Source organism: Aethalodelphis obliquidens, unplaced genomic scaffold (genome assembly GCF_003676395.1).
Source record: "Aethalodelphis obliquidens isolate GAN/ISIS:26980383/991018 unplaced genomic scaffold, ASM367639v1 scaffold51, whole genome shotgun sequence".
In the NCBI taxonomy this organism is placed as follows: Eukaryota; Metazoa; Chordata; class Mammalia; order Artiodactyla; family Delphinidae; genus Aethalodelphis; species Aethalodelphis obliquidens.
This window is the reverse complement of record NW_020837995.1, coordinates 650,560-720,440: the sequence shown is the minus strand read 5'-3', so window position 1 is coordinate 720,440 and position 69,881 is coordinate 650,560. Positions and strand designations below refer to the sequence as shown.

Here is a 69,881-nt window from a genome sequence, read left to right as displayed (position 1 = left end):
GAAGATGTTACCGTGGGCCAAGGGCTTCGTTGTATAGATAGGGGCCCCTCGTCCCGCTGTGATAGGCTTTTTTGTCAGGAATATCTTGCTCAGGTAGGTCTCACGCCGGCACTTCGAGCGGAAAAAAACTAGTGCACTTCTCACTAGGGCATTTCACATGGAAAAGAGTGGTACCTGGAGGTGTGTTGGGGTCGCAGCGCCATACAGAACCCTCTTCCTGAGGCCCTAGTCTGTCTACCCCAGAGTCGCAAGTGCTGTGTTAGTCTTCCTAATGCTAAATAGGGGCCCCGGGAACCCCCGGGCTCAAAGGGTGCAGATATTCATTCCGTCCAAAAGGAGTACAGTTGAATTATTTTCAGGCGTTACTTTCCAAAACGCAATATAACATAGTGACAGTCGTCTTGCCATTTCTGGCAAGAATCACCCGGCTCCTTAGTGCCCTTTGATAGCTCACTTGGAAAACCAGCAGGCTATGGTGTGAGGTGTCTACCTGTAACCTCAGAGTGTGGTTGATCCTGGTTTGTCGAAGTTGCCCAAACATAGAAACGACTGGTACGATAGGCCTTCAAACTTGCTAGTCTTCCTAAACTGCTTGTACAAGGGAATCTTTGACAGGATTTCTGTCTGACCTGATCATATTTGCCCTTTGCAAGGTTCGTCTCTTGGAAAAGGTATGTACTCAGGCAAGAATAAAGGGGTTTGTGATCGGTAATTGGAGGGAGGGAGAGAGAGGACATCCTGACTTCTAGGTTGGTTGTCTCCTGAGAAAGGTGTTATATCTAGCCTGGGCTTTGATGTATTTGCTGAATGATTACTGGTGGAGATGAACAGAAGGAAGTTGGATATAAAGTCCTGAGATTCAAGAGAAAGATCCAAACCAGAGAAAGGAATTTTAGGAATAAAAAACACAGGGCAGTGGTTAACCAGTGGTTAACACTGGTTTTGGAAAGAACCCACAGGGAAGAGCATTAATAGAGAGAGGAAGGATTTAAAGACAGGCCCTGGTGATCACTAGTGTTTAAAAATCTGATGGCTGATTTGCTAACTCAGGGGCTGTTGACAATCTTTACCAGCATTTAAAGCAGAAAGTTTAGGGAAGATGATAGCACTGGATGGGTTGAAGAATGAGGGGAAGGTGTGGAAACTAAGTAAATCATTCTTTTTAGGATCTTGACTGTGAAGGGGAGGACATAGCCAGTTCACACGTCTGGCTTGGAGGTCTTAGGGTAGCCCCACAATTATTTTGTGGGGCCTTTCTTTCCCTGCCCTGAAACCTGAGCAGAGGTGTGTTGGGTTGCCAAGAGTGCACTCCTTGGCTTTGGTATGTTCTGACTCTTAAGGGATTTTATCACCAGCACAGATGAAAATGGCAGCATTACTCCTCCCGTCACCATGGTAAGAGACAGAAATACTGGCTACAATCAAGACAGAGGGAATTCTGCAGCACTTGAAAAAAAACCAAATTAAAGAATAGCTCATGGGGAACTTGTTGAAAGCTGAGAACTTGCTTGTTGGGGCTGAGAACTACCAGTTCATCCTCATTGACTGGGGAATGTCAGGGGTCACAGAGAAGGTCTGGATCTGGGAAAACCTGCCAAAGTCCTTACTGTCAAAATCCTTTCTGTACTGTCAGATCTTGAAATGTTTCCTATATCTGCAATGCATTTAAAAAAAAAAATAAGGGAACCCAAGGGAGATATCCATATGCAAAGTTTTGCATAATCATGGTTTTCCTGGAACAAGGATCTTTAAGGAGGGACTTGACTGTGTATAGCCACTGAACTTATCTGCTCCAAGGCCCACTCAGGAGCTCAGCCAGTAGAGTCAGGGCCTGTACAATCTTAGCTCGAGCTGCTAAACTATCTTCCTCACCTCCTGAGCAATAACTATGGTACTTCTCAGCCAATGTGGGCCTTTAGTATGCTATTGTCAACCTGACCCCCTTTGAATTACACAAAAGTGTCCCCAGGAAATCACTATAGAGCATGACTGTTTGACACTTTTTCATCCCTTATGTCGTTTGTCCCTTCAAGAAACAAAAACGTAATGAGTCTTTGCTATGTTCTAGATTTCCAGGTACTCTTCTAGATGGCAAGGAAACAAACTCAGGTATGACCCAGTCTCTGTCTTCAAGGGGTTTGCAAAATAATGGGAAACAGGAGAAATGCTGCAGCTTATTAGTATTGCAAAAGAAATTATATCAATTAGGGTTCAATCAAAGAGGAACCATTCTAAGTGATGAAGAATAAGAGATTTATTATAATTCTGGGAATTGATGAAGAAGTTTATGTAAGGCCCTTGCCTCTATGTCTAGAGTTGGGCCTGAATCTCTGTAACTCAGCAGGATGAGCAGTTGAGAAGGACAAGTGGGCATGAAGTGAGGAGAATCAGTGCAAACCGACACCATGAAATCCACGAAGACAAACTGAAATCAAAAGGGCAGACTGGAACCTACAGCTGTCTCTCACTGTCTCCAACCTTGTTGATGTGGGAGACCTGCAGGAGAAGCTTGCTCCCCTCATTATGAAGATACCCATGTACTTGGCCTAGGAGTTGGAGGAGCTGAAGGAGGAGATTCATTTGTGCCAGAGGGGTTGTGGGTCCAACTGAAGCCCCATGCCAACAAGTGAACAAGCAGACCAGCATCAAAAAGTGCAAGGTGCAACAGAGCCTGGCATCCTATGCCAACCTTCAGAACACTAGAGCTGCTATGTGTGACATTTTCACCTTCCAAATCTCACTACAAATTTCACCATATCCATATAGAAAATTTAGATCCATACAGAAAAGAAAATTCTCGATAATGTAGTTCTAGCTTAGATAAACTGACACAGTGCAAAGTCAACTTTCTTGGGCGCCTTCTAAGTACCAGGCTCTGTTCTATGTGTTTGGAACACATTCTTATTTTCAATTTCCTCTTATTTTGTGATCTCTGGAAATAACCTTTTTTTCTTTGACAGCTTAGCTAATATTTAATGGCTTTATTAAAGAGGATACACCTGCAAAACAAAACAAAAATAAAACAAAGCACACACACAAAAAAAGAGCAATTGGAAACATAGAGACAAAATCAGGCAAGTGTGGTCCCAGGAAAATCAAAGAATAAGACTGATTTAAATAAGAAGCCAAGATTATCTGTGCCAAGTACTGCTGAGATTAAAATGAAGAGTAAAAAAAATATTTATGGCACAGAAATTTATAAAATAAGACTGAAAAAAATACATTCACAGATTGCTCCCTAGTACAATTTTTATTGTGATATTTCTATTCCTAATCATATTCACTTACCTAATATTTGCTCTTGTGCTTTATTAGTAAAATGCCATCTTGTTAGATCCACTTTAAAATTTTACAATAATCTTATTACATTTTTGACCCACAGTGAGAGAGAGAGAGAGAGAGAGAGAGAGAGAGAGTGAGAGACATCCCTATCTCCCCCACCCTCTCTGTCTCGCCCAAAAGAGTCTGTGAGTTCCTTGATGGCGGGGATCATGTATTTGTATCTCTGCATACCAACTTAGTTCCCAGAACATGGTACTCAATAAATTTTTACTGAATTAAATTGAGTCCAAAGTAATTTCCCACAATAAAATAATTTTGAAAATAGATGGTTTAACATGTTTTATTACTAAAATTTGGCGATGATTCCTTCCAGAAATGCTATAAACTGTTATATGAATTTCTCTCTCTGGCCAGTGTCTGGGATTCACTTCAGGTTTTTATGCTCCATGAAATTAGGTAGCTTTTAAGGCAATACTTCATCTGCCCTCTGGGCAACACTTCTAGATCACTCGAGAAGAATTCGTTTTCCCTCTCAAATGACTGATCCTTCCATTCCTTTAGTTCTCACTCAGAAATTTTTCAGGATAGAAATATTATGTGTTTGTGTGTATTACTAATGGAACCAGATAAAAGCATTACTATTTCCAGTGATCACTGAAGCTTTATGGCCATGTCGTTGCACGTTAATGCTCAGTTTTCCAATTTTGCACCATTTTTTGGAGGTGCTGTCCATACTTTCTTTTTTTTTTTTTTAATATTGTCTCTATATATACAAACATACTTTAATATGGAATTAATTCCTGTTTAGTGAATGATAGCTTCCGAAAACTTCTCTAGCAAGAAAATACCAGATAGGGTAAATCAATTTGCACACGACCTCCAACGTTATTTTGTAAACTCCCTTATCATCTCCTACTTTTGAATTATTATTTGTCTCTTAATCTTCCCCTCTAAGGTCAAAGTTGCTTGAGGTTAGGAATCATTGCTTGTTCATCTTAGCATATATTAGTGTATCACAGTATCCAACAAAGATGCTTAAAAGACCTTTGTTGAATGGCTGAATAAATAAATAAATAAATATTTGTCCAAGATTCCAGGGTCACCACAAATGGAAACCCCCGTTCCCTTTAAAATATACAATGAGGTAGATAAAACATAACACAAAGTCTAGTTCTTGGTAGGTACAACAATAGTTGGTATTCATAATTTTTTGATATTAAAGGTCCTTATTCCAATCCCAATTTTGCTAAAAAGATGAATGAAGAAAAGAGATATAAAAATGTCTAAAGATGGACAAATGAAAGAGACACAATCCAATGACAAAATGAGTGGTTATGTCTTTAATTCACTTTTATAATACAGTGCAAATTAGAAAGCCACATTAAATGCTATTATTCATGAACTTTCTTTTTGATCTGCTTGGAGATGCCCCAAAATGATGGTTTACTGAACCAGACATTAGGAGCCCAGCTAGCCACAGTGCCTGCTGGAGAAAAGAGACCCAAATGGTGAGGAGATAAAACCATAAGAAAGAGAGAAAATAATTCCTCAAAGACCCAAGGGAGATTTGCAATTCAACAGAAATTTCCCAGATTCCATGCCAGATAAATCGGAAAAGGAAGCTGACCCTCTATTCAACAAGGGATGAGTGGGAATTCTTCTGCCTTCATCTGTCACCCACCCCAGACCAGCAGCTGCAAAAGTACTGGGCAATACAGTGGGAATGAGAGAAAGGATGGAGTTAGACCAGCTGTGGAAGACCATAGCCATGATCCATCTTCCTCCTGTATGTCACTCAAGGGAAACATTTATATCCCAAGTAATATAGATATTGTTTCTTCTCCCTGAAGACTTACACTGATATTGGGAATCCCTCCCCTGACTTCTGGTTTGGGAAGCGATAGTAGCCCCAAGGGTGGGATAAGATAGGAGAAGTTTCCCTGCTCTAGCTTCTACAGCTTCTCCCAGCCTTGGACCTTATCTTCTAGTAATAGTGTATGTGGTACACCCAAAACACTATTCAGAATTCTGTACCATTGTTCACATTTTCCCACTTGTGTCTACATTATGCCCCTGACTAACTCCTATTCATATACTAAAACTCAGTTTACTCTGGCACATACCAACTTCTTTTCTGAGAGGCTTCCCCTACCCACTCCCCTCATCCCCACCCGCTGCCCACTCTCCAACTTGAACAATGGCGGGTTCTGCTGACCTCAGTCTCAATACCTAATTGGAACTCTGCTTTCTCATGTGTGTCTCATGCCAGACTCGGAACTCTTAGGGCAGGAACTATATTTTGGTATAATATCAAACACCAGTCACAGTTCCTGGCACACATTAGGTGCTCAATAAATGGCATGTGAACTAAACTGCTCTGATCTCCCAGACTTGAGGAGCAGCTGGTCTTGTGAGATGAACACCAGTTAAGTCTTGCGCTGAGAGGAAGAAGAGTAGTATTGTCTCTTGGTATATGAATCGGATGGTTCCGGGACCCCTCAGGGATACCCCAAAAAGTCTATGGAGGCTGAAGTCCCTTGTATAGGATGGCAAAGTGTTTGAATATAACCTACACACATCTCCCATATAGAGTTGACTCTTGAACAATGTGAGAGGGAGAGTTAGGGGTGCCAACCTCTGTGCAGTTGAAAACCCACTGCTATTTCTGCCTCAAAAACAAAGGAATTGATAAATCACTTACCCAAGGGCAGAAAGCTGAAACAGTTTGTTTAGAATCAGGACTCAAATCTTTCTGATTTCTTTTGATTCCACATATTGTGATCTCTAAGAGAAAAGAAACTTTTCCCCATACCTTCTTAATTTAAAGATATGTAAAATGAAAATACAAGTACTATATTTATTGAAAAAAATCCACATGTAAGTGGACCCGTGCAGTTCAGACCTGTGTTGTTCAAGGGTCGATTGTACTTTAAGTCATTTCTAGATTACTTATGATAACTAATACAATGCAAATGCTATGTAAATAGTTGTTGATGCAGCAAATTCAAGTTCTGCTTTTTGGAACTTTCTGGAATTTTTTTCCTGACTATTTTAAATCCACGTTTGGTTGAATCCCTGGATGCAGAACCCATGAATACGGAGGGTCGATTGTACAGAGGTCCCCCAAGACTCATTGACTGAATTCCATTCTTCTGGACATACTCCTTTTTAGAGAAAAGAAAATACCTAACTGGAAGAATGAATGAGGCATGAGACGTTTCATCACTTTAGATTCTGAGGAAGGAGTGGGAGCACAGACAGGTACACCTGGCTGAGCTAAGCTGAACAAAATTAACTAGAAAATGAGGCTCTTGTTTGCTGAGCTACAGGGAGGAGAGTTCTAAGTGAAGAGAGACCCATGAAGTCTGAGCGCTAGTAAAGCACACTTTAAGACATACACGTTTTTAAAATTTAATTGAACCATAAAGCTTAAGGCTTTAACTATAAAGTATTTTTTTAAAAATTTTTAAATTTTTAAAAAAATTGCATAGCCATCTGTCCAATTGACAATGGTTTTTGTATTCAGCTTATAATACTTTCAAACTGACTTGATCATAGGAATAGCTTAGTTTTTGCATGAAATAGTTCATTTTAGAAGGCATTAAATTTACTTTAAAAATATAAAACATACTAAAATGACTCAAAAAAATACAACAGTATATAGATTTTTAGAGTCCTAGTCCTCCTCCTCCTCTTCCACCCCACATCCCTTCCCTAATTAACCATTTTCGTTATTTTATTGCACATCCTTCCAGTGTCATTTTGTGTGTATGTAAGCAAATGTCAAAATGCTTAGTTATTTACCTGTGACTTTCTTACACTGTTCTGCACCTTATTTCTTGCTTTTAAGATACCCTGGAAAAATTTCCCTGTCATTACCTGGAGAACAGAGGAAAATATTTTAACTAAGGAGACTGCTAGCTTGATAACTCTGTTGAATGATGGGATTGCAACATTCTTGAATTATACTTCTACATTAATCATTGTTTGATATCACTTTGACTTTAGTGTTCCTCATCAGTAAAATTCCTATTGTGGTAGACATTGTATGAGAAATTTAATTATCATTTTGTAAGTAAAAATAATTTATAGCAAAATGATACAATACCTGGGATTTGCGTCAAAATAAAATGAGTGGATGTATAGATAAAATTAGCCTGGCCATGATTTGGAAATTCATGGAACTATGAGTTGATTACACCATTATTCATTATACCATTCTATTTTTAGTGTATTTGAAATTTTTCGTAATGAAAAAGCTTCAGAAATATGTAGTGACAATCAGGTATCTAGTTTTAAAAAACTCAAAGTTTTTAGAAATACAAGATGTCTGCAGTTAGAAATTAATGAATGTCAGAAATATTTCCCTAATGATGGCAACTTCATTTCCACAAAATTAGCCAGCCAAACCCTGGGGAATGTCAAATACCATGTGGGCTACTCAGAGCCAGGAAATGTAAAACTATAATGAACTTCAACTCCAAGTGGAATTCAAGCCTCTCAGTAACAACTTGCTTTTTGATCCAAAAGTAGTGGGGGCAATATAGAAACACATCTATTCACACAGAATCACAGTTCAGAATGGAGAGATAGGATTAAAATAATATATTGAGTACAGAAGCCCATCTTTTTCATTATTACAAAATTCCTTAAAATAAAGATTACTTTTTCTCTCCCTTGTTTTCTTCCCTTTTCATTTTTTAAAAGGGTAAGTAACTAACAACATAGGAAAACAAGACAGAGTGCCATTACCAAATTTTATATAAAAGGAACTTCCAGGAGAAAAAAAATAGCACATAAAATTGAATTAAAACGAACAGAGAACTGCAATGCAAATCTAAAATATGAACAGGAAATATTTATTCCATAGTCCTTAATTCATACATGTTAACTCACACCCATATATCACCTGGCCTTGAGTATAACCAGGATGTGAAAGAGAGGGATAAAATAGGACAAGTGAACTTAGAGGAAACAGTCACTTCAGGATTGGCTGAAGCTTATATTCTAGAACATAGAACTGAGAGATAAAATATATGAGAGAAATGTTAAGTGAAAAGGTAGACAAATATCTACGAAACAGAATAGAGTGTGCAGAAAGTGACCCACATATTTATGGCAACTTGATTTTCAATAAGGGGAAAAGAAAATTCAGTGGAAAAAGTATAGTCTTTTCAACAAATATTACAAGAACATTTGGATATTCATATGATAAAATGGACTTTAAACCTTAGACCATATATAAAAATTGTCAAGATGAATCATAAACTTAAGTGTAAAACTAAAAATTTTAAACTTCTAAAAGCACAAAATAAGATATAATCTCTGTGACTTTGATTTAGGCAGATTTCATGGAAACTAAATCAAAAGCACAGTCCATAAAATAAAAATTGATAAATTGAACTTTATCAAAATTACAAGTTTTCTTTCTCAAATACTGTTAAGACAATGCAAAAACAAGTCATCACCTGGGATAAATATATTAAAATCACATATTTAATAAAGGACTTTAGACTATATTAAGAATTTTTAAAACTTGTTCATAAGAAAACCAACAACTAATTTTTTTAATTAAAAAAAGATTTGAGGGCTTCCCTGGTGGTGCAGTGGTTGAGAGTCTGCCTGCCGATGCAGGGGACACGGGTTCGTGCCCCGGTCTGGGAAGATCCCACATGTCGCGGAGCGGCTGGGCCCGTGAGCCGTGGCCGCTGAGCATGCTGCGTCCGCAGCCTGTGCTCTGCAACGGGAGAAGCCACAACAGTGAGAGGCCCGCGTACCGCAAAAAAAACCAAAAACAAAACAAACAAACAAACAAAAAAATTGTTGAAGTAGCAGGAATGACATTGCTTTAAAAACTGATGAAAGAAAAAGCATTTGAGATGGTTGTCAGTTGGTTTTCTTATTAATTTGTAGGCATTCTTTATATATTTGGGATGTAAATCTTTTGCTGGATATACAAGTACATTCTCCCACTCTGTGGCAGGCCTCTTTACTCCTTTAATGGGATTTTTTAAATGAGAAGATCTTAATTTTAATGTAGCCCAATTTATCAATTTTATCCCTCTACATTTGTTTGTGTCTTGTTTAAGAAATGTTTGCCTAACTCAAGGTCATCAGGGTATTCTCTTATGTTTTTCTAAAGATGTTTTACTGTTTTACATTTCACAATTAGATTTACAACTTACAATTAGATTTATAATTCATCAGTGTTGTATGCAATATGTGATTTGAATCAAGATTCCTTTCCCTCCATTGTAGTAGCTAAATGATCCATTATTATTTATTGAAAAGACAATTATCTCCCTTGCAGTGTAATCTTTGTCACAAATCAGTGGCCAAGTTTGGGTCTATTTCTAGACTGCACTGTTCGGTTGGTATATTTGCCTGTCCTATATCATTATCATCCTAACTAAACTGTTGTGTCTTTATAAAGTTTCTTGGTACCTGGTATATTTAAGTCCTCTCTATTTGTCCTTTCCAAGAGTATATTAGCTGTTTTGACAGTTTGCATGCCCTTATATGCTTTAGAATTGTCTTATCAAGTTTCCCTGCCCAATTACGGAATTTTGATTAGAATTTTAAGATCATAGATTATTTTGAGGAGATTTGATATTTTTACAATATTGAGTTGTTTAGTCTATAAATGGACTGTCTTTCCATTTATGTAAATTTTCTTTAATTCTCCAATAATATTTTGTATTTTGTGCCTTGAGATTTTGCATGTTTTTAAAGATATGTTTCTAGGTATTTCATTGTTTGATGCTATTATAAAGGTAATCTTTTGAAAATTTAATATTCTAACTATTCTAGTTGATGATGGCATATAGAAATATAAGTAATCTTTGAATATTGACCTTTGATACAGCAAGTGTATTAAAATAACCTATTATCTCTAGTAATACAGCTGTAGATTTCTTTTTTCTTTTTTGGGGGTGGGGGGGCTTTACACAGTGAACGTTTATTTCTCACTCATGTTATAGTCTCGTGGGCTGCAGCAATGGCTTAGAGATCCAGGGTCTTCAACATGAGGCTTGCACGTTCACCGAGGGCATTCTAGTCTTGTTTCAGTCTCAGACAGAAATCTAGCACCATTTCACCATTAAACACATTGTTAGATGCAACATACAATGAGACTTTTGTTTGTAAATGCGCTTTATCAAACAAATTGCCTTCTGGTTTATTAATAACATTATCATGAGAGATACTGAATTTTATTAAATGAATTTTCTTCATCTATTAAAATAGTCTTCTTATTTTTTCCTTTGTTCTGTTAGTATGGTGAAGTACACTGATTCTTCTAATGTTAAATCAATGCTACTTTCATGCAATAGCTCCAATTTTGTCAGATATGTAATAAGTTTTATATATGGTTTATTTGATTTGCTAATGTTTTGTTTAGAATTTTTATAGCCATGTTCATGAATGAGATTGACCTGTAATAAATCTTTCTCTTAATATTCTTGTCTGCTTTTGTTATAAAATTCATACTGATTTTTTCATAAAATGAGTCATTTTCATATATGTGTGGATTTTCTAGTTATTATCCCTCTGGATTTTACCTCTCTTATATTTTGACTGAGTAAGTCTTGTCATCTTTTTTCTCTCTCTAGTATCACGAAACAGATGTTTTCATATATTGTTTCAACTTTCAGATTTCCTCAGTGATAAGGGTTAGTTTGAATATCTTACTATGTGATTCCCAGAATCTTCTTCATTTGCTTTTCATCACAGAAAACCCTGGACTCTTTACATGGAAACTGTCACCTCTGGTTCTTACCTTAGAAGGAATTATGGACCTTTTTTTATCTTCCAGTAAATCTTCCAATAAATCAGGTCTTTAGTCATTACTCCAGGATGTCCTTATTTATCAGAGCCTTCATCTTTCTGGAGCTGATGCCTCAGGCTAGTAAATAATTTAACATGCGCTAGATGTCTGTCCTGTGCAAGGTACTGTGAAAAGCAAGGTGCTGTTGGTACCAAAATAAATATGAGATTTCCCCAGATTTCAAGGAGCTCACTCCGAAAGAGGATATTAAATTATAATATCAGCATAGCATGATAGGCAGAAAGGTGAAAGTAATTAAGGAGTACCAAAGAGACAAAGAGGAAGAGGACAAAACTGAGACTTGAGGAGCTAGGAAAAGATTATGATAAAAGATGATCCTGAAATGAGTAAGAGAGAATGAGAAGGAATTTGATAAAAGGGGAGGCAGAGGGATCAAAGCAGAATGAGCATCTTGTTACCGTCCAGTGTTCATAAACCCAGGAAACGTGGCACATTTTGACTGAATCAAAGCGTTTGGGTGGGGGAATGGGGGGCATTGAACTGATTAAGCTGGTTACTTCAAATGTGATCCTTTCTGAGGCTCCAATATTTTTAGTAAAATACTAAGATGATAGGAAGAAAAAGCCACCAGTAAAAAGAGCAGCACTTCCCATCTTCTAGGGCAGTGTTGACCTCCGGTTGAGAATGGGTTGTGCTGCAGGGCCTAGAGGCAGGAACTCATTTGCCCTCTTTGTGACTCGGATTCCTGCCCTATTACCTGGCATACAGTGAGAGACAGTGAAGTTGCAACAATGGGAAAACAAGGAGCTTGCCTAGTAAGATACTGCTTGTTTTTTAGGCTTTCATCCCAGGTGTGGCTTCTCAGACGCTGTTCTTCTGCCTTGTAAAAATAAAGGGGGTGCCTTCTGATCCTGAGGAAGAGGAGTAACCTTGTTGTATCTTGTGGCTACCAACCTCAAGGACCCCACCCTCCCCTCTTTCAGAGAGTTTTATTTATCTATAATGTACTTAATGATTTTGGCTTGAGCATACTCTGATATTTAAATAAAGGGACTTTGCCACAAAATGCCCCAAGACATTTCAGTCTGTGTACAATATGGGACTGGCAGGCAAAATCCTTGAAAGGATTACACTTCTCATCCTCCATCTTGAAGAGACTGTGATATTTATCCACATTCCCTTACCCACTACTGATTGAAAAACTGTTCCATTTGAAGCCAGGTTTTATGTTTCTTGCTTATGGATTTTACATGCAAATGTCATTTTACCCGTCTTGGACCACATATTTCTTGATTACTTGTATTAGCATGAGTGTAGAGATGGAGGAGAGTGAAAATATTTTGGTTTCTAATTAATCTCACTATTGGAAGGTAAACATTTTCATGTATAGCCTATGTATAACTATTTAATTATTACTGAGTACGGCCTGCATAGAGGGTTTTATTGATCCAGGCATCATAGAGGCAAGACTTTCTGAGAAAGGCTACCTTGGTGGTAAACAGAAGTGATGTTGAGGTCTGAGAAAGAAAGTAGAAAATTTCAGGAGCTCCTGAATGGAAATTTCCCAATTCCCCATTCCCGACAAATCTGGAAAGGAGGTAAACCCTTATACAACGTAAGATTTTTCTCTCCTGGCATCAGCGATGTCTCTGCCTTCTCTGTCAGCTGATCTAAGCCAGGTAGTTGCAAAATGTATGTGTAGAGAAAATGACAGTAGGTGTGGGAATGGATGCAATGGAGGTGATCGTGGAAGTACAAGGACATTATGAACCTTTCTTCTGCTAGTCATTCTGGAAAAATAATAAACATATCATGTTAAAAAGCCACGGTGTCTTCTCCAAAAAGACTCACAAGGGATGTTGAGAAATCGTTCCCTTGCTTCTGGGGTGAGCAGCAACTGGAAATCAGGGATATGATGAGATAAGTTAAAATTCCATGCACAATTATTTGTATCTTCATTTCCTGCTAGTCCTGGATTTCTCTGTATGCTCTAGTGATACCATATATAGTTACACAAAAAAATCAACACTCTTCAGGTTTCTGTTTCTTTTCTAATTGTTTTGGATCCGCTCTGCTCACCTGATCACAGATCTACTACTCCTCTTCTAAAACTGAGCTGACTACAGTGCATTGCCTCTCCCATGAGATCTTCCATATTTTCTATTTTGCCCTCCACCCCAGCCTGAATTAAAACTTCCTAAGATTGATTTTAGTTTTAGATTTACATGGAATATTCTATCTACCTCATTTGTAGTTTTCAGTACATTGTATTATAACTGTCTGCTTCCATCTCTGGGTAACCTACAGTCAGAAATATTTTAGGGCAAGAACTATATTTTAACCTCTACATCCCTGGCACAAGCACAATACATGGTACGTATTAGGTGCTTATTAAATGGTTTGTGAACAAAACATACCTGAATACCAATCCTAAAGAGTGGCAATTCTATTGAGTCAACACGACCTGGGTTGATGAGCTAAGAGGATGCAGGACTTACTAGTCCCCTTATTGATGCGTACATGCCTTCATTCATAATTCTAAGAACACATTCTTAGTAAATACATAATGATGTAAGAGGTAGAATTACAGGATGTCCAAGAAAGGCCCAATTCCATCACTGGTCTCACTATGTTAATTTCTGCATATGGTGACATTCAAGGCTGGGGTCTTTTTGTGGATACAGAGCAATAGAGTCTTCATATAGATCACCTGTCTGAGCTAAATAATATAAGCAGACTAGGAGATATCATTGCTCATAAAATAGCGAAAAATCTACATGAGCGCCGGGAAATATTAACAAGACAAATAAACCTGAGGATTCTTAGCAGAAAAAAATCCAGAGATCAGATGGACAGACCACCTAAATAAGACACTGGGAGTAATAATTACCCATTAAACTACAGGGACCAAACAGCTGCATATTTCGGCTTAAATGTCATTTAAAAAGCAGTGAAGATTAGCAAATACAGTGAAGATTAGCAAATACATCCTCAAAAGGTAAATCCCTACAAATACCATGCTAAGAAGGCAACCATGGTAGTTTACTACATAGCTGGGTTTCTAAAAATTATAGTTCTCAGATAAAATTAAAAATACCAACAGTAAAAGAAAAAAACATTGAGGAAAACAGACATATACATAAAACGACATGAAAAGTCACAGATGCATGCCAGAGTTATCCGTGGCCCGCCTAGTGGCCGGTATGGTTGCAGACATACAGGGCTTGCAGTAAACAGCTCCTCTGGGGCAACCTGTTTGACAGGGATCTGTCCATGATTAGAGAAGCTGTGGTATCAGATAGAGACAGTGCTGTCCTGGGCAGAAGGAGCAAAAGCAAGAGCTGTGGGTAAATAAAAGTATAAAGGGCTTTGCAGGTGGGAGGTCGGGGCTGGCTAATTGCGGCTACCCACTAAAGCAGGAGCAATGGGGGCTGGGCCGTCTTGCGTTGAAGGGCATGGGTCAATAGATTTCAAGAAGTAGGTGTGTTCCTTGGCGACAGCCCACAGGTGGCTGTGAGGGTGACTCCGGAAGGGTTTTCCTGGCTGAGTTCAGCTGCTGACTTGCTGCAAGGGCCAATTTGCAGGGCTGGGCGCCAGGGGGTGGTGGCGGCCTTCATGACGGGGCAAAAGCAACAGAGCACTTCCTTCGAGCCGGAATCGAACCAGCGACCTAAGGATGTCCACGTGCGTCAGGCCTACAGTCCTCCGCTCTACCAGCTGAGCTATCGAAGGGTGCACAGTGGCAAGTGCTGGGTCCTTCGTTTTTCCTGGAAACGACAGAGGCCAAGGCTCTGGAAGGCCCCGGGTGCAATATGCCCTAGGTTAGTTGGAAGCCCCTTGGCAGGGAGCCGTGCACACGCCGGGGATCCGTGGTGGCCAGGCATCCCGGGGAGGCGATTTTCAGAACGCCTGGGCCCGGGCCGCCACCTGTTGACTCATTTTCTCTCCCCTGGGCTCTTTCTACAGGGAGACACCAGGACGACAGCCCTCGGTGGCCAGAAAGCCAGTAAGAGGGTGAAGGGAGGGGGGGCGTTGGTGAAACCCAAACGGATGAGTGGGTCGGGTGGGGGCGGGCTTGCGGAGGGAAGCAGGAGAGAAGAATGCACCACCAGGCAGGCAGGGTCGCTGAAGGGCCCTCGAGGAGTTTCTGAGCTCGCCCCCCCGCCCCACCCAATCACATACACGCCCCCTGGTGCTGGGGCGTCATCATCCGCGCATTTAACCTCGACCCGACCCTGTTGCCCGCCTGGAGCTGGGCTCGTTTTTCTGCGCAGTGAGACTTCCTGGAAGTGAGGGAGAAAGGATGTCCCCATAGGTACCCAGCCGTCTGGCCCGCTGCGACCCGTCTAGGGACGTGGCTCGCGTTCTCTGCCCACAGACCCGGATTCCTCTGGCAGAGGCGGGTGCTCCCTGAAGCAGCTCAAGATTCTGTGGGCTTCCTGGACAGGCAGAGCACACCGTTGTCCAGGTCGGACCTCGCGCCCTCGCTCCTCGTCTTTGACAAACGTTTCAGATCCCATCTGGTGCATGCCCACCACCTGACACCACTCGCTCACCCACCCAGCTCAGGTCGCACAGAAGTACGGCAAGCCACACCCAAGTCACCTGCCCTCCGATGCCTGTGTCGCCACCCCTGATCGGGAGACCAGCAGGTCTGCACCTGCGAGGATGAGGGCCATGTCTGCGGAGGTCCCCTACTGCCCGCTGTGAGGCCCCAGACAGGAGGAGGTGGCCGTGCCGGGGCTCACCGGGGTGTGTCCAAGTCTCCAGAGTCCACCTCCCAGCCACAGGCACATCCTCCACCCCTGTTACATCCCCCAAACACCAAACCTAGTTCCTCCAAACCTGGGAAACTTCTGTCCCTCTCTCAAGGATGAGGGCGAGAGAGAGAGAGAGAGAGAGAGAGAGAGAGAGAGAGAGAGAGACGAAGTTGGAGAGAGAGATGGATGGAGATACACAGAGACTGCAGTTGTTGGGCTAGACAGAAGAGAGAGGCCATGGACCATCGTAGGACTAGGCAAAGTAGGAAAGGGAAATTGAGTGGGAGGGTTTTCAAGAAGAATGCCTTGGTTGTCCGTGACGCATGTGATGGCCCGTGTGCTTGTTGGGCTCCAGGGCTCGCGGTGGGCAGCTCCTGTATGGCCACATGTTTGTCGGATCTGTCCACGTTGAGCAAAGTGGTGGTGGCAGAGGGAGCGCTGCTCTCCCTGAGGAGAGGTGCGAGAATAAAAGTGTTAAGGGCTTGGGAGGCTGACGGGCTGGCTGGTGGGGGCAGTCTGCTAAGGCAGGAGCAAGGGGATGTTGTGGACTGAGGGGCATATGTCTGTGGACTTCAGGAAGAAGGGGTAAGTGGTTCTGGAAGGGCTTTGTTGGCTTTGTCCGGTGAGAATGAGGATGCTCTTGTAGTGCAAGGGGAAGGGCCAATTTGCAGGGCAGAAGCAGAGGGCGTGGCCCTCATGATGGGGCAAAAACGATTAAAGCACTTCCTTCGAGCCGGAATCGAACCAGCGACCTAAGGATGTCTACATGTCATCAAGTCTACAGTCCTCCGCTCTACCAGCTGAGCTATCGAAGGGTGCACACCCATGTTTCCACTGACAAGCACTGGATCCTTTCTTTTTGCAGGAATGGTGGAGACCAAGGAACTGGAGCCTCACCGTTCCTCAAAGAGGAGCACCGCCTCTAAGTGCCTCCCCCCATGCCCTCCATCCACCCCAAATCCCGCTCCCAGTTCTGTACCTCCCTCAGCTCGCCACTCACTCCAGACAGGGGCCGTGGTGCCCACCTAAACCTAGTTTTACTTTTCCGTGCAGTGAGGGCACCTGGGAAGTGATGGAGAAAGGACGTCGGGCTAGGCCTGTCTGGGGACTTGGCTCGCGTTCTCTGCCCACAGACCCGGATTCCTCCGGCAGAGGCGGGTGCTCCCTGAAGCAGCTCAAGATTCTGTGGGCTTCCTGGACAGGCAGAGCACACCGTTGTCCAGGTCGGACCTCTCGCCCTCACTCCGCGTCTTTGACAAACGTTTCAGATCCCATCTGGTGCGTGCCCGCCACCTGACACCACTCGCTCACCCACCCAGCTCAGGTCGCACAGAAGTACGGCAAGCCACACCCAAGTCACCTGCCCTCCGATGCCTGTGTCGCCACCCCTGATCGGGAGACCAGCAGGTCTGCACCTGCGAGGATGAGGGCCATGTCTGCGGAGGTCCCCTACTGCCCGCTGTGAGGCCCCAGACAGGAGGAGGTGGCCGTGCCGGGGCTCACCGGGGTGTGTCCAAGTCTCCAGAGTCCACCTCCCAGCCACAGGCACATCCTCCACCCCTGTTATATCCCCCAAACACCAAAGCTAGTTCCCCCAAACCTGGGAACCTCCAATTTCCATGGCGGGTGGAGGGCATGGGCACATCCAATGGAAGCCTTAGAAGCTCTCTTTGGTCCCTGTCCACTGGTCTCTGCAGATGGTGACATTCGAGGCTGGGGAATCTTAGTGGCCACAGAGCAGTAGGTTCCTCCTGAAGGGCTCCTGTGGGAAAGCAGTGGCACTGCCCCCTGGACCCTGGAAACTCCACAGCCCCAGGCTCAGCTCCTCTTGGTCAGCAGTGGGGCAGCAGGGAAGATTGCTGCTGCAGAGGAGACCTGGAGATGAAGATATGCGGGAAACGCAGTCTGGATGCAGAGGCAGAACCCGAACCAAAAAAGGAGCTCGTGGCCGCAAGGGTCAGGGGAGGGCAGGGGCTGGGCCCCAGGGCCTGCAGAGAGCCACGCTCCCATCACCGTTCCTCTGACAGTGCTTTCCAACTGTATCTCCAGCCTTCGGGAGTTTCCCTCCCACAGGAGAGAAAAGGGCAAGGGCCACTCCTTGGCTTTCCTCTCTGCACCCACATGCCCTGACAACCCTCCCCCAACCAGCAGCATCCCTGAAACCCGGCTCAGTGGCGGTGGAGGGAGGAGGGTGTGGAAGGCTGCAGCCTCAGCGGCCCAGCACTTAATTCAGCCAGCTGGTCAGAAGGCACGGGCCAGTGGCCTGTGTCAGGAGGACAGTTGTTGTGCCCCTCCAGGATCACACATCCGGCCACCAAGCCCCAGTCCCGGGCCCTTTCTGCTCCCTGCCTGCAGCCACCGTTATCTGCCCCCCACCCCCGGCCTTTTCCTACTCTCAGGTCTCTTTCTCAGGTCTCAGCCTTTCCTTTTGCTCACAAACTCCCTTCCTCTCCCCATCTCCCCCTCTCCCTTGCAGTCGCTCTCCCTCGGTCTCTCTCTGTCTCTATCTTTATCTCAGTCTCTATTTCTCTGTCTCTCCATCAGAAGTAGCAGGGGAATTGGTACAGGGGTTTTTCCCACAATTGTACAGAGTGTGAGCAATCGTTGCTCTTGCAGAAGGAACTCAAACCTTCCTACGGCAGCAAGAACAGGTGTGAAATTTCGAGGAACTGGAAGTTTTCCTGTGGCCTCGGCCTTGTTCTCTGACTGACAGGAGACCTGAATGGGGCCTCTGAAGTTTTCATTGTGACGTCAAGCCTCCTCCCCTGTCCTGAGAGCCCTGGTGTCTTTTGCTCCTGCCAATGCCAGAGGCTCTTGGCGCAGGCGCACAATTGGCAATGGCTTGGCAAATCTTAGGGTGGCAGTCCTGTCCCACAGTACATAAAGCAAATGGTGAAGGGTTTCTGTCTCCCTAAGTTTATATATTTATGATCATTCAAGAGAGACACAGAAAGAGAGAATGAGTTCGAGAATGAGGGAGAGAGAGAGAGACAGTTGGAGAGAGGGATGGACAGAGATACACAGAGACTGCGGTTGGGCTAGACAGAAGAGAGAGGCCATGGACTAACGTAGGACTAGGCAGAGTAGGAAAGGGAAATTGAGTGGGAGCGTTTTCAAGAAGAATGCCTTGGTTGTCCGTGACGCATGTGATGGCCCGTGTGCTGGTCGGCCTCCAGGGCTCGCGGTGGGCAGCTCCTGTGTGGCCACATGTTTGTCGGATCTGTCCACGTTGAGCAAAGTGGTGGTGGCAGAGGGAGCGCTGCTCTCCCTGGGGAGAGGTGCGAGAATAAAAGTGTTAAGGGCTTGGGAGGTTGAAGGGGCTGGTTGGTGGGGGCAGTCTGCTAAGGGTGTCTTTGGTTGAGAAGCATGTGTCTCTGGATTTTAGGAAAGGGACAAGTGGCTCCAGGAGGGCTTTGTCGGCTTTCTCCTGTGAGAATGAGGATGCTCTTGTAGTGCAAGGGGAAGGGCCAATTTGCAGGGTAGAGGCAAGGCTGCACTAGGCAGTGGTGGGCTTCATGATGGGGCAAAAGCATCATGGGCACATCCTTCGAGCCGGAATCGAACCAGCGACCCAAGGATATCCACATGTATCAGGTCTACAGTCCTCCGCTCTACCAGCTGAGCTATCGAAGGGTCCACACTGGTAAGTGCTGAGTCCTTCCTTTTTGCAGAAATGACAAGAGGCCAACGCGTTGAATGGCCCCAGGTACAACATGCTTTTGGTTGGCTGGAAGGCCCCTAGGCAAGGAGCGGTGCATATGCTGGCTCCGCGGTTGTCAGGCATCCTGGGGCGGCAATTTTCAGAATGCCTGGGACTGGACAGTCACCTGTTGACTCATTTCCTCTACCCCCCCCACCCCGCCCTGTCCCTTTCTACACGGAGTGGGGGGATGACGCCCATCCCAGGCCAGAAAGCCAGCAAGAGAGTGAGGGGGAAGGAGACGTCGGGCAAACGGATGCGTGGGTTGGTTGGGGGCATGGAGAGCAGAAGATGCGTGGGTTGGTTGCGGAGGATGGAGAGCAGAAGAACGCAGCCCACAGGGTCACAGAAGATCCCTTGAGGAGGAGCACAGCCTCTAAGCGCCTCCCCCCACCCCACCCATCCCACCCCAGCCCTCGGCCCCGGTTCTGTACCCCCGTCACCTCGCCACTTACTCAAGACCGGGGCCGAGGTGCCCATGTAGACCTAGTCTTACTTTTATGCACAGTGAGGCTTCCTGGGATGTGATGGAGAAGGGATGTCGGGATGTTGGGCCAGGCAGGCCAGGGGTGGAGGGAAGGCGGTGGGGGTCGACGATGACACCACGCCCATAGGTACCCATCGGCCTGGCCCTCTGCGGCCATCCTACGAACTTGGATCCCCTTTTCTGCCCACAGAGCAGAATTTTTTTCAGTAGCTGTTTCTCCAGCATCCATCTTCCACTCCCTGCACCCTTCAGTTCCCTTCCTTCAGCCTGCTTTGTTTTCCCCACCTCCTTCCTGCTACCAGGTGTATTTCTGATCCCTAAGCCTGTGTTTTTCTCTCAAACTTTTCCCCTTCTTGTACATCTGTGTCTGTTTCTCACTTTCTATCTCTCAGGGTGTCTGGCTCTCTTTTTTGACTTTTTGGTCTGATTTTTCTCTGAAACTTTTTTTCACTGTTTCCTTCTTTGTTTCTCTCTGTCTCTTTCTCTTGCTTTTTGTCTCTTTTTTTTTTTTTTTCTGTCTCTCTATATTTCTACTTCTATATCTCTATGTCAGAATTTGCAGTGCATTTGTTCCTGATTCACCTAGTTTCGGCAGTCATTGCTCTTTCAGGTGGAACTAACACTTTCTGGGTGCAATGAGAGCAGTGTATAGGGCAATAGATATTATCTGAAGTGCAGGCTGAGAGAAGCCAGTGGGAAAATAAAGGGAGAGGTCCAGAGGTTTAAGAATAGTTATCCTGGATGTGTTTTTAATTATGTATGCTCAGATTCTCTTGGGCTTTTGCTGCAAGTTTCTTTTACTCTCCAGTTTTGAAGAAATCTTTAATGGCAATCAAAGAAATTTTGCTAGGATGCAACTTATGTATCCCTGGATTTAATTATTAATAAAGTACTACAATTGGCTCACCGATTGTAATGAAATGTATTATACCAATACAATTTGTCATTGGAAGGGAAAATAGTGGAAGAGGGGCAGTGAGAACATATATATGAGAACATTCTTGACACTGTGCTCACTTTTCTTTTACAGAAAACTGCCTCTAAACAGAAACAGTATTAACTGAAAAATTAATAAATTGATTTTGTCCATGTATATTCATTCATGTGTATACAACTACTGGAAAGAATGCTCTTGGGTAAGCAATAAAGGACGGCATCTCGTGCACAGTTAGAGGGGATGGTCTTAGCTAGGATCTTGGATAGGTCATCCACAGTAACAGGAGGAAGAAAAGTACTCAGATGCCTGTACATGGGTACCTTGTAGATGTTCTCCTGTGAATGCTTCTGTTTTCTTAGTGAAATAGAAAGCTGAGAGTGAGAATGTATGCTGAGGTATTGCTATTTTGAAGACACAAGAGAAGGGATGAAAGAGTAGAAGTGAAGGGATTGAGAAAAATAGTAAGATTGTTATGCATATGCACTTGAGATTATTGTCATGAATTTAAATTGAGACCATTTCAGCATCACTGGGTTTCTCTTCATTCTAGTTCAGCTAGGTGAGGGCACGTATTGAATGCTTACATTAAATAAAGATTGCTGTTTTGTTAAGTGAGTTTTTCTAAGCAAAAGAGGGACGATCATATTCAGACCCCTAGATCAAGAATTTAGCCAGGAACTTGAAACTTCTCTTGGTGATTCGTTTGAAGGACATGGGCCATCTTCTCTCCTTCACCACCTCCTGAAGGTGCTCTCTCCTTTGCCTAAAGGTGCTCTCTCCTACTAAAGGTGACCTCTCCAAAGGCACACTAAGAAAGGGGCAACACTTTGATTCAACCTGGGTTGCAATGGACATCAAATTCCACCCATCTACTCTCTGGGACCCCCAAGATATGGGCAAAGATCCGAAGTACACTGTACTTACAGTTCAAGCCGTGAAAATATCTCATAGGAGTTCATATTATGGGTTAAAACATTCTCGGGATCTTTGAGAGCAAACTGTAGGGGCAGTGAGCTAATTTTCCAAGTTAGTTGTCAAAGATGCTCGATTCAAGTCTGCAAGAATTGAAACATCTCCATCATCCCCGGGGCATCGCCTTTTTGCTGAGTCACATCTCGGGACAGTCTCACTCAGACCCCCTCTGTCCTGACTTCCTGGCAGAGAAAGATGCAGAGGGAAGGGTAGGAGCTCCATCGGGAGATCAGAAATAGGGGTTGGGGGCTTCCCTGGTGGCGCAGTGGTTGAGAGTCCGCCTGCCGATGCAGGGGACATGGGTTCGTGCCCCGGTCTGGGAAGGTCCCACATGCCACGGAGTGGCTGGGCCCGTGAGCCATGGCCGCTAAGCCTGCACGTCCGGAGCCTGTGCTCCTCAGCGGGAGAGGCCACAACAGTGAGAGGCCCGCGTACCGCAAAAAAAAAAAAAGAAAGAAAAAAAGAACTAGGGCTTGGGCGTGAGGAGGCAGAAACGTCCCAGAGCAAACATACCACTGGGGAGCTGAGGACCCGAGGGGCTGATTCTAAGGTCACTGATGTACTCCAGCAACAGTACAGACCCAAGGGTCTGCACCGGTGCTCTTGCCAAAGGAGTAACTCTTGAAGTTCGCTTATAGACTGCGCACGAAGCTTCTGTGAGTCTCCATTATGAGGAAAAAAATGTAAATAAAATAAATAAAAACAGACACCACTCCCTGTTTTCTCCAGCCTTTTATCCGTCTCCTGTTGCATGTGACAGCTTCCTCTTCTGGGGCTACACCTGTACTTAAAACTTCTCTTTCTTACGGAACCCTATCCTGCGGATGAACTTCAACCTTTAAGACTTATCAAAACTTACTACCTGGCAAAACTTTCTCAAGCCCTATCTGGCCAGAAAACAGGAACCCACTTGCCTTAAATAGTCTGACCTGAACCTCACTCTGGTACACTCAGTCACTCGTCTCAGCCCCAAACCGAGGACTAGATTACTATTCCCATCTTAGACCTCGGTTGTGCAACTGGCAAAGCTGTGGCTTAGCGGTGGTGGGATTCGAACGCCCCACCCAAAGAGACTGAGGCCTCATTCCAGTGCCTTAGACCGCTGGGCCACACTACTTGGTATTATGTGATATTGCCTATTCTTTCCCATACTACCTACTTTCTTTTACATTTCAGCTGTGCTCTATACAATGTGTTCTCGAAGTCCTAACTTGATACCTCAAGAGCAAGTGGAGGAAGGGTTCAGGGAACAGCGGAGGCTTATCACAAAAACTTACTCTCCTCATCGGCTCTGAAGTTTTCATCTTCCACCCAAGTGCTTAAATGGGAAGAACTTAGTGGATGAACAATGAGTGAATTGAGTCTGTGCCACACAACTAGGCCGTGGGCCTTCTGTAGGTGTTACTATGTTTTATTCTTTTAGGCTTCCTCTCAGTCTCGCCACAAATTTCTTAGGAAAACAAACGAAGGCTGACGCTAATGAAAGCCACAAAAATCCTATCTTCGAAGGAGCATGACTTATCAAATGGCGTTTTAAAGCATTTGCAAATCCTTGAGCACGTACTTAAAGCTGGAATCTAACCAACAACCTAAAGATGCCAACGGAGCTCTACAGCGCCGCCCCCCTCCCCCATTTTACCAGCTGAGGCATCAAAGAATGCACACATGTGGCTCTGCTGAATTATTTCTTCAGAGAAGGAGCAGCCTCTCACATGGTTTTATACTCTATTCCCAAGACACCTGGAGATGTCTTCTGCTCTCATAGCAGTTGCTCACGTCTTTGGAATTTGACAGTTTTAGGACCTTAGGCGTCGCCCAGGTCGCCATGTTGACATCTCTGCGTTACAGATCCACCCTCTTGTTGCTCCGGAACTTGTGCCGGGGGTGGGGTGGTGGGAAATGTCGTCGTGAGCAGAAAGCAGCGCTCAAGTTCCCTGTTGACAAACTCTGCTCCCCTGGTGGAACCGTCAACGCACCGCGGAGAGCTCTGCCCGGGGCTCCCGAAGGATCTCCGTCTCTAGGCCTCCCTCCTGGCCCAAGGACACAACGTGCTCATTTCTCCGAGAAAAACGTTTTGTTTTGTTTTTTCACAACTCACACACACACACACACACTGTATTTTATTTTTACAAGAGATAAATAAACTGACACCAAGCATTGTAAATGGATGACCACAACAAAAGCAACAATGATTGCAATTACCAAACACGAAACACATTCATACTATGTCATAATATTGACATTCAGTCCAGTAATCCTCCACTGTAACAGCTCCTTTACTTTGCAGTGAAAATTGATTTGTATACATTTTGCCTCTGAGTCCTTGTGGGATTTTTTTTTTTATTCAAACGGAAAGTCACAAAAATTATAATCATCCTCATCAGCTCACTCAGTCCCATGTAATTGATTGTTTTTTATCTTGATCTTTTGTTAGCACTTTTATGAATTCATCAGTTTTCCATTAGAGTTCTGAAAATGCTTATTCATTCAGTTCAGCAGTATAGTCAGTTACCAGAAACCTGAACTTGTCAGAGTCTTTTCCATGAATTCCTTGAAGATGAAACCCTTTTATAGAAAAACGTTTTGGTGATAGAAGTCCTGCAGCTCCACAGAGGCCTGACTGGGGCTTCCGATCCTGACAGCTGTCCCCTCCCACCAGGCAGTTTTTACTATCACAGAATATTCTGTCCACATGCACAGATCACCTTCATTTAATGGCTGACGCCATTTTTCAGAAGATCATTCAGGGCCCTTCAGGTTTTTAACCTGGCACATCACATCCAAAATAATTAAATTCCTAAAGCAGTAGTCCTCAACCCTGGCTGTACAGGAACTTAAAAACATTCTGATGTGGAGACCACACCCTAGACCAATTACATCAGGATCTCTGTGGGTGGTATTCAAGCATCAGCGTTTTGTAAAGTTTCCCAAGTGCAGCCAACATTTTAAAAAAAAAACGTGCAGTGCAGGAGGATATTCCAACAAGCCTGTTCTATTCCTTTTAAGGAAATCTCACTTGTCCTGCCCGTCAAGTCAAAACCTGCTTGGCCCACAGCTCTTTCTCTGGACACCTCCTGGGACACAGCCAAGAAATGTCATTGCTGGGTTCAAGGCTTGGATGGCAGCCGCCAAATGCCCCCTGGCTACTGTTGTCAGATTATGGAAAAGATAGTGTCCTCTACATCTTACCAGTTACTAGACTCTCAATAAAAACAAGGTAAGGTTGTTATAGATTACAACGAGGAACCACATATAAGAAGGGCTCTTCCCCAGTCCCTCTAAATTCCTGTCTTTCGGTCCCGTTCTTTGACATGTCTCAGGATGATCTAGGGCTTCTAACTCCCTTATTCCCACTCACACACTTGAAGTGAGCTCTGGACTTAAAGCCTTAGTACCAGGAGCAAATATATCCCCAAAATGACACCTGAGAATAGGTTTTCCGGTTCATGGTTGCGCGGATCCTAAATCGTTCATTTAATCGTCAGAGGCTGTCCTAATCAACATAGTCTAAAAGTACTGGCTTCTCTTTGACCTTTGACACGGCGTATAGAAGAGATGAGACAGAGATGTTGCTCCCGGAGCCATTGCGCTCTTCCCAAAGCTGCTGCCCAGGAACTGGGGAGAATGTTCGGGGGCGGGGAACCTTGGAGGAGGGGCTGGCACCAGTCTCAGAGCCATCTGCACCAACACTGGAGATTTTCTAGGTTAGGAGAGACATAGAGGTTGAAGTGGGTACTGTGCCTCAGCGGTCCCCAACCTTTCTGGCACCAGGGACCGGCTTCGGGAAAGACAATTTTTCCACGGCGGGGGTTTGGGGGACGCTTCAGGCGATAATGGGGATGCACAGATGAAGCTTTCCTCGCCCGCGGTTCACCTCCTGCTGTGCAGCCCGGGTCCTAACAGGCCGCGGACCCGTCTACAGCTGGGGGCTGGGGACCCCTGTTGTACAGGACAAATCACGTGTGAGGGGGTGGCGGCGCGGTGTATCGGGGGCTTTGTCCAGACTTAGCTGCGCAGGCGGCATTCACACAGACTGTGTTCCTGCTTCGTCTGGGGACTTGTCTTCTGGTGTGATAGCCCCCGGAGAGCGAGTTGCAATTACCTGAACCTAGGGACAAGTATCTCCTACTTCTTCCTTCTGCCAGTTTTGTTGGCTGTCGATCAACAAAATGTGTCTCTCTTAGAAGAATACAATAAGGAGACGCTGTAACTCAAAGGTTGGTGCACCAGGCAGGAGCTAAGATGTGAAGTCCCCATGGGGCCCTAGCTGTTGCCCTTTTTATACTCTCCGATGTATTTACCAGACCAAGAAAACTTCACTGGTGAATTTTAACAAACATTTCAGGGAGAAATAATGCCATTTATACACAACTTCTTCCAGAAAAATTAAAGGGGAGGTAATAATTCCCAACTCTTTCTATGAGGCCAGCATGTTTTTGGCATCAAAACCAAAGACACTACATAAAAAAGAAAACTACAGACCAATATGTCTCAAGAACATAGAAGCAAAGGAACTTAGCAATACTTTAGCAAGTTGAATCAATGGTATATAAAATAATAATACATCAAGATTAAAGTAAAGTGGGGGCTTCCCTAGTGGCGCAGTGGTTGAGAGTCTGCCTGCCGATGCAGGGCACAGAGGTTCGTGCCCCGGTCTGGGAAGATCCCACATGTCGCGGAGCAGCTAGGCCTGTGAGCCATGGCCGCTGACCCTGCGCATCCGGAGCCTGTGCTCCGCAACGGGAGAGGCAAAAAAAAAAAAAAAAAAAAAGTAAAGTGAGCTTTATCCCTGAAAAGCAAAGTTGGTTTAATATTCAAAGTCAGTTAATGTAAGTCATCATAGTAACAGATTAAAAAAAGAAAAATCATAGGATCTTACCAAAAGACGCAGACAAAGCATTTGACAAAGTATACATTCATTCTTCACACAAACCCTCAGCAAATAAGGAAAAGAAGGGAACTTCTTCAATATGATAAAGGACATCTATGAAAAACTTCCAACCAACATCAACTTAATGATAAAAGACTGAATGTTTCCCCTGTAAGATAAGAAGCAAACAAGGACATTTGTTTTCATCACTTGTATTCAACATTGTACTAGAGATTTTTGCCCAATAAATAAATTAAAAAAAAAATTGAAATAGAAGGCATCCAGCATCTGTGTTTAAACAAAGAAGTAAAGCTGAAATTCTTTTCCAAGAAAACATGAAAGCCTGGGGCATGTGGGAGCTGCCTGGCTGCCTGGACAGCACGTAGGAGCGTGAGGGGATTCGCGGAGTTTCAGGGTGCTGCCCCGATGGTAGATTACCTCCCAGGCCTCCCTTTCCCTCAATGGTGAGCTGATTGGGATGGTATGCCGGGAATCTCCTGAGTCTGCCCAGTGTCTGTGCCCTTCCCTGGCCAGCCCGAATGGCAAGATTGTGCTTTGGCGGAAACACAAGAGGAAGAGCAGACAGCACCAGCGGTTCATGGCCCAGAAGGCCTTGCTGCAGGAGCAGGGGCTGCTGAGCACATCCCCAGAGCCGGGGTCCTCCCCACCACCCACGCTGTTGGAGGCACCACCAGACAAGGAAGCCACCAGCAGTATGAGGGAGTGTGTCCAAGGGCTGAATCTGGAGGTGCCCCATGCAACAGAAAGCCCACACCCAGGGAATCTGCTGGGCCCTTGCCCAGCAAGTATGTGGCTATCGACTGTGAGATGGTGGGCACAGAACCCCGAACGTGGGTGAGTGAGCTGGCCCGCTGCTCTGTGGTGAGTTACCACGGCGAGGTCCTCTTCAGCAAGTATGTCTGGACTGAGATGCCCATCATGGACTACTGCAGTCTCTGGAGCGCCATCACTGGGCAGCACGTGTGCAAGGCTATCTCTTTCCAGGTGGCCCAGAAAGAGATCTTGAAGCTCCTGAAGGGCAAGGTGCTGGGAGGCACGTGCTGCACAATGACTTCCAGGTCTTTTCTCAAGTACGTCTACCCTCGGGGCCAAACTCCGGATACCACTTATGTCTCCAACCTCCTCAGCTAGTCCAGCCTCAACACCCAGACCCAGGTCTCTCTTAAGGACCTGACCCTGCAACTACTGCACAAGAAAATCCAGGTGGGCCAGCAGGGGCACTCCTCAGTGGAAGATGCCAGGACAGCCATGGAGCTCTGTGACTGAGCAGGACCCTATGGGGCCTTCCCGGGACAGGCTCTTCCCCTCATCCTCTGCTTTAGCTCCTCTCTGAAGTACCTAGATAACAGTATTTGATGCACATTTCCAGAGCTGGTTTACAGAAGTGAAAACCCCCCACCAAATGGAAGATGTTAACTACTTGATGACCATGAGCACACAGCCCCAGGCCTCCTGGAGCCTAAGGACTGATAGTGTTAACCCCTGTGACACCACCCTGTTACCTCAGCATCAGCCAATCAGAGAACTGTGCATGAGCTGATCACATACCCTGCGGACCCCCCCTCCCTCACCTGGCCTTTAAAAATGCTTTGCCGAAACCCTTCGGGGAGCTCGGGGTTTGGGGGCCTGAACCACCTGTCTCCTTGCGTGGCCCTGCAATAAACCCACGCACATATGGTCACCTTATCTTTGATAAAGGAGGCAGGAATGTACAGTGGAGAAAGGACAGCCTCTTCAATAAGTGGTGCTGGGAAAACTGGACAGCTACATGTAAAAGTATGAGATTAGATCACTCCCTAACACCATACACAAAAATAAGCTCAAAATGGATTAAAGACCTAAAGGTAAGGCCAGAAACTATCAAACTCTTAGAGGAAAACATAGGCAGAACACTCTATGACATAAATCACAGCAAGATCCTTTTTGACCCACCTCCTAGGGAAATGGAAATAAAAATAAACAAATGGGACCTAATGAAACTGCAAAGATTTTGCACAGCAAAGGAAACCATAAACAAGACCAAAAGACAACCCTCAGAATGGGAGAAAATATTTGCAAATGAAGCAACTGACAAAGGATTAATCTCCAAAATTTACAAGCAGCTCATGCAGCTCAATAACAGAAAAACAAACAACCCAATCCAAAAATGGGCAGAAGACCTAAATAGACATTTCTCCAAAGAAGATATACAGACTGCCAACAAACGCATGAAAGGATGCTCAACATCACTAATCATTAGAGAAATGCAAATCAAAACTACAATGAGATATCATCTCACACCAGTCAGAATGGCCATCATCAAAAAATCTAGAAACAATAAATGCTGGAGAGGGTGTGGAGAAAAGGGAACACTCTTGCACTGCTGGTGGGAATGTGAATTGGTACAGCCACTATGGAGAACAGTATGGAGGTTCCTTAAAAAACTACAAATAGAACTACCATATGACCCAGCAATCCCACTACTGGGCATATACCCTGAGAAAACCATAATTCAAAAAGAGTCATGTACCAAAATGTTCATTGCAGCTCTATTTACAATAGCCCGGAGATGGAAACAACCTAAGTGTCCATCATCGGATGAATGGATAAAGAAGATGTGGCACATATATACAATGGAATGTTACTCAGCCATAAAAAGAAACAAAATTGAGCTATTTGTAATGAGGTGGATGGACCTAGAGTCTATCATACAGAGTGAAGTAAGTCAGAAAGAGAAAGACAAATACCTTATGGTAACACATATATATGGAATTTTAAAAAAGAAAAGATGTCATGAAGAACCTAGGAGTAAGACGTACTAGAGAATGGACTTGAGGATATGGGGAGGGGGAAGGGTAAGCTGTGACAAAGTGAGAGAGTGGCATGGACATATATACACTACCAAACGTAAAATAGATAGCTAGTGGGAAGCAACTGCATAGCACAGGGAGGTCAGCTCGGGTGCTTTGTGACCACCTAGAGGGGTGGGATAGGGAGGGAGGGAGGGAGATGCAAGAGGGAAGAGATATGGGAACATATGTATATGTGTAACTGATTCACTTTGTTATAAAGCAGAAACTAACACACTATTGTAAAGCAATTATACTCCAATAAAGATGTAAAAAAAATTTTTTTTTTTAATCAAGATAAAAAAACCTTTCTCTGCTCCAAACTGCAACGTTTCGGTTTGTTTGGTCTCACTGTTCATCGTTGGGCACAGGAACTTGGGCTAACAGCTCTACCAGCTGGTGGAGGTGCAGTGGGAACAGCAGGAGGCCAGCAGCTTCCGGACCCACCCTGAGGACAAAGAGCCTGAGAGCAGCACGGACATGGAACAGTGTATGGAGGAGCAGTACTGGCCTGAGGACCTGGCCCAGGGCACCAGCAGAGGAACGGAGGAGGCGCAAGGCAGAAGGGAGTGAGGAAGGAGAGGCTCCCTTGGGGAGAGGAGACCAGGAGAGTGGCTGGGGCAGGATGCTGCCAGCTGCCCCCAGGGTCTAAAGAGTTGGGACCATCTATCTGTACTCTGAGCTCCCTCTGCCCACAGCACAGCCCTCTGCGCTCCAGGGCTGTTGACAGCCCTTTCTCCCCAAATCCTGTGGCTTTGCTAACGGCACTTTATAGATATGATGAAAATGTCCCGTGGGCTAGCTGCTAGAGCCCAGCAGGAGTAGGGAATGTACCAACAGCTGGTCCCAGGCTGTCACTCTAAATGTCTCCCTCCCTGGGGAGGTGGGTAGGGGTGGCAATATCTAAGAGTCTTCTTATCTCCACTCAGTGACCTGGGGTAAAGTTCTCATCCTGTTGTCGCCGTCTGCCTCTTCCTTCAGAGTCATTTTCCAGAGAATAAATATGCTCTGAAGCTATAGAGTTAAGGCCACTCAAGGGTCATTTTATCCCTTTCTCTCAGAACTGGAACTCTGACTGTAGCCATTGTAGGAACTGCTAGGCTACAATGGAATAGCAGAGCCTACAGGCTCATGGGAAGCTGGGTCCTCCCATGGTGCCACCAGAAGTCACCAGGCCCTATTCTGGGAGGAGTGAGAGCAGATAAGCTTTGGGTGGAGACTGGCATATTTATTTTCACCTGAATCAGGCATTCCTCCTGCGCACCCAGCACTAGGCTCTCTTAAGCAAACGCCTGAGAAACAAGACAGCAATTTGAATTCTGGGACCCCTGTGCAGAATTGCCCACGATGACCTTTGCTTATTGAAAGCAAGGCCACAGGTCTGTAGGGGCGCAGAGTGCCCGTCTACTGGGGCTGGGCCAGGCATTAAGAGCTGTGCAGTTTTGCCTGCACTCAGGTGGGTGCCCCCAATCACTGCAGTGGCTGGGTTTTCTCCAAATTTCTAAAAGTGTTCTCTGTCAGAATTCATCCCCTACCCCTCTTTCCTAAGGGGCAGTTTTGGGGTATGAGGTAACGAAGAGCTCAGGTCACACAGAACCTGAGCCCCACCTTAAGAGCTCTGAGACTTAGGCAAGTATGTGACTTCATTCTTGAGTCTCTTCCCTCATCTGTAAAGTGGGGATAATGACACAACGACCTCACGAGGCTGTTTCGAAGATGAAGTACTAAGTGCTTGGCACAGTGCCTGGTACATAGTGAGCCGAGGGTGAAACCGAGTGAGGCCCTGTGGGGCTCCCGGGCACGGAGGCCTTTTTCGTCCCCTGTTTCTTGTAGGCAAGACTCCAGCCTCCAGGACCTTCCCTGAGTTCCAAAGGGCAGATTCAAACAGTTGCTAATTAACTGTTGCCAGGAAACCACCTGAAGCCAGATTAAAGGACCAGAAGAGCTCATCCAGATTAGGGGACCGACCACCTGAGACAAGATGAAGGGAACGCAGGCCCTGCTCACCCCTGACCTTGTCAGAGACCCCACCCTTGAACAGTTGCTGTAAAACTTCTCCTCCAATCCTCCCGGGTTAGGACACATAGTTTTCAAGGACAGGAGCCCACTGTGTCCCCCTTTGCCTGGCAAAGTGATAAAGCTATCCTTCTCTACTTCACCCAAAACTCTGTCTCCAAGATTTGATTCGGCACCGGTGTACAGAGGCCGAGCTTTCGGTAGCAAGGTCAGTGAGAGCAGCTGTTTTTTCTTTAAGGATTAGTGTTGGACTCTTCTGGATAACACCTGAACTTGCCCTCGGGTTGCGTGGCTTTGGCCTAGACAGAACTCTTCTAGCATGTGGGGCACGGACCTCTGAGGACAACGTGTGGGGTTCTGGGCTCTCACTGTTCCTGTGCTGCATGGATTTCCAGTCAGTCTGAGCAAAGCGGCAGGGCCAGGAAGGGAGACACACTACTGAAGGCGCACACCTGCGAACTCAGGACCACAGTTCTGGGAGCTGGCTGAGTCACTGACCGCTGCTGGCCTGGCTCCAGGACTTTGTTCTATATTCCTTGAAAATCTGTAGCTGACAGCACACTCACAGCTGAGCAGTAGCTTCAGTTCTTTCGTCTACGGGTTGATGGAGGATGGAGCTGTTAGCAGTGGGGAAATGTACTGGGTTTAAAATGTTCTGGAATAAAATTCAATTGGAAAAGTGAAAAAAAGACATGAAAGCCTATGTAAAAATCCTATGGGATCTACAGAAAGCTATAACTACTAATTGAATCTAGAAAAGCTGTAGAATACAAGATTAATATTGAAATTAATTGTATATATTACTGTTTATACTATATATACATATATAGAGAGTGTATACCATATATATGTGTGTGTGTATATATATATATATATATACACACACACATATATATATAGTATCTAGCAATGAACAATCAGAAATCAATTTTGGGGCTTCCCTGGTGGCGCAATGGTTACGTAATCCACCTGCCAATGCAGGGGACACGGGTCCAAATCCTGATCCATGAAGATCCCACATGCTGTGGAAAACTAAGCCTGTGTGCCACAACTACTGAGCCTGCGGTCTAGAGCCCACAAGCCACTACTACTGAGCCTGCGTGCCACAACTACTGAAATCCGTGTGTCTAGAGCCCATGCTCCACAACAAGAGAAGCCACCACAATGAGAAGTCCGCACACTGCAAAGAAGAGTAGGCCCTACTCGCCACAACTAGAGAAAGCCCACACGCAGCAACAAAGACCCAACACAGCCAAAAATAAATAAATAAAATAAATAAATTTATTTTTTAAAAAAAGAAATTGATTTTGGATTATTTTAAAAAGCAATCCAGGGGCTTCCCTGGTGGCGCAGTGGTTGAGAGTCCGCCTGCCGATGCAGGGGACACGGGTTCGTGCCCCGGTCCGGGAAGGTCCCACATGCCGCGGAGCGGCTGGGCCTGTGAACCATGGGCGCTGGGCCTGCGTGTCCGGAGCCTGTGGTCTGCAACAGGAGAGGCCACAGCAGTAAGAGGCCCGCGTACCACAAAAAAAAAAAAAAAAAAAAAAAAAAAGCAATCCAATTTACTATAGTATCATTAAATATGAAATACTTAGCATTAAAACATGTACACTTGTACACAGAAAAAAAAATGCTGAGAGAAATGAAAGAAAACCTAAATACAAGGAGAAACATTTTGTGTTTGTGAATGAGAAGACAATACTGTTACGATATCAATTATCCCTAAATTGATTTATGGGTTCAATGTAATCCAAATCAAAATAACAACAGGTTTTTTCCCCAGAAAATGACCAGCTGATTCCAAAATTCATATGAAAATCCAAAGACATAGCATGCTCCAGACAACAAAAGAACAAAGTTGGAGGACTCACTGTGCCTGACCTCAAGACTTAGAAATCTGCTATAATCAAGACTGTAGTATTGGCATTAAGATACAGAAATAGATCTATGGAACAGGAGTGCAGAGGTAGAACTACACATGTATTATCAACTAATTTTTGACAAAATTTCAAAGGCAAGTCAGTAGAGAAAAGTAGTCTTTTCAACAAATGATGCTTTAAAAGAACCCACAATTTTGATCCCTACTTCACACTGAATGAAAACTTAACTCAAAATGGATGAAAAATCAAAACTATACAATATTTAGAATAAAATCTTTGTCAACGTGTGTTGGGGGAAGATTTCTTAGATGCAACATTAAAAGCATGACCCATCAAAGAAAAATTAAGTACAGTGATTAATGGTACTTCCTAAAATTAAGAACCCCTGCCCTTCAAAAGACACTGTGAAGAGATCGAGAAGACAAACCAAACACTGGGAGCTAATACTGTAGTTGCACCCTCAGGTCTTTAGGGAGGATTTTGCCTCGTAGGGGACAGTTGACAATGTCTGGAGACATTTTCGTTTGTCAAAACTGGGACAGTACTACTGGTGTCTAGTGGGTAAAGGCCAGGGATGCTGCTAGACATTCTATAATACATATGACAGGCCCCCACTACAAAGAATTATCCGAAATGTCACTATGGTAGAGGCTGACTAAAGTAATAAGTCACAAGGACAAATTTATCTCTTGCCTCCTTTAGGGCGTGGGCCAGTCAGGACTATCACCACCTACTGAAATGAACCTATGACTCCTTCTCAAAGGCTTGAGGAAGGGACAATGCCTGGATTCAGACCTGGGGGCAATGAGTGCCAAACCGTGCCCAGTGCACCCTTTGGGTACCAAAGGCAGTGCACATGGGGCAGGAAAGTCATTGTCCAAAGGTCAGAAAGTGAGAATTTTCTCTAAAGAGCTCAAATTCTGACTTTGAACCCATCCTAGGATACCTTGCGGGCTGGGGGTGGGGGGGCGGTCAGGGTACTCTTCCTTGGCTGGCTCAAGCCTGGGAATTGAATCACTTCCCTGAGCTGGTGAGCAGTTGCCTCCCTCGATGATTCGCTTTCTGCTTAACCCATCGTCCTTTACTGGCTTGACTTTACCACCTTTACCTGGAGGGAGAGACGGAAAGAGAAAGGGTGGGTGGGTGGGTGGGGGGTGCTGTTGTAGCGGGGAGACCAGTGGAAAAATAGAGAACATCCCGTAGGAAACTGTAGGGGTTCCAGAGGCAGTCAGCAGCAGAAACTGCACAGGGACACTTTGCATCTGCCCGAATTTTGCCGTGTTAACACTTAAGAGAAAATGATGAGACAAAGTCTTACTTCGCTCCCCGCTCCCCTCCGTGCCCCAACCCGGAGTCTGCAGAGTCTTACTCTCCAATTCAGCCTGCAGGGAGGGCGGCTGTCGTTTAGATTGGATCGGTTCCTGCTTCCGGGAGCCTAACACCACTCCACCCCGCCGGTTTCAAGGCTCTCCACCTCTCCTCAACTTGAACGCCCCAGCTTAAATGCAACACCTTTGGCAAGTCCTTATCCGCTCCTGTAGTGAGGACCCGGGCAGTGATCGCTTGTGATTAAGAAGGAAAACCTTGGCAGCGGTGGGATTCGAACCCACGCCTCCAGAGAGACTGGAGCCTAAATCCAGCGCCTTAGACCGCTCGGCCACGCTACCAAGCGTATACCGTATAATTCTGTACACTTACTAGTTATACATTTCTGCCCTTTTTTTTTCCCGCGTTGTTCCCAACTCCCTGACCCGAAACCATGATTCTAGGTATCACCAAGGGACACTAAGAAAGTTCTTCTCAGCTCTACTAGGACTCGAACCTGCATTCACCCAACCCAAACAGCTCTTCTCACTCCAGGAGCTAAAAGAGAAAGACCTTCAAAACCAAGTATCCCCTCCCAAAGCACAGCACTTGGGATCTAGAATGTAACATCTTTGCGAAGGCGGGTCACGTCAGCTTCCGCCTGGCGTCCAGTAAGCGCTCAAAAGCTGTTGAAAGGACGAATGAACTCCTTGATTTAGACTCCAGATCACTTGGGGATCGCGGTGGTGGAATAAGAAAGAGCAAACTGTCTTTCCCTGTCACCACCCCGCGCGCCGCGACTTCAATTCTTTGCTAAATTTTGACTTTGATACTTTTCGGTTCTGAAGCCGGGAGAGAAGTCTCCAGAAGTCATGCACAGTGCGTGCGTTAAACGACTGGGGAAAAAAAAAAAGCTTGTTTCCTAGTTCCCTTTTTCTTCTCTTGGCCGAAAGCGCAAATAGCCGACGCCGATCAATGCCCGCTCCCTAGTGCCAGCCCAAGCAGAGTCTGCAGTCTTCCTCCCCAGTTCAGCCTGCGGGAAGGGAGGCTGTTTTTTAGGTCGGATCGGTTCCTGCTTCGCGGGAGCTTCCAGTCCCTTTTGTATCTCTGTGTCTCCCATTTCTGCGTCTCCCAGAGAGGTCCTGTTTCCCCTGCGCAGTTGTAGCCCGGTGGAGGCTATTACTACTGGCGACTGCGGAAGGAGACGGACTGAGACGTCCTTCCATAGGGACTGAGGCCGGATTCTGAGCCCAGACTGGTACTCAAGGTGCCCAGGATTCCTGACAACTCTCACGCTCCCGCTCCTCATCCTACCTAGAAGCCCAAGGCTGCCGGCCTCCGGAGGGGAGCCTGGGAACGGGGCCAGAATAGGCGAGAGAATTACACTGTCACGCCTCTTGACACGGAGAAGAGGAGCCACACATCAGTTCTCCAAATGTTTGAGCATCTGTCTAGGATCCACCAAACTTGAGTTTCCATGTTCCCTATGTGAAAAGGAATTCTTGCTGCTTTTAATTACAACGAAGTGGAAGTTACAGAAGACCACGATGCTATGTCTCTTTTGCTACTTTGTGGCAGTAGCTGAGAATTATTTCACAACTACTGCCTAGACTTGGGGGTGGGGGGGCGGGCAATAAAAACCATTGCAGCAGAGATCGGTTTTGTATTTTGGAATTCTAACAGGTGACTGAGCAAAAGGCTGGGCAATGGGATTGGCGGATGCTTGGGCCAATTTTCTGCCTTCTAAGGGTAGAAATTGTGGTTCCCTGGTGATATCCGATCACATCCTTCATTTGATAAAATTAAAGCTATTTGGGGGGCAAATTCCATCAAGAGCCTTAAACGGGGAGGTTGTATATGCTCTGTGCTTCCCTCTCTCTTGCAAATATGCAGTCTATGTCAGAGAAGAAGCACCCAGACCTGGCTTACTTCCTTAAGAATAGACAATTGTCATTGTTTCTTAATTCCCCCAAGAGAAGGGAAAATTAATCCCTTCTCTTGGTGGTGTTGAAGTTTCCCAGGACACATAAAGGGGATTTTCCCAGAGCCTCCAGTAAAATTCTATGGTCTTTGTTTTGGGTGGAATTGTGTCCCTCCAGAAGGATATATAGAAGTCCTAATTCCCAGTGCCCCAATATGTGACCTTATTTGGAAATAAGGTATTTACAGAAGTAATCAAATTAAAATGAGGTCATTAGTGTGGGCTCTAATCCAATACGACTGGTGTCTTTATAAAAAGGGGGAAATTTGGGCATAGAGATAGAGATCTCTTCCTGAAATCCCATAAATTTCAACATAAAAGTGAAGGGAACAGGGATTGCAGGAAGACTGCTAACTCAGATTCTCTGTGGGATCTCTGTAAAAGAACCTCAACGTATTTTCAAGGGTAATAGAGGTAGACATATTGGGGCTGGAGCTCCCTGCTGGTGTGGAAAGAGATCACTGGAGAGGGGCATCTCACCAGGGGTAGAGCAGTGGCCCTCAAATGTTAGCATGCATCACAATCACCTGGAGGGCTTATTAAAAAGACAGATTGCTAGACTCAACTCTTGGAATTTCTGATTTAGAAGACCAAGGGCCTAAGAATTTATATTTCTAACAGGTTGTGAGGTGCTGCTGCTGCTACTGATCCAGGGACCATGCTTCGAAAACCACTGCAGCAGAGATCAGTTTTTTATTTTGGAATTGTAACAGAAATGAGGAAGGCAAGCTGAAGGAGTCAAAGATGTGCAGACTTCTTGAAAGCAGTGTGCAGGGAAGAGATGTATGCTCAATATGGTGGCAGTGGGGGAAAAATGAGAGGCCTTGGATATAAATGAGAGGGAAAAGCCTGGCAAAATAGTAAAGACTACTATTAAGGACAAGGATAAGGTCCTTCCGATACTGGTGAACAGTACCGGTCACTTTATGACCCTTAAGACATGCATAGGGCTTCCCTGGTGGCGCAGTGGTTGAGAGTACGCCTGCCGATGCAGGGGACACGGGTTCGTTCCCCTGTCTGGAAAGATCCCACGTGCCGCGGAGCGGCTGGGCCCGTGAGCCATGGCCGCTGAGCCTGTGCGTCCGGAGCCTGTGCTCCGCAACGGGAGAGGCCACAACGGTGAGAGGCCCGTGTACCGCAAAAAAAAAAGGCATGAATAGAATGTGGACCCAAGGATGCCCAGGACTAGAAATGCTAGAGGTCTCAGATGAACTACGCAAAAGTGGAATCAAATGGTGCTATCTTCTGAAGTCTCTGGCCACGTGTATTTGTCTTACTGGGCATGGCATAAAGACAGATGAGCGTGCAGGAGAAACTAGGAGAAATGTTTGCACCCTTACCCTCTCCTAGGCCACATGGAAAACTTTGCACATATCCAAATTAATCAACTGAGGTCACCCTGGAAACTTGATACCACAGGTCTTTCTCATCTGTGAAAGAACTTTAGAGACTTGAAGTCTAGGAAGTCTGAGGTCCATGAACAATGCACCTGCAAGATCTCGGCCTAAGAAAATGGAGTCTCATCTACCCTTGATCTTCTATGTCCAAGTGTATTTTTTATCATGTCCATTTTACGGACTTAGACAAGGTAGAGTTCACATCCTTGTCAGTAGTGTGCAAAATACTTGCATTCTCCTTTGAACCTTAGAGACCTAAGGATGTCTACCAGGATATGCATCCTACAGTCCTTCATTCTATCAACTGAGTGATTGAAGTATGTGTCGACTGAAAAAACATGTATAATGTGAGAGTTCTGAGTGAGTTTTATTGGGGGCAAAATGAGGACTATAGCCTGGGAGACAGCATCTCAGACAGCTCTGAGGAACAGCTCTGAAGAGGTAGGAAGGAACTCAGTATTGTATGTGATTTTAGTGAAGGGGGTACATGCAGTCAAGCACACATTTTGGCAAGGAGCAGATGTCTCTGTTAATGATTTTAGTGCTTTTCTAGATGTAAGAAGATGCAAGAATTTGGGCTCATAAAATCTTCTCCTGAAAATATCTAACTATCTGAAAGGTCTGTTTTGCCAGTTTTTCCCAGAGCACACATTGCCTCATTCCTGATCTCCACCCTGAACCCCTTTCAGGGTGTGTTGAAGGTCAGGGACTGCAGTGGCTAGTGACTTAATCCTTGCAGAGGCAGATGGCAAATGCCAGTTTGTAGTTGGCATATGCATAGTAAACGTTATTCAAAGTTCCTTTTTGTTAGGAATCTATCCAGTTACCTCCCAGTACCAGATATTGGTTACTGTGTTCATAAAACCTTCGAAGTCCTCACTGAATATTTTGTCTACTTGTTTAATACTTACTGAGAGAGGATTGTTCAAATATCCAATGATGATTGTGTATTTTTCTATTTCTTCTCTCAGTTATGTCAACTTTTGTTTCTTACCTTTGAAGACATGTTATTAGATACATAAAAATTCAAGGATATTGTGGAGAGTTTAAATAGAATTTCTTTTCAGGGCAGTTTTAAGTTCACAGAAAAATTGAGTAGAAAGTGCATAGAGTTCCCATATACCTCCTGCCCTCACACATGCACAGACTCCTCCATCTTCAGCATCCCACACTGGAGTGGTACAGAATGGTACATATGTTACAATCAATGAATCACACTGATACATCATTATCACCCCCAAACCACAGTTTACAATAGGGATCACCCTTGGTGTTACAAATTCTATGGATTCTAACAAATGTATGACATGTATCTACTGTATCAAATAGAATAGTTTCACTGCCCTAAAAATCCTCTGTGCTCTGCCTATTCACCCCTCCCTCACCCCAACCCCTGGCAACCAGTGATCTTTTTGTTTCGTTCATAGTTTTGCCTTTTTCAGAGCATCAAATAGTTGGAATCATACAATATGTAACATTTCAGAAGGGCTTCTTTCATTTAGTAATATGCATTTCAGTTTTTTGTCTTAGTCAGCTCAGGCTACCATACAAAATACCATAGACTGGGTGACTTGAACAACAGAAATATATTTACTTACAGTTCTGGAGGCTGGAAGTCCAGGATCAGGGTGCTAGGATTGTCGAATTCTGATGTAAGCTATCGTCTGGCTTACAGGCAAGCACTCTGTCCTCACATGGCAGAGAAGGAGAGAGAAAGAGAAAGCAAGCCCTCTGATATCTCTTCTTATAAGGACACTGCTCCCAGCTTGAGGGCCCCATCCTGATGGCCCCATCTAACCCTACTTACCCCCAAAAGACCATCTCCAAATACCATCACATTGGGGGTTAGGGCTTCAACATATGAATCTGGCGGAAACGTAGTTATTCAGTCCATAACAGTTCTTACATTTCTTTTCATGGCTTGTTAGCTCATGCTATAGGTCTCAGTGCTGAATAATAGTCCATTGTATGGATGTACCACAAGGAATATTGTATATAATTGACACTTTTATAATAAAATATTCCTCAATATCTCATATAGTACTTCTCACCTTAAAGAATCTGTTGTCTGATATTGATATAACTACATCATTCTTTTTCCTTTAAAGAGTTTTCAATGGTATGTCTTTTCCATTTTTTTCCTTCCAGCCTATCTGTATGATGGAAGAAAGTTTCATATATTTGAATTCATAAACTCAAACTTTTCATAAATTTCCATATATAAATGTTTAAAACATTTGCATCATCACAAGTCATTCTGGCTTATACACAATTTGGCTTGAACTTTACACTAACTAGAACAGCTTGTCTTATGACCTGTCAAACATGCATTGTACATCTGCTTTAGCCATTAAAGAAAATAATGTATTGTAAAATCAAAATGGAATGACTGTGGTTTAGGTTTCCTCTTGTAACTATGCAAATATTTTGGACCCCAGCCAATCCTTGCTTAACAAACACCCTTACTTCTTGCCAGCTCCATACCTAAATCTTGACAAGCAACTTACATAACTTTGCACTTTTTGCCTATGTAAGCCTCCATTTTATAGGTTGGTGGAACACAGTTCAATTGCTTCTTGAATCTGTGTCTCCTAGGGTACAGTCCTTGGTTTGGAACAAATAAAACTCTTTTCTCTTTCTATTGTTCATTGTTTATTGATTATTTCTGTCAACACTTGTCTTTACATTTAAAATGTGTTTTCTATAAACAGCATAGAGTTAGGTCTCATTTCTACTCAATCTAACAATTTTTGCTTTTAACTACAATATTTGTAACATTTACATTAATTGTAATTTCTGATACAGAGGAGATTGAGTCTACCAATTGCTATTTGCTTTCTATTATTCCCATCAACACTTAAAAAAATAACTCTATTGAGGTATGATTTACATACCTTAAATTCATCTTTGTAAGTGTATAATTCAATGATTATTTTGGTAAATTTATCAAGTTGTACCACCATCACAATAATCAAGGTTTAAAACATTTGTGTCATCACAGTAAGATCCCTCTTATCTGTTCTTTGTTTCTTTATTCCTTGTTAACTGAGAAATCCAGGAACAGAGACCTGGTTGAGACAGAAAATAAATGCTTTTATTTGGGGTTTGTTAGGACTGCAGCCCAGGAAGCATAAATTCAAGGAAGCACTTGAATTGTGTTCCATTGCATTACAAAATGAGGGAAGCTTACAACAGCAAAAAACTGTGCGGTTACATAAATTATTTGTCAAGAATTAGAAGTAAGCATGCTTATTAAGCAAGGATTGATTGGGATTTGAAATGATAACATAGTTGTGACATGGGTGGGGGACATTTTGAAACTACAAGGTTGTAGCTAGCAGCGGCTAGCAGATATATATATATATATTTTATTGGAGTATAATTGCTTTACAATGTTGTGTTAGTTTCTGCTGTACAATTAAGTGAATCAGCTATATGTATACATATAACCCCTGCCGCTTGGACCTCCCCCCTCTTCCCACCCATCTAGGTCATCACAGAGCACCGAGCTGAGCTCCTTGTGCTATACAGCAGGTTCCCACTAGCTATCTACTTTACACATGGTAGTGTATTTATGTCAAACCTAATCTCCCAATTCATCCCACTCTCCCCTTCCCCCTCGTGTTCACACATCCATTCTCTAGGTCTGCATCTCTATTCTTGCCCTGCAAATAGGTTCATCTGTACCATTTTTCTAGATTCCACATATATGAGTTAAATCGACAGATGAATGGATAAAGAAGATGTGGTATATAAAAATATATACATATACATATAATGGAATATTACTCAGCCATAACAAGGAACAAAACTGGGTCATTTGTAGAGATGTGGATGCACCTAGAGTCTGTCATACAGAGTGAAGTAAGTCAGAAAGAGAAAAACAAATACCGTGCCAGATGTTGTTTTGAAAATGACTGGTAATGTCCTTGAAGTTCAGAAAATTCAAGTTCTCAGTGATTTGGGAACGTTTCTGAAACCACATCCACAATGGGTACCTGGCTCCATTTTGGATGTCTGAAACATAGTTACTCCATTTTGATTTTTTAAATAATCTTAAATAAATCATCATCGTCCTTTTCTGACTTTCTTTGTATTAAACAAGCACTTTTATCATTCCATTTATCTCCTCCATTTTGTTTTACTTTTAGTTATCATTCTTTAAGTTCTTAACCTTAAATTTACTAAATGCATCATTTTTATTAGTCTACCTGAAATTAACATTTTAATCATATCCCAGACAATGCAGAAAACTTACAATGCAAGAAACATATTGCAGATGGCAGAATTTCCTTCTTTTTAAAGGTTGAATATTACTTTATTGTATATATGTATACCATATTTTCTCTATCCATTCATCCATCAACATTTAGATTGTTTCCATATCTTGGCTACTGTGAATAATTCTGCAATAAACATAGGAGTTCAGATGTCTGTTTGAGATACTGATCTCATTTCCTTGGGATATAAACCCAGAAGTGGAATTACAGGATCATAAGGTAGTTATATTTTTAATTTTTTTTAGTATCCTCCATACTCTTTCCATAATAGCTCTACCAATTAACATTCCAACCAAAGTGCACAATGGTTTTCTTTTGTCCACATCCTCACCAACAGTTGCTATCTTTTGTCTTTTTGATAAAATCCATTATAGCAGGTGTGAGGTGATATCTCATTGTGGTTTTGATTTGCATTACCTTGATGATTAGTAATGTTAGTACCTTTTCCTATATCTGTTGGACATTTGTATGCCTTGTTTTAAGAACTGTCTACTCAGGTCCTTTACCCATTTTTTAATTGGTCATTTGTTTTTTTGCTATTGAGTTATATGATTTTTTAAAAAATATATTTTAGGTATTAATCCCTTATCAGATATATGGTTTGCTAATGTTTTCCCCTATTTGGTAGAAAATATTCACTCTATTGATTGTTTCATTTGATGAACAGAAACTTTTTAGTCTGATATAATCCCACTTGTCTATTTTTGCTTTTGTTGCCTGTGGTTTTGGTGTCATTATCAGAAAATCATTGCTTAAACCAATGTTGAGAAGTTTTTCCCCTATGTTTTCTTCTAGTAGTTTTATAGTTTTAGGTCTAACACTTAAGTCTCTAATTCATTTTGAGTTGATTTCTATATAAGATATGAGATAATGGTCCAATTTTATTCTTTTGCATGTGGATATCCAATTTTCCCAACACCATTTCTTAAAGAGGCTATCCTTTCCCTATTGTGTGTTCTTGGCACCCTTGCCAAAGATCAGTTGAATATATATATGAAAACTTATTTCTGGGCTCTATATTATGTTCCTTTGATCTATGTCTATTTTATGGTAGTATGTTACTATTTTAATTACTGTAGCTTTGTAATACATTTTGAAATCAGAAAGTATGATGTCTCCAACTTTGTTTTTCTTGCTCAAGATTGCTTTGGCTAGTCAAGTGTTCAAAGAAGACAAAGAGATCAAAGAGAATAAATCCAGTCCTTGTAAGAACTGTAAATAAACACTGATATTTACTAAAAAAAAAAAATTGCTTTGGCTCATCAGTGACTTTTGTGGTCCCATATGAATTTTAGGATTGTTTTCTATTTTTGTAGAGAATGCAATTGGGATTTTGATAAAGATTGCACTGAATCTGTAGATCACTTTGTGTAGTTTGGATATTTTAACGCTATTAATTCTTCCAATCCATGAACACAAAACACTTTCCACTGAACAGATGTTTAGAAAACAAAGGTTGTCCTGTTGCATAAGATAAGTTTCTTAAGTGGGGCTTCTCTCACTAGAAAGTGTGTCTGCTTGAGGGTCTGAAATCATGAATTGGCCTGAAAAAGGAGGTCAGAGATTTTTCAGAGGAAATCTGCCCCAGCAGGGCTAAACGCACATGCCATGTTAGACTGTTTCTACCCAGTGTTTTTTTATGAACATTATCTTAGAGATTCTCAGTCTCAGTAGGTAACCATATGTTTATTCTTAGGTAACTTCTCCTTTTTCTATAAGGATACTCTGTGTGTGTTGGGTAGGTGAGACATTCATCTCTGTGCTGGTGTCAGGTACACCATTCAGTGACCACATAAATATGAGAACTGGCACCTGAATTCAGACTAGTTTCCTGGAATTTATGCTTAAATTGGGTGACAGCTAGAAGTCCCTTAGAGATTTTCAGTGCTTGTTTTACCAAGAATTTCAGGAAGAGGAAACTATAAGAGTCTGTTGTATTCTAGATTTCTGAGGGTAATAATTTCCTTCACTCTCTGCACATATCTGTGTATTTGTTTGCTCTCCATTTCTAGTATTTATTAATGCCCTGGTATGTGCTGGTGGTCACTTTGCTAGGTATTTTGGAGACCCAGAAGTATAATCCATACAACCTTCCCCTAAAGGAGCTGTATAATGTATAAACTGCAGATGATGTACTAATACACACAATTCTAAAAGCAAAACAAAGCCATCTAAAGCCAAAGTGCAGTACAGTCTCCTTCCCTTTTTCTTTTCCATCTCATTCAGTTCTTTCTTTGTATCTTTTGTAGCATTTTCCAAAAGATGGACATAGAAATAGACAGAAAACCACAACTCAGAAGTAATTCTGGAAGATTAAAAAAATTAAAATGTGCATCCTTTTGACAATATTTCATATAAGATGAAGAAATATGGGACGGAAGACAATAATTTCATGATTGACTGAGTGTAGTTGAATGGGTAATGTCAGTCTGGATGCTTACTTCTGAGTGCTGGGGGACACTTCCATTACATGTGTCCTATTCAAAATCTTGAGAGAGGGAGTGTAGAGGAAGGAATAGCAAGGACAAAAAATGGTTCATGGGTTTCAGAGGGGAAAAGAGATGAAATCTATTTGGTAAAAAGCAAAGGCATTGTGAATTAGAACATTGAGATGGTTTTTCCAGGATAAGTAGTGTTTGCTAAGTATGGAGAAATGGGAAATCATTCTAGTTGAAGAAATAATAAGCAAATGATCACAACTGGAAAAGGTGTGAGTTATATCTGGGGAATTATAAGTGGGCCAAGTTGACTGGAGCAAAGATCTGTACAGGGCAACCTGTTGCCAATATATAACGGCCATTTGATAAATGTTGATCCAAATATTGGAAGATAAAAGCAGTGAGGTAGAGAGACACATACTAACACCTTCAGTGTTAGTTAGGAGTCTTTTAAGTTGAAGATAATTTTTGCTAAAACAAAAAGGGAGGATTTCTTTAAGAATTCAGGGAAGTCTCATAGATTCCAAGTGGGAATACAGTGAGGCCTCTGAAGTGGGCCATAGCTAGGGACTTAGAAGGTATCCAGGCTTCCTTTCTCACTGTCACCACTCTCTTTTTTGTTCTTTGGCATTCTCTCCCTTATGCTCTTTCTATAGTAACGCTTTCTCTGCTTCTCAGCCCATGTGGTAGAATATGATTGATTTTATAACTCCTACCACTCTAATTTCCTTTCTAGTAATTGTGGGCTAATTAATTTGTACCAACCTCCTTGAGGAAAAATGATAAAAATATTGGATAAGATTTTACCAAATCTTCGTAAAAGCATCAAAGTACTGATATGATAACAAGCAACTAATAGGTCAGAATCTAAAGGAAAGATGGAATCTGAGAGCATTAACCTTTGTAGCTCTTAAGACATTTGCTAATTACTGCAAAATTGGGCTATAGTTTTGGCAGCATCTTTGGGTGGGAGAAAAAAGAGGGACAGATGTCAAGATCCAGCTCCCACCAAAAGTGGAAATTCTAGTAAGGCACTCTGCCAAATATTAAGTTGGAACCCCAAAGAGATATTCTCACAAGATAAGGATGAACAAGAAGTTAACCTTCCACTTAATTGTTGTGGAGCTCAGCAGAAATCATCTAAGCTTAGCAAGAGAAAACAGAAAGGATGAGCTGTCAGCTTTTCCTCGTCTTTTCCTGGTGATCACAGGTCTGATTTGCAGCTTGGGCTTACATCATCTTGGAGGCCCAGGGAATGCCTGGCCATGAACTTTTTTCAGGGTCCTCTTGGGCTGATAATGGTCCAGGTACATGTGAGAAACAAAAGCCATATATATATATATTTTCCAGGAAGACAGCTTCAACTTGACCTCAAAAATTCACTGCGTATAATTTTGCAAAGATATTGAGCAGTACACATTCAAAGATGACCAGTTACACATGGAAACAATGTGACATGAGTACGAATCAACTAAAGCAACAGATAGCATAATATAGGATTATCAGTTATAGATATTAAAAATTATAATTACTATGTTTAAAGAGATTTTTTTTAAGTGGCAGGTATCTGTGAGGAATGGGAAATCACAAAATTTGGCTTAGTAGTTTTGAAAAAGAAGCAAATAGAACTTCTAGAATTGAAAATTACAATTTATAATTACAGTTTACTCAGTGGGTAGCTTTAACAGCTGATTAAACACAGCTGTAGAGAAAATTAGTGGATTATGAGTAAGAACATGTAATCCACAATGCAACTTGGAGAGAAAGAAAGACAGAAAATACAGAAGAGAGGTTAAAAGAAATGGAGGACAGGGTGTGAAGGTCTAATATATGTTTAATTCCAGTTTCATGAATGGAGAAAGAAAAAACAGAGAAAAACAACATTTAAAAAGATAATGGCATGAAGCAACCGACAAAGGATTAATCTCCAAAATTTACAAGCAGCTCATGCAGCTCAATAACAAAAAAACAAACAACCCAATCCAAAAATGGGCAGAAGACCTAAATAGACATTTCTCCAAAGAAGATATACAGACTGCCAACAAACACATGAAAGAATGCTCAACATCATTAATCATTAGAGAAATGCAAATCAAAACTACAATGAGATATCATCTCACACTGGTCAGAATGGCCATCATCAAAAAATCTAGAAACAATAAATGCTGGAGAGGGTGTGGAGAAAAGGGAACACTCTTGCACTGCTGGTGGGAATGTGAATTGGTTCAGCCACTATGGAGAACAGTATGGAGGTTCCTTAAAAAACTACAAATAGAACTACCATATGACCCAGCAATCCCACTACTGGGCATATACCCTGAGAAAACCAAAATTCAAAAAGAGTCATGTACCAAAATGTTCATCGCAGCTCTATTTACAATAGCCCGGAGATGGAAACAACCTAAGTGCCCATCATCGGATGAATGGATAAAGAAGATGTGGCACATATATACAATGGAATATTACTCAGCCATAAAAAGAAATGAAATTGAGCTATTTGTAATGAGGTGGATAGACCTAGAGTCTGTCATACAGAGTGAAGTAAGTCAGAAAGAAAAAGACAAATACCGTATGCTAACACATATATATGGAATTTAAGAAAAAAAAATGTCATGAAGAACCTAGGAGTAAGGCAGGAATAAAGACGCAGACCTCCTAGAGAACGGACTTGAGGTTATGGGGAGGGGGAAGGGTGAGCTGTGACAGGGCGAGAGAGAGTCATGGGCATATACACACTAACAAACGTAGTAAGGTAGATAGCTAGTGGGAAGTAGCCGCTTGGCACAGGGATATTGGCTCGGTGCTTTGTGACAGCCTGGAGGGGTGGGATAGGGAGGGTGGGAGGGAGGGAGACGCAAGAGGGAAGACATATGGGAACATATGTTTATGTATGACTGATTCACTTTGTTATAAAGCAGAAACTAACACACCATTGTAAAGCAATTATACCCCAATAAAGATGTTAAAAAAAAATGAATGATACAAATAAAAGTAATCAGAAAGTTAAAAAAAAAAAAAGATAATGGCTAAGAATTTTCCAGAACAGAAGAAAGACAGCAATCTATAGATTTAAGAAATCTATAGTGTTAGTATGTGTCTGTCTACCCAAGAATCTGACACCTTCACCATTCGAAAAGTATGCGATTTCCCTGTGGGATTATTTACTCCTGGTTTACACTTCTAAACTGAAATCTTCCCTGGATGCATCTGATTGGTAGACCTAGGTAACATGCTCACTCTCAGCTGCCAGATGGGAAAGCAACTTTTCTAGGACAGACTTACTTATAATATGTCAAATTACAAAAAGTAAGGAAAATGTTTAAAAAGTGTTGGACACTCACTAGTATGACAAACGCCTGCAACAGGGCTATTCAGAAAGCTCAGGTTCAGGTGTCTGCTGTTTTCTCTTTGTACTCTCTTCTTTCAAGAGCACAGAACTCTTAGAGGCTCTGACTCAATAAATGACTTAGGTAATTTGATCTAACCTTGACCTATCAATCTACAGAACTCTAGATAGAAGAGTATTCTGGCTATCATAAACTCCTATATCCTCCAACCACACTTCAGATTCAGCCTACCTCAATCTGAGCACTTCTCCCCCCTCTGCCTTCTCGAGATACACATCTCTCCCTTAGATTTCTTTTCAGTATCATCTTGTTTCTTCAAGGTATGATATTTGAGAATCCTCTCTGACTCTTTCCTCTTTGTTGTCTCATTTCTTCTTCATTCATATCTAACTTCAGCAGAATCTCCCTTGCCTGTGTCTCTCTCATTCATTCCTTCCTTTCCAGTCCTGTAACTATTATTCTCCCGCATTTTATGTTTGAGGATCTGCACCATGGCCAATCTCTGGTGTCCCCTTGACTCTGGTTTCTCTTCCCTTCAATTCATTCTGCATCTCCAAGCCTTGTGAGTTTCCATGTTCAATTTTTAAAATGGTGTAACTTCATTCCAGAAATTTCACAGTCTCCTGCTAACTTGTCTTACATTCCCTCACTTCCACCAGGGCCGGCATCTGCCCCAGTGTCTGCCTTGGCCCTTTAAATGCCTACGTCTTTCTCTCCAACTTTGCTCATAAATTTTTCTCTACCCGGGATCACACCGCCCCCAAACTTGTATGTCTTAACCTTTCTTCAAAGCACAGCTCGAGTCCCATCCCCTCCTGCAGGCCTGCCTCTGTGATGGCTCACTCTGTAGTTTTGTGAACCTTGACACTGTCCACCGCCCCTCACACCGGGCACAGCTACTTTTTGTTGTTCTCTTTCATGAAAACTAACTTTCTTTTATACCACAAGACTATGCCAGTGACTTCAAAGTAAAGACCATATCTGGATGCCTCGTTCCTAAGTGCAGAGCCTAACACAGAATTGGAGCTCAGTGTTTATTGAATGAAGGGAAGAATTAAACAGAGAATTAACGAATGCCTGCTCTGGCGCTGCTACTCCAGCTGTGAAGAGGTCCCTAGTCTAATGAACTTGAGGCAGGCCGATCGGTGGATGTTCAAATCAAGGAGAAAACCAAGTGCGGATGTCTGGGTTTCATGTGAGATATTTAATTTTCACAATCTGCAGAGGGCAGAGAGGGGGAAAGCTTTCATCGCATCAGACTGTGTTGGGTTGGGCAGATTTCTGCAATTTAAAATAGTGGTAGGTCCTGTCACCGCCCCCCATATTGCTCTGTCCCCAGTAAGAGTCTACAAACTGAGTTCCAGTAGTTGGGAAATAGATCGAAACGACGTTCAGGTTTTGGTCGCCCGCTACCTACAGACACTCTAATAAAGGCCCAGCTGGGAAAGAGAAATAAGCGTTATAGGTGAGGGCCCTATAGCTCAGGGGTTAGAGCACTGGTCTTGTAAACCAGGGGTCGCGAGTTCAAATCTCGCTGGGGCCTCGTGTGTATTTATTATTTTCAAATCTTCCTCACCAGCCACTCACCTCTCTCTCGTTACTTTAACCCCTGCGAAAATTCAGCTCATATCTTCTCGCCAGTGTTCAGATGTGCCAAATAAACACCCGAGCGGAACCGCTTCCTCTCAGTTTCCAGTGCTAATGCGCAAGTGCTGCTTCGCTGCCTAGATTGTGGCGGAGTCCATTACAAACTGCGGGGAGCGCTGCCAGCCTCCGCGGACGACCTGGCTGTGCGGACCTGCAGCAAGAGCCCTGAGGGCGGCCGGAGCCGGAGCGGGGGCCTAAGGGCTGTGGGGAAAGAGTTGGGATCGAGCCCTCAGCACCCGCTCTGGGCAGATTTAGAGCCCAGAGCAAGGTCCCCTCCCCACAGGGGAAGAGCCGGCGTCAGCTGTCCTGATTTGGGGGTCCGACAAGTTTTCATGTTTCAGTGGATTTTCGAACATTTAAGTATCTCAGCGGGAAAATTAGCGTCGGGACTTGGGTCACTAAATTTGTTATTGACTCAAAGAAACTGTGGCTTCCTCTTTGAAAAACCTTAAAATAGTTTCTCCAAGTCAGTTCTCATAGCAGCATTGGGTTTAGCCATATGTATTATATACCCTCCCTCCCCTACTCTGTGGACGTGTAAGCGGAAGAGAGAAGCAGCTCGCATGTGCAAACGCTCCTGGATTTGGAGGCGAGCGCAGGAAGTGTGGAAAAGAAAGGCCCAGGCCAGAGCTCCGAGGCCCGCCCTTCTCTCTGGCTCGCAGTTGCGCGATCAGAATTGTATGTTCCACCACCTCAGCCCTTAGTTCTCCGATGCCCGGGTGTCCTCTCCCACTTTAGACACACATCATGCCAGGGAGGCCCCGGGCAGCGCACTACGTGAAGAGAACAGCCCGGGGGCGAGCAGATCGCCACGGTCCGGGGCGGCCTCGGGATGCACAGGCTCTAGGTGTGCCGGTGAAGAGCCCACTCTCTGGTCCTGCTTGGAAGCCCGTACCTGAAGCAAGAGAATCCAGTTCTAGAGGGGTTGTCTGCAGAACCGCGGATGTAGGACTTTCTCCTAAGCTGGCTGCTAAGTGGTGTCCATGCACCCGCAACTAGTGGGCCATTATGCACGAACCTCTGCTTATCAATGTCCTCAATATAGAATAGTAGGAACGCAGTTTTTGTATTTCCTTCGATAGCTCAGCTGGTAGAGCGGAGGACTGTAGTGTAAAACAATATGGTTATCCTTAGGTCGCTGGTTCAACTCCGGCTCGAAGGAAGTGTTGATGTTTTGGGGGTTGCAACCACCCATCGAGCGAGACGTTGCTCTCCTGTTTCTTACGTCGTTTTCCCTCTTCTGGGGTCATTTTCTCCAGACCTTACCCCGTTCCAAAGATAAACTCAGCATGGTTGTATGAACTTCGAGAATCACCTCTTGAAAAGTTGGACTTGTTGGGCACGGTTCTCAGTTAAAAAGGGAGTGTGCACTAACTCTTCCAACCAACTAAGGAAGTTCTGGGTTGGATGTTCTAGCTGAACTTAGGTTGCTGCCTGAGGTCCAAAGTTTGGAGATCCAAGACCACTCGCTGGTACAGAATATATATCCGGCGGCCCTTGGGACTCTTAATTTTGGGACTCTTAATTTGCGGGACAAACCCCTGAGACCTTTATTCACTCTATACACATACGTTCATTCAGGGGGAGGCCCTTTTAATTTATTCAGCTGTTTATAGATTTTTATAGTTCCACAAAAATCATTTTGAGCTGGAGCCGGAAGGAGGAACAGGATTTGACGTGAATTGGGATGAGACTGGGAGAGAGAATTCCAGACTGAGGAAACAATTTAAGCAGAGGTAGAGAGATGGAACATTTGATTCTCATTCTGGGAAACTGCAGGGGTCTGGACTTTACGAACACGCCCCAGACTGGTTCACCTCCAACAGATCAAAATACTGGCTCTCCGTATGTTGATGCCCATCAGTCCTGCCCCTAGGATTTTATACTCGCGCGAAGCAGTAGCAGCCCGGCAGATACACATCCTGTGCGTCTGTCCTGGGGCTCAGGACCCTACAATGTTGCAATCGACCCCAGCTCGGGCCCTCAGGCTCCAACTCGGTTCTCTCCAGGCTCCCTCCAGGCTCCCCCCACGCTGGAGCTCAAGGCTAGACTCCTCCCGGCGGGGCTTGCGGGAGCACCGACAGGTGGCCTGACGTCTGAAGAGCTGCCTCTTCTCACCCCATCCGGCGTCTGGAGGCGTCCAGGACAAGGATCGAGGAGAATTAGCGAGGCTAGAGTCAGACGTGAGACTTCTTCAAGACGGAAGAGCTAAGCAAAGCGAAAGGTAAATGTCACAAACATAAGGTAAAACTCCAGAGCGGCCTGGCAGCCAATTGCTGACGGAGAAGTAAGGTTCAGAGGAAAAGTATACAAACCCTCGTCAGCGTGGCTCGTTGGTCTAGGGGTATGATTCTCGCTTTGGGTGCGAGAGGTCCCGGGTTCAAATCCCGGACGAGCCCCAGTGGTTGAAACTTTTCCTTCCCCCTTCCAACCGCTGAAAAAAGCTCAGTTCTATACAAACTTTCCAGCGTTCCGAACTGTTCTACAAAAGAGAACTGTTCTACAAAAAGATTATCTGTGCGGGGCCAAACTGCCTGGCTTCCTGGACTCTCGCCAGCGGACGCCTGGGAGGGGTAACCTCGCTCCCGGGAGCAGGGAGCAGGGGCCAGGGTCCCGCCGTCTGCAGACCCCACAGGCCGTGTCCTCACGGCCCCTGAGCGTCGGCCTCGGATCTCCAGGCTCGCTCCCGGCCCAGGTGGGGACCCACCCCCTCCGCCTGGGGCGGGGGCTGCTCTGATGCCTGCGTCGGAGGCGGGTCCTGGAGGAAGGCGCCTTCTCGGAGAAACCGGGCGGGGCCTCAACTACAAAAAGGCTCGCACCCCGACGCTCCTCTCCTCTTTGCGTTTCTACCGGCTCCCCATCGTCCTCACAGGGAGGAAGAAGCGGGTGAGAAGCAAACACGTCTCTTTCCACCGTTTTGCCTGTTTCTGCAGACTTGTTCTGAGGCCGAGGTGGGTTCACACTTCTCCAGCTCCTTTTCCTCCATCTCCCCACCCCCCCGCCTCCTTTTTAGTAGTTTCATCAGGGGCGTTTGAGTCGGGGGAGTCGCCTCTTAGCAGAGGCAGTGTGGGGCTCGGTGGGGAGGCGTTTGCGGCACCGGACTGGAGGAGCTGAGGAATAGGAAGGAAGGTAAAAGTCCAGTTCTTGTAGAGTCAGAGATTCCCCATTCCGACTCCGATGCTTATTTTCCGCAGCTGAGTGGAGATGCCAGCGTGAAATGCCTGTTGCCTCGAACGTAGGCTCTAAGTGGGACCCCAGAATTGGTGAACCGAAGGAAATCCGGGGAGGCCTACACTTCCTCAAAATTAAGGATTCTTTTTCTTGGTACCCAGGATGATCGCCAGATTTATGAAACAGGTCTTGTCCCGTTTTTGCGACCGCAACTGACACGTGGGAGCTCGTGTTTTCGTTTTCTGTTTACTCCTCTATCTCCTCACCCTTAACCCACCTTCAGCCAGTGAGACGTTCTTTGAGACATTGCCACCAACCTCTTCTCTAAGCTTTCTTAGTGGAACCTTGGGATCCTCAGCTTTCTTATTCTGTGACAGCACATCAAATGGTAACAGCACAGGGCTTATTTAGGCAGGATGGTAAAAACAGTTTCAGCAGCATTCTGGGGCCTGGGGAAATCTCAAGTGAGCTGTAGGGGAGCAGAATTTGCCACCCCAAACTATCTCTGTAGCATATTATTTTAACCTGGTTATTTCCTAAGAAACAGCAGACAAGGGGAAAATCCAGAAAGCCTAGTAGGAGTTAACTTTTTGTAGTAAGAAACATTTACATTTATAAGGGAAATCTCCATTTGTAAGAGTGTCTCCCTCGCTGTACCTGGAAGAGGATGACCAAATATCTACAAACTCTTGCCTGCTGGAGAAGGCAAAGACTTCAGTTTGCATCACAACCCTACTTTTTACTGCGCTTTTCCTGGTACCCTAACATAACTGACTCTCCCCACCCTCAACATCCTTTTTTGCCTTGAGGGGAGGATGGTATTTAAAGAGAGGCTTCTGCCATTTTGGCGAGTTACTCAGTTTTCCTGGGTCTCTCTAATGTGTCCATGATTTTAAACATCTGTTTGATTTTCTCCTGTCAATCTGTCTCATGTCAATTTGATTCTTAAACCAGCCAGAAGAACCTGGAGGGGTGGAAGAAAATGTCCTCTTCCCCAACAGAGCCAAGACCTTTCCTGTGTCATTGGGAACCTCACAATCAAGTCATAAATGTAATCACTAGAAACCCAAGTGACATAATTATCTGAATAGCACATGGCTAACTTCCCAGAAGCAGCCAGAGGTATTCAAAGAGCCACTGAACTACACAGCTACTAACTAGTTAGTGCAGAAGGATAAGACATTTTATATTTCAAGCAACTTTTTAACAGATAATGGGGGTGTTAAAATATTTTGGGAATATATGGAAATATCCAAAGTAGTTTTCTCTTAAACAGCAACTTTTCATTGGCACCTTTAAAATGATCTTTGATTTCCTAGAAATTACTAGTGTGGACTGTGAATGCTGTGTGGTGCAGTGGGAAGCTTCTAGTCCCTGGAACTGCAAATATTCACTGGGCGATACATGTTCTTTTTTCGTTCCTGGTTCCTCATCTGTAAAATGAGGGGTTGATAGATAGTCTCTGAGGTCCCTCTTCTAATTCCGACTGTAGGATGTTGGTAACATGACTCTTATAGGAAAGAAGGTGCTCCAGTAATATGGAGAAAAACTATAGTTTGGCAGAGAGGCTGGGGAAAATCATTCTAGGAAAAGAGGAATGGCTCTGGCTTTGTTGAAAGAGCAGATGTGAGCTTATAAGCAGTCAAAACTAAGGGGTTTGCCGAGTTACTGTTGTAAGCATTTGCCAGTGTGATTCATAAATTAAAGTAGTTGGCCAAGAAAGTGGACCACAGCAGGCCAGTGAAATCTCTCTTTAGTTTTTATTTAATCTTTTTTTGCGCAAAGAACAATCTCTGTAAACAGCTATTCTCCAAACACATTGAAATACCTGGGAAAGAGCGAATGGGCACAGAACAAGGGTTTGTTGAAAATGGAATGTTTAATGTTTGTCTTTGTTTGGAAATAGAGGTGGGTCAGCTGGACTTTGTCCCCATCCTCCCTCAATCAATAGTGTCCCCTAATTCCTGGAGGTAGAGGTGTGACCCTTATTTCCATGTGGACTTCATCCTCTTTTAACCATTACTTCTGTTACTAAATAAGTTTCATGCTTTAGATTACTTATAATACCTAATACAATGTAAGTGCTATGTAACTAGTTGCTGGGGCACAGCAACTTAAAAATTTTGCTTTTTGGAAGTTTCTAGAATTTATTTTCAAATATTTTCGATCCATAGTTGGTTGAATCCGAGGATGGGGAACCTGTGGATGTGGAGCGTTGACTGTAGTTCCTCATTATAAGTATTTTGAGTAAACACTTAGATGCATTTTAATGAAATAGTAAAACTTTCTTTTTTAATTTTTTCCAAAATCTTATATTCTGTTTCATCATAACCTCATTGGGCCAAGGTGAAAAGAAAAACAATTAGAATGAAAGCAATCATTCCCCATTCACCAGCTGACTTTTGGCATTGTCAGCTCTATGGACAGGTTGTGAAAAGGTTGTCGAGTGAAACCCCAGAGGAAGAGAAAGGACTCGGCTGTGTTCAGAGGCTGAAGGCTGCCCCCCAGCACTACTGCATAACTCTAAAATCAGAGGCTGATCTGTTTGTGTGAGTTGGTGCTTGCACTGGTGTTTCAGGCCATGGGACTGTATGTGCTCGATTTTGGAGTGGAGTATCTAATCTCTGCTTTCAGGCGATTTATCAGACTAGGGTGGGGTTGTGTTGATCAAGTCATCTTGATCCCCACAGACTGTGGGAGTTGGCTGCTGCTTCCTGGTCCAGGACTGCTGAGGCAATCAGGGTGTCAGCAATGGGTCTGGCAGCCTTCTCCGCAACAAGTGACTGGTTTGATAAGTCTTTTTTTTTTTTTTGGCCGCATGAAGCATCACGTAAGATCTTATTTCCCAACCAGGGATGGAACCCTTGCCCCCCGCATTGGAAAGAGGAGTCTTAACCACTGGACTGCCAGGGAAGTCCTGATAACTTTTTTTTTAATCATGTTACTTGTATTAATAAATCTGAACTCACTACTAAAAGAAAAAGATCATCAGATTGAATCACAAAGCAAAACCCAGCTGTGTGGTTTGTAATGGCTGATAACTTTTTAAAACTCAATTCTTCAGTTTGTGTTTAAAAAGTGATGTGTGATTAATTTACGGTAGGTGCCCCTCTCAAACGGTGTGTTTGCCCATAAAAGGCAAGTGAGTGTTTGGGCACGTCGTTAGAGGCAGTAGAGCCCCACATCCCGCTGCTGCTCTTTGCTCTGTTAAAACCCAAAATTCAACGGAGTAAATTTGAAGACCTCATTGACTTTGTTGAACGATTCACGAATGGGGCAGCATCTCATCTAGTAGATAAGAGGTGCTCCGAGGAGCTCTTCAATGGAAGGCTTTTATAGTCAGAAGCTGGATGAGGCAAGAAAGTTATTAGCAAAAGAAAAAGAAAGGGTTGTTTCAGTCAAGGGCCCCTGCTGTTTGATTTCAGATTTTCCTCATGAGAAAAACTGGCTTACATAATACCCACCTCACACAGTCTCGGTGATGGTTAAATGTAGTCATGTATATGAGCGCTTCATAGAGTGAAAGGTAACACTGATTATTATAATTATTATGATGATTTCAAGTGCATTTGTTTTACTGGTAGGCAGCCTGTCTTCAGTTGACACCTAAAATACAGGGAGACTGAAAACTGGGAGGTGGGTGGATGACAATAGAAGGCTGAGGATTTTTAAGAAGATAACAGTGTCCTAGATCCAACATCAGTGAAGGTGGGTGCTGAGGGTTTGTGAAATAGTTGGCCTCCTGCTGCTACCTGATATTTGAAACCATAGGATCTATAAGCGATCCTGGTGACCTTCAGTCCACTTTCTATGCAGGCAACGAATCCACTTTGTGAGTGGATGCAATGTCAGTGTTGCACTGATGGTGGAGATAATCAAGTTTACAACTGTGTTACAAGGAACAGAAGATTGAGTGCGCAGTTAGTCATTTGTGGACGGGTAAAGAAGAAAGGAAAGAGAAGCCCAGGACATATGGTAAGGATATTTCCGAGGGTTAGTAAGGGTTAGTAGCTGGGAGGTTGAGGTCAAAGGCAGGGTGCTAACAGCTGTCACATAACCTTCTCTGGAAGTGCTTTCCTGGTTCTGTGAAACCTACTTAGCACCCTTTCATGAAACCAAATTATGTGGGTAAACAGAAAGCACAGCGGAGCAGCATCCTGCCCAGAGACCCCAGCTCACTCTGCAGGCTTCTTCTGAGGCAGTTCTTAGAGCTGGCCCAAGAAACGACATCTTCTGGATCCAGATCATTGCATGGCAGCAATGAAACCTCGGTCCTGTCCTGGGCAAAAGTAAGAACCACGATGTCAGGAAAAGCAACTTTGGGACAAGAGGCCATGTTTATCAAACTTTGCCTCTGGAACAAATCTCTAATCGATTCAGGTGGATTGATAGCTGGCCGGGTCATGCCCAGGGAAGAGGTGAATGACTCTCATTGTTTGTCCAAGAGCAGTGTCCTTGGTTTGCCTGTCTCTGCAGAATTGGGGATTTTTAGATCTAGTCTCCCCACCCTGTTCATCTGATCACTATATAATGAGAACCAAGAGAGGCCTCCAGGTTCACACAGCTGGAACCCATCTCCAGGAACAAACAGCTGGAACCTCTCTTCAGTTGGAGGGAAACTTCCAGGTTTTTGTAAGATTCTTCCACCTGGGTAATCCGTTGTTTTATTTATTTACTTGTTTGTTTATATACTATTTTTAGCTGTCCATCCATTTCAGTGAAACTATTTCCCCCCTTTTAAAGCCTCTGGGCCCAAGCTCATGAATTAAGAAGAAAATGAATTAGATTCCAAAGTTTAAAATGAAAACAGATTTCTTTGGGGAATATTCTATATCAGGGGTCCGCAACCCCTGGGCTGTGGACGGGTAGCAGTCCGCGGCCTCTTAGGAACTGGGCCGCAGAGCAGCAGGTGAGCGACGGGGCGCGCAAAGCTCCATCCGCCACTCCCCACCGCTCGCCTTACCGCCTGAACCATCGCCCCACCCACGTCCGTGGAAAAATTGTCTTCCTCAAAACCGGTCCCTGGTGCCAAAAAGGTTGGGGACCACTGTCCTATATGTAGATAAAGGGAAATTAGTGCGATTAGGAGCAAGTGGAGGTTTAGGAGAGACTCCTAAATTGTGATAAAATCCCCAAAGATTTGGGAAAGCTGTTTGCTGAAGGGCATCCGGAACCCCCCCCCCCCCGCCATATAGGCATTGTATGTGGCTTAACAAGAAAAGAAAACAGAAAATATATTTTTAGCTCTGTTTTCTTTCCTTTTTCGATATTTATTTATTTGGCTGCGCCGGGTCTTAGCTACAGCACATGAGATCTGAGATCTTCGTTGCAGCATGTAGGATCTTTCAGTTGCGGCCTTCAAACTTAGTTGGCAAGTGGGATCTAATCTAGTTCCCTGACCAGGGATGGAACCTAGGTCCCCTGCTCTGGGAGCGCAGAGTCAGCCACTGGACCACCAGTGAAGTCCCAGCTCTGTTTTCTTATAACCTTCGCTGATAATTTCTTTCCTTAAGAAAGTTTTGGGGGAATTCCCTAGTGGTCCAGTGGTTAGGACTCTGCGCTTTCACTGCAGAGGGCGTGGGTTCAATCCCTAGTCAGGGAGCTAAGATCCCACAGGCCGTGCAGTGCGGCCAAAAAAAAGAAAGTTTTGGGTGCTCTTTGAAAGCAAAGTGGGACACATCCCAAGATCAAAAGAAGGTACACTGACCATAGTTACTCATCATTAAAGGTCAAGGTAATTCCCTGGTGCATAAAGTTTGGTGGATCCCTTGAATACAAAATATTGCCTGGGGGGAGAGGAAGAGAATGTTAATTTTTATAAAGACCAAGGGATTGGTTTGAGACAGAGGATAAAGTTAGTCTAAAGAACATTTGGAACAAATTCCACTGACACTTATGTGCTTGGGTCTAGAAGGATATGTGTAAATGGGTCTGACCACCCTTGACCAAATGTGAGGCTCTGTGCCCTTGGCCTAGGCAGATTCACTTCTGGACCACAAATAATCTCTTATTTGTTTTCTTCCAATTCCCTTTTACCTCTCTTTTTGGGAAATTGAGAATTGCATATATGCTTGTGGAAGGTATGAGTGGGGGGAGCAGATGTTAGATAGTGGTGACCACTCTCACCAGTGGTGTGTATTTGCTGGGATTTGGTTTCTGGATGTCTCAGGGAGTCAAGATTACAATAAGCCTGAGCAAACTTTAGCTGAGTTGTTATAGAACGAATGTGCAAATTTTGTAAGTCAGAAACAAAGATATTCCTTTACCTCCGCAGATTGGCACATGAGGACCTTCAACCTCCCAACAAACAAGTGGCTTTTTAGGGTGACAAGCCCTGAGGTAGGGTCAGTCCAGTGCCTTAACTAGAAGTGGTATGGGCTGGACTTACACACCGAGCCTTCAGGGATGTTGCATACCAGTGAGATTGGGCTGCAGACCATCCTATCATCTCTTTCTTCCAGCTGGTGCCTTGTGCTACCAACTAAACTTATACAAACTTATCTTTACAATTCCATGGTCACTGGACTTTTGCTAGTGAAACTAGAAAGGCTCTCTATGCTTTATGAGAACCAGGGAATTTCAGACTTTTAGAGTTAGCAACTCTCATTTTATAGATGAACAAATTTAGGCCTGGAGAAGAAAATGAAGTCAGTCATTAAAAAAAATTATTATTGAGGGTCTACTGTGAGGCAGGTAGTATAATACAAGGTGAATGATATGAGCCCTGCCCTCCTGTAGATTATGCACCGGTAGGAAACACTGAGAAGTAAACAGGTAATTGTTCGCTCAGATCCCATGAATAATGGTTTTGGAATGGCACCCATGAAACCTGACAAGAGGTAAATCTTTATTTTGTGATATCCTTGTGGGCATATACTGAGCGTTGTGACTTTTGCTTTGACACTGGTGACCTGTCCTTGGGCTGAATATCTAAAGCATAGAGTGTTTGGACAGAAACTGTAGACAGGCCTGCCAGCTCACACCCCCTTCGGTGAACAGCAATATCCCCTGTACAATACTGGCACCTCCTACAAGGACCCACTGTTTTCTCTACAGCGTGGGAGACAGCATTCCTATCCACCACTGCCACCTAATGACTCTTTTGGGTACTACCAGCTCAGGTTCTACTTCCAGATTTTTGGACTCTGGGATTCTGGCTTCTGCTCCCTGTGGGACCTTTAAGGACCCTTACAACCTTGACAGCCTGCCATTCTACGATTGCCTGTGACATTAGAAGGCAATATTTGCCCATAGCAGAGCAAGAGACTTAACTGATTACAATTCAAGAAAACTTGGTCTTCCAAAAAACTAGAAAGAGAAAACACACCCAGGAGACTGAAAAGCACAATGTAAATGTAAAGAGCTTGCCGCGTGGGGAGCGTGGCAGCCCAGCAGCTGTGGTGGAGCAGCCGCCATGTAGGACTACTTGTTATTCTTTTAGGTGGGACTCTTCCAATCACGTACCGCTTTCTTGCTAACCTCCCAAGAACACACTTTTGCTGCTGCTATTACAGATCATACTCTTATGTGCTTCACGGAAACCTTTTCAGTGACTATTTCTTTATTTCATAATTGAGGAATGACTTAGTGTATAATTTGGTCATTTCTTAGTGTATAATTTGGTAATTCTTTGGCAGTATACCCAATTTGTCTACAGTTATGATAAAACAGACAAGGTAGTGAAATGCCCCATCAAAGTGATTCAAACTACCACGAGGGCATGACTGTCTCTCTCTCTGAGCCCTTCTGTGTGTCTATCCACATGTACTGTACTCTTTTTCCTCCTAATAAACACTTTACTTGCTTCAAAAAAAAAAAAAAAAAAAAAGGAAGAAAGAGAGGTCATTTCGCTCACCCTGTCACATGCCTTCACATGTAACCAGCAGAACCCCGAATCCTCTTGTCTTTCTAGAGCCACAGCTGTACTCCCAGGGCTGCTTAGCATCACTACAGGCTCAGTGCTACAACCTGTGGCCTCTTTAAGGGCTACAAAAATATGTTTATTGACTTACACACAAGAAAAGCACAATATAAAAATTAATAATTAATTTAATATCCATGACACTATTCCATTTATTCTTTTTTAAATAAATAAATTTATTTATTTATTTTTGGCTGCGTTGGGTCTTTGTTGCTGCGCACAGGCTTTTCTCTAGTTGAGGTGAGTGGAGGCTACTCTTCGTTGTGGTACACGGGCTTCTCATGGCGGTGGCTTCTCTTGTTGTGGAGCACGGGCTGTGGGCACGTGGGCTTCAGTAGTTGTGGCGCACAGGCTTAGTTGCTCCGTGGCATGTGGGATCTAACCCATGTTCCCTGTGTTGGCAGGTGGATTCTTAACCACTGTGCCACCTGGGGAGTCCAAGACTTGGTGTGTCTTAATGGTCTTTGTGTTCCAGGACCTAGCACGGTGACTGGTACCCAGTAGGGGCTTATGTAGGGTTTGTTATTAAATTAGTTAATATGAATGAAAGAGTGTGAATGGATTTTGTAATGCTACAACTGGTAGAAATGTAAATTTTCAGGGATAGGAAAGAGGGGTTGGGGCTGGAAGGTGTGTTCAGGAAACTTTTAAATAGACTTTCCAAAGGAATCGATAGACAAGACATATGAGACTAATGAGGAAAGGAAAAGAAAAAGATATGCTTAGGTGATGGACGATACCTGATTTATGACGCCCGGTCAGAGGGAAAGGTCCCTGTCCTTTTAGCCTAATTTGGCAATGCTATTCTGTGCCCCTACTGCATCTCCATTTTCTCTTGGTAGGAGCTTTTGTTGAAAGAGATGGTGATGTTCCTGAGCCCCCTGTTTTTCGTCTTCATGCTGGGTCTGGGTCTGACCCCACTGACCCTGGCTCAGGAAGACTACAGATACAGACACTTCCTGTCCCAGCACTATGATGCCCGCCCAAAGGGCCGGGATGACAGATACTGTGAAAACATGATGAGGAGGCGAGGCCTGACCAATCCCTGCAAAGACGTCAACACCTTTATTCATGGCAGCAAGAATGACATCAAGGGCATCTGTAACGATTTGAATGGAGAACCTTACGAAGGCGATCTCAGAATAAGCAAGTCTCGCTTCCAGATCACCACTTGCAAGCATAAAGGAGGGTCCCCCCGGCCTCCATGCAAGTACAGAGCCACAAGCGGGTACAGAGTCATTGTTATTGGCTGTGAAAATGACTGGCCCACCCACTTTGATGAGTCCTTTATCACTCCAGCGCAGTAGCCTAGAGCTGGCTCTGCTCTTTTTTCCTTGCATTTCCCCCTCTTACTGTAGCAACATTCATTGCTAGGAATCCAGAAAATGAGCTGCTGATCTTTTTGTTTTCTGTTTTACAATATGCTTAATAAATAAAAACGTCTCTGAAATCAGTAAAAATCAAAGTCTTCTCACTGATGGTTGGTCTATTGATCTTTCCCCATTTTCTCTCTTCAGCTGTCCCCTGAGAGGGTTGGATGGGATAGAAATGCCTTTTTCCTTATCAGTCAGTTCCTTATCAGGCATGAAGGAGGTGGACTTTACCTTTCCGTGAAGGTAAGGATGTTAAATTCATCTTACCGAGACTGCTGGGAAAATTCCAGGGCTCAAGGCCACTAAGCAGAATTTTTAGGAGAAGCAGATTGTTTTGCTGTCACCGTTAATAAGCCAGTATTACTTTTACAAATGTTAAGCCCTAGGAAGAAGAGTTTAGGACTAAATACCAACAGATTAATTACACTCTCTCTCTCTTTCACACACACACACACACACACACACACACACATTTGTAATCCTGCATGAATACAAAAATCCATTCAGGGTAGCCACTCTTACCTTAAGCAGGAAGTAATTTGATATTGCTTTGAATGGAACACTGCCAGGATATTCTCATGGTTATTTTATATAAAGATCAAAAAATTGATTACTATAATTATTTTCTCTTTAATCTTTTACTTTCTCAACTGACGTCTGGCAACTCTGAGGTCTTGGGGAGGTCATAGAAAGATTCCAAGCTTACCCTTTATTCTTCTTCAACTTGATGTTTTTAAGTAAATACAAACTTAGGTTAACAATCTCTGTAAAATATGCTAATTAATCCATGGGTTCAGTGGTTAACTTCCTGTTACCTAATCTCATCAACAGATACCTGGATATTTTATTTAGAAAGTAGTTAATAAATTACAGTTATGCATCACTAGTTTTGCCATCTTATGAATGACTATAGTGGTCACAGTATTCCCCATGGTGGCCTCCCCTGCTGCCTACATGCCCTCAAATGGACCAAAAGCCCTGGCTCCTCAATACCTGGGTTATAGGCCAGTGTCCTGGTGCCACAGAGAGCCCACCCTCACTGAAAGTACTCAATTTATGGAGAAAAGGATGAAAAAGTACTCAATTTATGGAGGAAAGGATGAAAAAGTACTCAATTTATGGAGGAAAGGATGAAAGGTTATGGATACATACTCAACACATGAATATATCTGCCTTGAATTCATCTATTTCAAAATTGAAAACATTGTCATTTCTTTCTGAAGTAGGGAGAAGGGTTTTCCAAACCTCCTTTATTAGAAAATTTGTCTTGGGACTTCCCTGGTGGCGCAGTGGTTAAGACTGCGCCTGCCAATTCAGGGAACACGGATTCAATCCCTGGTCTGGGAAGATCCTGCATTCCTCGGAACAACGAAGCCCGTGTGCCACAACTACTGAGCCTGAGCTCTAGAGCCCACGAGGTGCAACTACTGAGCCTGCGTGCTGCAACTACTGAAGCCTGTGCACCACCTAGAGCCCGTGCTCTGTAACAGAAGCCACCGCAATGAGAAGCCCACACACCGCAACGAAGAGTAGCCCCCCACTCCCCACAACTAGAGAAAGCCCGCGTGCAGCAACAAAGACTCAACACAGAAAAAAAAAAAAAGTTCTGGAAATGTATAGTGTTAAAAAAAAAAGAAAGAAAGAAACTTTATCTTACTATAAAATCAAAAAACTCTTAGGAAGCGAGAAATTTCCAGAGTTTGATAGACTATTTGGATTTTTTTTTTTCTGGTTCTCCAACCAGGACTGTCTCCCTAATATTAGGCAAAGGGGCTTCCAAACAGACTCTTGCCAACTCACGGTCTTGATGGGGAAAGTCAAAGGCATGGACCATTATTACATAGATCACATCACAGTTGTGAAAACTCACATCTCCAAACATCTACTTAGAGCATTATTATTGCATACCCTGCCCTGGTGTTAGGACAAATGACACTTTCCCAGGAAATCATGTGGCATTGGGATAGGGTTCTTCCTGACCTGCTGATGGAGCTAGCAGCTGAGTAGCCAACCCTAGTAGTTTTTGCTCTTGATCTCTCGTTCTCTCACAACCAAAGTTTGTTTAGAATGAAATGTTGAGTCACAGGCAAGTCATTTTATCTCAGGTCAATCATTTGAAGAATTGAAATCCTAATCCACTATGTTTTGTTGACTTTGCAAGGAAAAGAGAAGAAGCACCCCCAAATGTCAAGTCCTTTGAAGAATGGTGACATGAAAGAAAGAAAATTCCATGCACTTTGGAGAGGAAACATTTGTCCAGGGACATAGCATAAATTCTAGTAGCTGAGATATTTTGGCTTAAAAAGAGCCTTCATCTCTTGGGAATACAGATTCTCTACAAAATAAGAGGGAGGGTGTCAATAATATGTGCAATTCAGTTTAGTTGTTAGTATATCAGATTGAGGGAACAAAGGAAACCAAGAAAAATGGAAATTGTAAAAATGGCCACTGCTGACATATACTGAACACTTAACGGTAGGCTAGGCATTGTGATAAGCACTTTACATTGATTTTATCATTTATTCTTCACAACATTCCTAAGAAGTAGGTATTATTATTATGCTTATTCTACTTGTGAGGAAATATACTGAGAGAGGTTAAGTCATTTCCCCAAGGTCACACAGTTAGTGTGGCAGAACTAGGTCTTTGGGATCACAGTATCAAAAGAAGTTCTTACTGAGATTTGACGTGTGCAGTGGAGAAAGCCTTTGGGGCAAGCTCTAAACAAAAGTACGTGTTGGGAGGATTTAGGGATCATTTCATTTTCTGTTGTAGGTAGAATCTTGAGATGCACCCATTGATGTCTACATGGGACTTCTGTTCATAATGTTTTTCCATGTCTTGTTAACTCAGTTGGTTACTATGGCTGAGGTCATGGGTTTGCTCTTGGATGAATAGTTTAATCTACTCTGTAGCTAGTCATCTTGCTAAACCATGTTGTTGGTCACAAAGAAGCAGGATGAGAGAAAGTAGACAGAACTGCGCAAAATTGGATTTGGGAAAAGCAACCCAAAGTACATTGTTGTGATGAAGCTCTTACCCAAGTGCCAAGTGTATCTTCAGAAGTTGTATCCAGTGGTCCTGGGGTTGAGGGGTAAATCGAACATCATTTCTTCCCGCCATCCTGCTTCCCACAACTCCTTCACTTCCCTCACTTCCCAACTCCATATCGCATATATGCGGCATCAGACACAGGAATATGACATAGAGCTTCGTATCTTTCTGTGCACAGGCAAAAGGTGGTTGTGAACTTAGAAGCTGGCGTTTAAAAGAATGATAGTTATGTTTGATCCTAATCATTATCGTTAAGGATAGGCTGTAGGTGGAATAAAGTGCAGGTCCCTCGTCAGCCGTTTAATCGCTCACACGGGGTGATCCACCATCATGAAGCAGCCTCTTTGAAACAAAGGACAGTAGTAACCATATATATCAAACTAGGAGTTCAGCTGGGGCTAACCCTTGGACTGCATGTGTAGAAAATGGATCTGTCTGACGCTCCAAAAATTGTCCTTTCTGCTTTGGGTTGCTCACTTCCTGTTGAATCAGGGATGATTTTGCCTGCCCCTTGGTTTCTCTCTAGGCATCTCCAAGGTAGTGATGGCTCTCCAGACGACCCATGCATTACTCCTGCTCTTGCTGCTGACCCTGCTGGGGCTGGGGCTGGTACAGCCCTCCTATGGCCAGGATCGCATGTACCAACGATTCCTGCGACAACACGTGGACCCTGATGTGACAGGAGGCGATGTTGGCTACTGCAACTTGATGATGCAAAGACGGAAGATGACTTCACATCAGTGCAAGCGCTTCAACACTTTCATTCATGAAGACCTTGGGACCATTCATAGTATCTGCAGAACCGCCAATATTCAGTGCAAGAATGGCCGGATGAACTGCCATGAGGGTGTAGTGAGGGTCACAGATTGCAGGGAGACAGGAAGTTCCAGGGCTCCCAACTGCAGATACCGGGCCAAGGCCAGCACCAGACGTGTTGTCATTGCCTGTGAAGGTAACCCAGAGGTGCCTGTGCACTTTGATAAATAGATGCCACCCAGCAGGGGTTATGGCCCAGCTGCTGGCCTTTAATTTACTCCTTAAATAACAATGAGTAATGCATTTGAGCTGTCCCAGGCTCCGTCTCCACTGCTTCTTTCTTTCCTTTTTTTTTTTTTTTGGTTCATTATATAACCAATTCTGTTAAATACATTGCATGAAAGATGAGACATAAACTTATAATGAATCTGAGCTTTTCTGTAATAAGCTTCCTTCTATAATACTGGTCAGCTTTGCTGTCTCTAATCTCATCCTCTGGAATTTAGTCATTACTTAGCACTTCAAGAATTTCAAGGTGCTTTCATCTAAGTTATCTCATTCTAATACCATAGCACCCTTGGGATGCTAGTGTTGCAATATACAAAAGTGTTGCTAGTGTTGCAATATACAAAAGTGCAAAGTTAAGAGATTTGCTAAGACCAAAAGGTTAGTAGAAAAGCTGAGACAAAAGTCTAGTTTACACGGTTACTAATCCAGGGCTTTTTCCACTTCATCACAAGGAATGTTTTGAAAATATCTGGTTTCTGTTCTTCCCAAATGTCAGCTGTTGGGGGAAGCATTAAAAATTTGGAAATAGACACTGGCAACATGAGAGCTCTATCTGTATAATGCGGCAACCTTACTGTGTTTGGATCTAATAAGATCAAGAAATTATACAAGGGATTTTCTTTTCCTCTTCCCAAACTTTTGAGTCGCCCTAGTAAGTCAGAGTATTAAAATGTACTTGATCATTAAAACTCTTCCTGACTGAAAGATTTTTCAAGTCTTCCTTATAATAAAGGAAATAAGGTACCTTCAATTCCAAGTATTTTAGAAGACTATGGTCTTGTGTGTGAGATTTTTTTTCCCTCCTATCCTCTTTTAATTCTCCTCTAGTTTATAAACATGCACGCACTTTAATATCCTCATAAACTCTGGCTCAAGACTAAAGCTCATCAGATCAATGACCATGACACAAAAAACTTTGTCTCATTTGCTCCAGAGAGAATGATTCCTCTCAAGACAATTCTCATACCCCTTCCTTCTCCCTTTAAATATTTAGGAGCAAATTGGGGGACAGAGATGTATAAAGACATTAACTGCTAAAGAAGGAAAGTGTGTGTGTGTGTGTGTGTGTGTGTGTGTGTGCGTGTGTGTGTATGTGAGAAAGGACTGAGCTGAAAGCATTTGAATTGTAGCAGACATATATTATTTATATTTAAAATGTACAACTTCATTTGGTATACATATACATTTTGAGATAATCACTATAATCAAGCTACCAAACATATCTATCATTTCACATGGTGACCCTTACGTGTGTGTGTATGATGAGAATCCGTAGGATTTACCCTGTTAGCACATTTTAAGTATGCAGTACTGTATTGCCACCTGTTAAAAAACTTAGGGGTTCAAAAGAGGCCTCCCCAAGATGTGCTACTTTGGCATGTGGATTATTTTGAGCTAATGGCAGTGGAGACCCTGTTAACTCAAGAGAAACTACTGCCCCTCACTTAAGTTCCTAGAAGAATTTAAACTGGGGATTTTTCCCAGAAAAAGAGTTATTAGCAGACATAAAATGGATCGCTTTCTTAGCTTGCCACTTCACACATGAGTCCTAGGAGTGTCTCCCTCCTGCCTCTATATTCCTTGAGTCACTACTTGATTTAGGTCTTCAGTAGATAACACTAAGTTGCTGGGAAGGGCTCAAGATGTATGGGCACATGATGGCCATCTTATCTTTTCTTAGAGTCACCTCTCAAATCCTCCATACCCAGGTGCCAGAATTCTTGCCTTTTTACCCCTGCTCTTCACCCAAAGAACTAGAGTAGTTGGATTTACAGCGTCCTCTGAGACGATCCCCGTCTAGACTATCAGCACATGATTCCCCGTTATTCAAGGAATACTTGACATGAGCTAGGGTTTACAGTGCACCAGAGTTTCTGTAAATACCAACACGTCCGCATCTAATCTTGATGACATATTTCCCATTCCAAGAGAAGAAACAGGATGGCATTGCTACGAACATGCTTTGAAGACAAGTTCTGGATATAAACTAAGCATTCTGACTATAGGACAGGAAAAAGAATTTTCCCTCTATCCTTCTAGGTTCTGAGACCTGGATAAGATCCCCCTGTAATAAGAGATAGATTAACAAGAGAAAATGTTGACCTAAAACAAACAGACTGCCAGTTATTTCTCCAGCAAAAAATAGGTTTATTTGGGATCAGCAAAGAATTGCAATTTGAGGTCTACAACCATGGTGAGCCACATGCAAGTCTCCAGCAAAAATGGAGAGAATTTTATAGAGGAGAAAAGGAAGTTGGGAGGGCTATAGTAAACAGAGCATGGCTTTTTGTTGGCTGAGTTGTGACAGTCTCTTAATTTCTGAGCCAGGAAAGAAGAGGAAATCTCTCTTCTTCCTGTTGGCTCTGCTATCCTCATAGAGCATGAGAGCTCCCCCTTCTGGTCTCCTGACTCTATTTAATTGAGATTTCTATTTATTATTATTATTATTTTTACAAAAAACAAACAGAAGCTTAACAAAATGTATATTTCCTGTATGCTTGGGAGATACCCAAGAAAGCTGACTAAAACTCCCCCAGTGGCCCAAGCTGATACCTCAAATACCATTTTCAGCTAAAGACAAAAGAGGATGTTGGCGATAGTATTACCGGAAGGAAGGAAATTCACCAAAGTTGAAAGGAGCAAATGGTGATAAACAAATATTTGTTGAGCCTTGTAGAGACAGTGGGACAGAGAGAAATTTTAACAAACAGACTTTGCTAGGTTCCTCCCTGTCTACACACCTAGTTCATATTATACTATAATTATCCATGGTGTAACTGTCTTCCTGGAACAAGTCCCCTACCTACATTCTGTCGACTGAAAAAAATGCACAACCTAAAAGATGAGAATTATGTTTTATTTGGTGGACTTACTGAGGACCTAAGCTTGGGAGACAGCCTCTCAGATAGCCTTGAGGGGCTGTTTTGAAGAGGTTAGGGAGGAGCCAGGATATATAGGAGTTTTTAAAAAAAAAAAAAAAACCCAAGAGGTAGTTGGAACATCAAAAGATTACTGTTAATTAAAGAAAAACCAGGCATCTTAAGTTTAATGAATTTAGCACTTTTCTGTGTATAAGAAGATGCAAGAGTCTGGGCTCATTGAAATCTTTCCTTTGAGATGCACCTTGACTATCTAGGGCCAGTATTCTGTTTATCTCCATCCTGAATTCCCCTCAGGGGGCACCGTTGAGGGTGGCTGCAGTGGTTGCTGGCTTGATGGTTTCAATATCCTTTGTTTACTGAAATGGCAGATGGTATTCTTTGTTCATAATTCTTTTAGGTAGTTAGAGGGGAGGTCAATGGTTCTTCCTGAGTCTTGTATGCCGTGATTCTTTTCAGCTCAAAATAATCCACATGCCGAAGTGACACATTTTGGGGAGGCAAA

The 69,881-nt window shown here is 43.6% G+C and overlaps 2 protein-coding genes, 3 long non-coding RNA genes, 7 other non-coding genes and 1 pseudogene across 17 annotated transcripts; 7 read left to right on the top strand and 6 right to left on the bottom strand.

The window, feature by feature from the left end:
* Positions 1-13,301: 13,301 nt before the first annotated feature.
* Positions 13,302-22,221, top strand: LOC113607947 (uncharacterized). 3 transcript variants are annotated; one of them, XR_003428151.1, is made up of 3 exons: positions 13,302-14,889; positions 15,035-15,536; positions 15,633-22,221. It is a non-coding gene; the product is annotated as an uncharacterized LOC113607947 (long non-coding RNA). The 3 variants fall into 3 exon arrangements; XR_003428153.1 differs by having other exon boundaries at positions 13,307-14,889; positions 15,035-17,051; positions 17,148-22,221; XR_003428152.1 differs by having other exon boundaries at positions 14,019-14,889; positions 15,035-17,335; positions 17,526-22,221.
* Positions 14,711-14,800, bottom strand: TRNAY-GUA (transfer RNA tyrosine (anticodon GUA)). The gene is given in 2 exon segments: positions 14,711-14,746; positions 14,764-14,800. It is a non-coding gene; the product is annotated as a tRNA-Tyr (tRNA).
* On the bottom strand, positions 16,553-16,643 carry TRNAY-GUA (transfer RNA tyrosine (anticodon GUA)). The gene is given in 2 exon segments: positions 16,553-16,588; positions 16,607-16,643. It is a non-coding gene; the product is annotated as a tRNA-Tyr (tRNA).
* Positions 19,372-19,461, bottom strand: TRNAY-GUA (transfer RNA tyrosine (anticodon GUA)). The gene is given in 2 exon segments: positions 19,372-19,407; positions 19,425-19,461. It is a non-coding gene; the product is annotated as a tRNA-Tyr (tRNA).
* Positions 22,222-24,399: 2,178 nt separating the features above from the next.
* Positions 24,400-37,859, bottom strand: LOC113607945 (uncharacterized). Of its 2 annotated transcripts, none has more exons than XR_003428149.1 (3): positions 34,486-37,859; positions 26,804-26,963; positions 24,400-25,624 (listed from the first exon to the last, which is right to left on the bottom strand). It is a non-coding gene; the product is annotated as an uncharacterized LOC113607945 (long non-coding RNA). The 2 variants fall into 2 exon arrangements; XR_003428148.1 differs by lacking the exon at positions 24,400-25,624 and adding an exon at positions 26,608-26,651.
* LOC113607944 (apoptosis-enhancing nuclease-like) lies at positions 26,970-30,555 on the top strand (annotated as a pseudogene).
* On the bottom strand, positions 35,125-35,206 carry TRNAL-UAG (transfer RNA leucine (anticodon UAG)). The gene has a single exon. It is a non-coding gene; the product is annotated as a tRNA-Leu (tRNA).
* A 997-nt stretch (positions 37,860-38,856) lies between the features above and the next one.
* On the bottom strand, positions 38,857-52,350 carry LOC113607946 (uncharacterized). The gene is made up of 5 exons (XR_003428150.1): positions 49,875-52,350; positions 41,117-41,290; positions 40,274-40,375; positions 39,821-39,906; positions 38,857-39,393 (listed from the first exon to the last, which is right to left on the bottom strand). It is a non-coding gene; the product is annotated as an uncharacterized LOC113607946 (long non-coding RNA).
* On the top strand, positions 49,758-49,830 carry TRNAT-UGU (transfer RNA threonine (anticodon UGU)). Its single transcript has one exon. It is a non-coding gene; the product is annotated as a tRNA-Thr (tRNA).
* TRNAY-GUA (transfer RNA tyrosine (anticodon GUA)) lies at positions 51,007-51,096 on the top strand. Its single transcript is given in 2 exon segments — positions 51,007-51,043; positions 51,061-51,096. It is a non-coding gene; the product is annotated as a tRNA-Tyr (tRNA).
* TRNAP-UGG (transfer RNA proline (anticodon UGG)) lies at positions 52,262-52,333 on the top strand. The gene has a single exon. It is a non-coding gene; the product is annotated as a tRNA-Pro (tRNA).
* Positions 52,351-52,744: 394 nt separating the features above from the next.
* Positions 52,745-67,267, top strand: RNASE4 (ribonuclease A family member 4). Of its 2 annotated transcripts, none has more exons than XM_027083730.1 (2): positions 52,745-52,885; positions 65,980-67,267. In XM_027083730.1, exon 2 carries the CDS (start codon positions 65,997-65,999, stop codon positions 66,438-66,440), a length of 444 nt encoding a protein of 147 aa, XP_026939531.1. In that variant the 5' UTR covers positions 52,745-52,885; positions 65,980-65,996; the 3' UTR covers positions 66,441-67,267. The 2 variants fall into 2 exon arrangements, with proteins under 2 accessions (XP_026939531.1, XP_026939532.1); XM_027083731.1 differs by lacking the exon at positions 52,745-52,885 and adding an exon at positions 57,059-57,080.
* On the top strand, positions 52,775-62,486 carry ANG (angiogenin). Of its 2 annotated transcripts, XM_027083728.1 has the most exons (4): positions 52,779-52,885; positions 56,690-56,813; positions 56,922-57,080; positions 61,869-62,486. In XM_027083728.1, exons 3-4 carry the CDS (start codon positions 56,946-56,948, stop codon positions 62,331-62,333), a joined length of 600 nt encoding a protein of 199 aa, XP_026939529.1. In that variant the 5' UTR covers positions 52,779-52,885; positions 56,690-56,813; positions 56,922-56,945; the 3' UTR covers positions 62,334-62,486. The 2 variants fall into 2 exon arrangements, with proteins under 2 accessions (XP_026939530.1, XP_026939529.1); XM_027083729.1 differs by lacking the exons at positions 56,690-56,813; positions 56,922-57,080 and having other exon boundaries at positions 52,775-52,885.
* Positions 67,268-69,881: the final 2,614 nt, after the last annotated feature.

Coding starts and splice junctions, on each gene's coding strand:
- ANG (XM_027083728.1), top strand. CDS start 56,946: ATGCAATGTCAGTGTTGCACTGATGGTGGAGATAATCAAGTTTACAAC. Junction 57,081..61,868: donor AGAGAAGCCCAGGACATATG/GTAAGGATATTT, acceptor TTCTCTTGGTAG/GAGCTTTTGTTGAAAGAGAT.
- RNASE4 (XM_027083730.1), top strand. CDS start 65,997: ATGGCTCTCCAGACGACCCATGCATTACTCCTGCTCTTGCTGCTGACC.